The sequence below is a fragment of the Camelina sativa genome, chromosome 20 (assembly GCF_030686135.1).
Source record: "Camelina sativa cultivar CO46 ecotype springtype chromosome 20, ASM3068613v1".
NCBI classification, from domain to species: Eukaryota; Viridiplantae; Streptophyta; class Magnoliopsida; order Brassicales; family Brassicaceae; genus Camelina; species Camelina sativa.
The window spans coordinates 14,277,667-14,347,097 of record NC_141899.1 but is presented as its reverse complement, the minus strand read 5'-3'; the positions used below and the strand labels follow the sequence as shown (position 1 = coordinate 14,347,097).

Below are 69,431 nucleotides of genomic sequence, written 5' to 3'. Positions count from 1 at the left end.
AGAGCAGAAAAACATTCCGGATCGACTAATCCTCGCTCGAGATTGACCAGTCCTGTCCCCGAAGCAATTTTTCTTTTTATGTTTTAAACCGACTTTTAGGGTTTTATTTTACTATTTAAGCACGAGGCTCGACCTCTAGAAAGAAAAATTTTATTCTATGCAGCTTTTGAGTACTTGTAAGCTTGGGAGAAGATCTCTTATCCTTTCTAACTCTTTGGAGAAGAATTCTGAACCCTTTTATTTCTCTTTGCAATTCGATTATGATTTCTTCATCTTCGATTTGCTGTTCTTTGATGTCCATGTCTGAGTAGTTTTATGTTGGGTTTCGGGTTTCAAAAGGGGTTTCATGATTCTCTGAACTTAGGTTGCTAGATTTGGGATTGATCTATTGTGTTCTTCATCTACTGTTGATCTTAATGCTTAAACTAGATTAGCTACCTAGTTTATGATTGTAGGTTTAATTCATCTAGGCATCAAAAGTATTGTTGAATTGCTTGAAAAGAACATAGGTGAGCAAGGTGATCCTTAGCCAACGAAAGTTGAAGTTAAGGCACCTTGTGAACAGAATCAAACTTGAACTTATTGCTTGCTAGGATTGTTTAGATTCAAATGACGGTTTAGGGTTTTATCAATTCTTTGCATAGATAACTAATGCTGCGACAGTAGGTTAGTTTTACATTCGAGATTTGAGTTCAAGAATGGTATCTAATGCTTTCCCAATTTATCATCTAATTTCGTGGTTATGTTCCCTAACTGATTCCCTGCGCCCAATACTTTTTCTTGATTTCACAAACTTCTATTTATTTCCTGTTTTTAATCGGTTACTTAAAACACAATCTTTCTCATTGCCTTAGCTATATTTGATCTATACAATTTCATAGTGCATTGATTGGTCCCTGTGGATTCGATCATGAAGTGTTACAACGATACCACTAGATCGTGGTGGAGTACACATTGGGTTTAATTGACATGTTGATCAATTTGGCGCCGTTGTCGGGGACCAAATCGTTGCCTTTGAAATTTTAGATTCACGTTTAGTCTAAGGTTTAATTTATTTCAGTTACTAACAAGTTCTTGCAATCTTATTTCTTTGTTTCAGGTATATGCATACAAGGAGCAACAAGAAAGCTGACTTGCATATACTAGGAAACAAGGAGTTAGCACAGCTGGAACGCGAAAACCAGAAAGCAAGAGCCCAGACCAACCCTATGGCTGGCGGAGAAGATACAGGGGCTAATCCACCCAACCCTCAGCTGGGTATCATCCAACAACAGCAGAGGCGGAACCAGCAAGAGCAAGTTGTACTGAATCTGCCAGCAAGGCAAGCCACCTTGAGGGATGAAGATGCTCAAAACAGGCTGTTTGCAAATCGATCCGCGATTCAACCCCTCGCTCCTGCGAGGCAAGACTATGAGATTAAGCATAGTCTAATCAATCTAGTTCAGAATCGTGTGTTCCACGGGTTGCCATCGGAAAGTCCTCTAGATCATATTGAGGCTTTTGAAAGATTGACTAGTACGACGAGATCCAATGGTGTCCCCTACGACTACCTAATGCTGACTCTGTTCCAGTTTTCTTTGGCGGACAAGGCACTTAGATGACTGAACCTACTGGATCATTGATCGCTCACCACTTGGGCACAATGTAGAGCAGCTTTCCTGAACCACTTCTACACCAAGTCGCACTCAGCCAAACTGCGAATCAAGATCACTACATTCTCTCAAGGAGGCATGGAGTCATTTTGTGAAGCATGGGAGAGGTTCAAGGAGTATCTTAGAGACTGTCCTCACCACGGTTACACCCAAGAAAACCTGATGAACATCTTCTATGGGAGCATCGAGCAGAAGTACCAGATGGCGTTAGACACAGCCAGAAAAGGAGATTTCTCCACCAACACCGCAAACGAGGCCAATGCACTGATAAAAAATCTTGCAGCAAGCAATAGCAATCACGGCACAGACTATGATCGTACGGTTTGGGTCAATGCTGTCGAGACTGATGCTATTAAGGATCTCACAGCCAAGGTGAATCTCCTACTGAAAAGGGATCACCAAAGAGTTAACTTGTGCGAGGAACAGGCTGGGGGATATGCAGATTTTGGAGCTGAGACATACATTGAGAATACGGAGGAGATGAATTACATTGGGGGACAAGGAAATTTTCAGAATCAGAGCTTTAACCAGAATTTTAGGAATCATCCTAATCTATCCTATAGGAGCAACAATGTCGAGAATCCCCAAGATATGGTCTGTCCACCGCGACCTCAGCAGAGCAATTTCGCACAGGGCTTCCAGAACAAGGGAACAGGCTTTAGAGGATCGAATTTTCAGCAGAAACCTCAAGTCAACAACTTCTCATAAGGTTATCAAGCAACTGCACCGCAGGCCGCAGGCCCGCAAGAGAGCAAATTGGAATAGATGATGCATTCTTTGATGGAGAATCAAAAGAAAAACGCCACTGAGGTGAATGTGAAGATCAACAGCATGTATTCTGAGCTGAATGGGAGAATAGAGTCGTTAAACTCTCACATGAGAGTGTTGGAAAACCAAGTGGCACAGTCTGTAGCGAGAGTCAAGGCACCTCCAGGAACACTTCCAGGGAAAAACGAGGCTAATCCAAAAGAATTCGTGAATGTCATCACCCTTCGAAGCGGCAGGGAGCTTACAGAACCACATCAAACAGGAGGGACTGACCGATCCAATAACAAGACTGGCCAATCCAAAACACAGAAGCAGGAAAACAACCCTGATGAAGTTCCCAACCAAGCTTCTAATGATATTGAGATCCTTTGTTCAGCTATTGTTGGAGGAGAGCAACCATGCAGACCCAACAGCCTTACGTACCCAAACTACCTTTCCCTACGTGTCGCAAGTCCGAGAGTATCAGAAGCTGAAATCAATGGTAGGAGAGCTTCAAGTTAGACTACCTTTCATCGAAGCAGTGAGGATGGTTCCATCTCTCAAGAAGTACATGAAGGAGATCCTCACCGATAAGCTCAGTTTGGAGAAAGGAATAATGTATCTCACGCAGGAATGCAGTTCAGTGCTCCAAAATCGAATGCCAGAAAAATGTTGAGATCCAGGACCGTTTACTCTGCCTTGCACAATAGGAGATTTCAAGTTCAACAAATACCTCTGCGATTTAGGAGCAAGCGTGAGCCTGATGCCACTCAGCGTTGCAACGCGACTTGGTCTCTACACCTTCAAACCGATCCAATTCACCCTAGTCCTTGCTGATCACTCTACCCGACGTCCAGAAGGGGTGTTGGAAAACCTACCGGTGCAGATTGGGAACTGATACATACCCACGGACCTCATCGTTTTGAAACTCGATGAGGAATCCCAAGAACCCAGTCTACTTGGAAGGCCCTTCTTAGCCACAGCTGGTGCAATGATAAACGTCCGAGAGGGAAAAATTGATTTGCACATGGATGATTTGGTCTTGAGATTCAACCTGGAGAAAGTAGCTAAGAAACCCACAATCGATGGCCAAACCTTCTGGGTTGACACAATAGGGGAAATAGCCGACAAGATATATGAAGAAGTATGTACAAGTGATCACCTGGCAGTGGCATTGACAAAGAAGGAACCAGAGCTGGGATACCTGTCTGAGGAAACTGCGAAAATGGCAAGGACACTCAATGCTGCAGCAGTTTTGGAACATGAAGTCATTTTCGTCAATTTGCAAACTGGACTGACTGATCCAGAAACTGGACTGACTGATCCAGCTCCTCCTGTGGAAATAACCGATAAAAGCGATGGATTGACCATTCCAAGCGACGGATCAACCGATCCCGAGACCTACTCTGGGATCAAGGTGAATCAGGAGGACTGTAGCGAACTCAATGCTCCAAAGTTGGACTTGAAACCACTCCCTGAAGGGCTAAGGTACGCTTATCTTGGACCTAACTCCACATATCCTGTTATTATTAATTCTAACCTGAACAATGTTGAAACCGCACTCTTGCTCTGCGAGTTAAGAAAATATAGGAAGGCTTTGGGCTATTCCTTAGATGACATTTCAGGTATATCACCGGAGTTATGCTCACATTGGATTCACCTTGAAGACCCTTCTAAGTCGTCCATTGAACACCAAAGGAGGCTAAATCCAAACCTCAAGGAAGTGGTCAAGAAGGAGATCCTTAAGCTATTGGGAGCCGGAGTTATTTTTCCAATCTCTCACAGCACTTGGGTGAGTCCAGTCCATATAGTGCCAAAGAAAGGAGGGGTGACAGTAGTTGCAAATGAGAAGAACGATTTGATCCCCACCAGGATGGTAACAGGGCATCAAATGTGCATAGACTACCGCAAGCTCAATGCAGCTACCAGGAAGGACCATTTTCCCCTTCCATTCATTGACCAAATGCTTAAGCGTTTAGCAAACCACCCTTATTACTGCTTCCTGGATGGTTACTCCGGCTTCTTTCAGATTCCGATTCACCTAAATGATCAGGAGAAAATTACCTTCACCTGCCCTTATGGCACATTCGCTTATCGACGGATGCCTTTTGGGTTATGTAATGCCCCGGCCACTTTTCAGCGCTGCATGATGTCAATCTTCTCCGATTTGATAGAGGATATTATGGAGGTGTTTATGGATGATTTTTTGGTGTATGGCTCATCTTTCTCCTTGTGTTTGTCTAACTTATTCAAGGTTCTTCAACGTTGTGTGGATAAACACCTTGTTCTGAATTGGGAGATATTCCACTTCATGGTCACCGATGGGATTGTTCTTGGACATCGAATTTCTGAGAAAGGGATAGAAATCGACAAGGCAAAGATTGAGGTAATGTCCAGTCTACAACCGCCAAAAACCGTGAAAGATATACGCACCTTCCTTGGTCACGCTGGATTTTATCGACGATTTATAAAGGATTTCTCCAAAATAGCTAGGCTACTCACCCAACTGCTATGCAAGGACATCTCCTTTGAGTTTACTGCAGATTGCTTGGAGGATTTCCTAACAATCAAGCAGGCTCTGATATCAGCCCCAATAGTCCAGCCACCCGATTGGAACCTGCCATTCGAAGTTAGGTGCGATGCAAGCGATTTTTCTGTTGGGGCAGTTTTGGGACAGCGCAAGGATAATGATATATCATGGTATAAAAACCATGATATAAGGAGTCTTTTAGTATCTTTTCATTTGTTTCTAGATTGTTTTTGAGTCTTTACAGGTTTTTAGCATGAAAGGAGCAAAATGGAGCAATTTGGATGTTTTGGAGCATAAATCTTGAAGAATCAATTTGGTCTCGGATCAAAGCAGGAGCATCGACCCACACCAAGATAGGAGGCATCGATCGACACTCATCTCTGCCGACTCAAGACCCAAGTTTTGGAAAATTTACAAAAGTTGCCCAAAGTCTTCCAAAATTGCAACATAAGTCCCTGACGTGTTTTAGGATATATATATATAGTTTTTAGGTTTTTGCAAATCCTGAAGTTTTTATTCTACCAAGTTTTATTTTTCCTGCAACCCTGTGAGATTTGGTGAGCTTTGGAGAGAGAGAGATCAGATCTGCTTTGTAGAGAAGAATTCTTGAACTCCTTCTTACTCTTTATAATCTCAATTGCTTATTATTCAGAAAGATGTCTTGTTCTTCATTGATTATGTCTGAGTAGTTTGCTTGTTAGGTTTAGGGTTTTTCACAGGGGTTTTATGAATTATTAGATCTAATTATTTAGGATTCATTATCTATCTAGATCTTCATCTTAGGTTGTTCTTCATATTAATCCTTGATTGGCCATCTAGAATTAATACTTTAGGAAAATAAATTGATATGAGAATTAATTTTTTTCCTGATAAAACCTTTTGATGAGCAAAATTATTTCTTGCAAAGAGATTTGATTTAATAATTTTGTGAACAATCTAAACCTGATTTTATTGCTGATTTTTAACCTAGAATTTTACAAAGAGATTTGGATTTTTTGGTTTTAAATTTAGATATTACTTGCAGTGAGAACTGATTTAATTTACAAAAGTGTTTAGAGTTCTAGATCTGTTCTTAATTGCTTGAATCCTAATTTATTGATTGATTTAATATTTCATAATTTCCTGAGAAATTCCCTAGGCCTAGCTTTTTGATCTTCTGAATTTACAACAAGTTTTATTTAATATTTTGCATTGCTTTTTTTTTTTAATTCAATTTAATCTGTTTAGCATAATTGAAAAACTCTATAATTTATTGTGTAGACTTGAGTCCTTGTGGAATTCGACTCATAAGTACTACATTGACCTCTTAATTTGAGAGAGTAGCTCTAGGGTTAATTTGAGCATATCAAACTTTGGCGCCGTTGCCGGGGACTCTTTAATCTACCATTAGATTTGAGTTTTTGATTTTGTCTAAATTTTTTCTTTTTATTTTCAAACTAACACGCTTTTGTTTTCTTCTCTCTTTTGTGTTTCAGGTGTATGCCTAATAAGCCTAACACAAGGAGCAACAAGATTGGTCCAATTTTGAAGCTTTCAAACTAAGAGTTGGGAAACCTTGAGCGTGAGAACAGAAAAGCAGCCAAATCTCTGAAGATGGTTAATACGATCATTCTAATGCGTGATGAGGCTGGTGTTTTGAGGGATCAAGAAGGCCACTTGCGCAATGAGCAGGGCCAAAAGCTTGATGCGGAAGGAAACGTGATTGCTGAATCTGTTGTCAACGAGCAGGCTGTCGTGAACCAGCAAGCTGGTGTAGGTTATATCCAAACCTTGGTGTCGATCGACACCAACCAGGTGGCATCGATCGACACCCACCTGCAGACGTGCGTGGAGCTGCCAACCACGTACAGAACCCAGTTCGACGACAGGAGCAAAACAAGGACTTGATCAGGACCATTGCTGACTACAACCGGGCTGATCTGGTGTATGAGAACCGGTCTGCTATGTCCCTCCTCCATTCCAGAGGAACGATTTTGAGTTGAAACCTGCGTACTTTCAACTAGTTGTGCAGAGACCTTTCTCTGTTTTGCCCAATGAGAAGCCTCTGGACCATATTGAGCATTTTGAGGATCTTGTGACCAGTATCATGGCTAATGGAGTGACTGAGGACTTCATATTCTGCAAGCTCTTCCCATACTCGCTTGCAGGAGAGGCATCTCAGTGGTTGAAGCAGTTGCCAGCTAGATCTTTGACATCTTGGCAACAAGTCAAAGTGGCTTTCCTCAACCATTTCTATGATGATGCAATATCAGATTAGTTGAGAGTCAAGCTATTCACTTTCATGCAAAGACCAGATGAAGCTTTCAAGGCAGCTTAGGTGAGATTCAAAGCTTATCAGAGGGATTGTCCACACCATGGTTTTTCAAGGGTACAATTGCTGAGTATCTTTTTCAGAGGGTGTGAGTGGAAGTATCAGTTAGCTTTGGATGCTGCAAGTCATGGGAATTTCAAAACAAGATTTCCAGAAGATGCTGAAGTTTTGATTGAGAATTTGGCTTCTAGCAATAGCACTAAGGGAGCAGATGCTGAAAAGAAGAGATTGCATGGAGGATTTGATTCAAACCAGTTAGCTTCTGTTAATGCTAAGCTGGATTGAGTGCATAATCTCCTTATGGGTAAGAAATCTGTTCATTTTGCTGCTGAGGTTGAGACATATGAGCCAGAACCTGATCAAGGACACCAAGAGGAAGATGTGAACTATGTGTATGGGAATCAGGGACAGCGGTTTGGAAATCAGCAAGGCAATAGGCCTTACAGTGGGAACTCTTCAGGCTACACTTCCAAGCCAGAGTATCAGCAGCAACGACAGAGCAATGGCTATACAAGGACATATGGGAACTCATCTTATCAGTCTCCACCTCCTAGGAATTCTTCAGAGAGTAGAATGGAAGCCATGCTTGAGCAGCTTTTGCAAGGACAGGAGCAATTGAAAGTGACATTCAATGGGAAGATTGACAATGTCTACACTGAGCTGAATGGGCAGATTGATGCATTGAATGTTCATGTTAAGAAGCTGGAAATTCAAGTTGCACAGACTGCTGGGTCTGTTAAACGACAAGAGAGTGTTCTTCCAGCAAGAACTGAGTCAAACCCCAGACATGCTTGCAATGCCATATCAGTGCGAGATGAAGATGATGGTGAAATTGCTTCTGCAGAAAAAGAGGAGAAATCGACCAATCTCTCGGTTTCAGATGATGGTGTCGATCGACACCACCTGGGTGTCGGTCGACACTCCTCTCAGACGAACCCAGAAACTGCAAAATCCCAGGTTCCAGCTGCTGAAAGGGTCTATAAGCCTAAGGTTTCTTTTCCCAAGCCAAGAAAGTCTAAGCAAGAGATGGAGGAAGATAGATGCAAAGCAATGAAGGACAAGGTGACGATTGAGATGCCTTTAATTGATGCAGTAAAGCTTTCACCACCTCTTAAGCGGTATGTGAAGAGAATGGTATCCAATGGTTTGAGCCCTGAAGAAGGAGCACTTCTTACAAAAGATGTCAGTGCAATTATGTTGAACCAGCCTGTTCAGAGGAAGAAGGAGAGAAAGCAGGAAGTGGTTGTCTCTAAGGAAGTGAGTGCAATCATTCAATGTAGGACTGCTAAGAAGTTACCAGATCCTGGAAGCTTTGTACTTGATTGCTCAATCTCAGCAGGAAGGTTTTCTCACTCACTTTGTGACCTTGGCTCTAGCATAAACTTGATGCCACATTCTGTTGCTGTAAGACTTGGGATGACAGAATTCAAGCCAACTCAGATTTCTCTTATCTTGGCTGATCGCTCCCAAAGAACTCCTGAAGGTGTTTTAGAGGATATTCCAGTTAAGGTTGGAAACTTCATGATTCCCACTGGCTTTGTGGTGCTGAAGTATGATCAAGAGCCTAAAGATCTTCTCATCTTAGGAAGATCTTTCTTGGCTACAGCTGGTGCCATCATTGATGTGAAGAAGGGACACATAGCACTGAATGTGGATGGTTTGAGTTTGAATTTCGAGATGGATAAGCTGAGGAGGGCTCCTACTATTGATGGACAGACTTTTTTTGTTGAAAAAGTTTCTGCAACACGAGCATCAGGCTCAGTGTCGATCGATGCCACCAAGAGGGTATCGATCGACACTCCTCCACGACCGCGACAAAGCTTGTCCAAAACTGATACTCCAAGTCAGAAACCTGTTCCCAAACAGAAGAGTCATCAATCCACACTCCAGAGCCCTCAGGTAAGGCCAAGGTATGCATCTTCTTCTCCTAAACTTCCTTCTATCATCAACAAGAATTTCAAAGAGATAAAAACTGTTTTGCAGTTAACCAAGCCACGAGATTATCGTAGAGCGCTTGTTTCTTCTGTTGATGATTTTGCAGGACAGAAAAGATACCCTTCCATACCTAAGTCCCGCCCTGGTCCTGTTCCTAACATCCTTGGCAAGCCTCATGCACCTAAAGCTTATACACCACCTTGGATGAAGAGGACTTCAATGCCATGTTCTGCTCCTCCGGATGCCTGAGCTCCAACACAGTCAAGCTAATGACTGAAAACAAGCGCTTAGTGGGAGGCAACCCACTGGTAGGTTTTTCTTTTTCTTTTGATTTTGATTTTTATTTATTTTATTTTCGCTTTCCTCTTGCTTGATAACACTGGGGACAGTGTTGTTTAAGTCTGGGGGAGGTTAGTTACTAACTATGATTTCTGTTTTTGAGTTTCAGTTGTGTCAGTCAAAACCATAAAGTTTGAGTCAAATTTTTCAAAATTTTTCTTTTTATCCTTGGGAATTATGATCTTGATTAATGATTACTCTTATTTGGCTAACACTCTAATGATTATTTGTTTATGCTTGATCTTAGAACTGAAGCTTAGAAAGATTATGAGCCTTATCAACAATCCTGAAAGCCCTTATTCAATGGATATTTGATTGATCTAACGTTGTGTCAACTTTTATCAGGATTTTAACTGGACTTAATCTCTTACTTTGGGGTTGGAAATCAGTGGACTAGACTTCTTCTTCAGGCCATACAAGACAGTGCAATTTTTCAAAGTATGTCTCCCCTTTCTCTTCCCTTTAGTGCTTTAAAAAAAAAGAGAATAAAAGATGAGATGATTTTGATCAGTTTAGAGAGGTAGGTAAATTACCATTGACCTCATTATTCTACTCTTGAGTCAAATGATCACACAAAGCTTGGAAGCGAGGGGTAGGTAAATTACCGATGACCCCGGTATTCGCTTACACCTTTGATTTAGAAAAAAAAAAAAAAAGAAGAAAAAAAATAATGGAAGTGAGAAAAGGGAGAGGAAAGGAGATGTAAGAAGAAAGTCTTGGCCTGAAGAGAGTCCATATGCCACTGTTCGATACACCCAAGGTAAGAACTCACATGTACTTGCTTTAATTTATATAATGAGATGACAATGGAGATTTCAGAGATTCCAGAGGATTGCGGGATTTGAGTAAGGAATGTTGATGCTAATCATGGTTGAGTATAAGAAGTAAGTTCTTGAGTCAGGTAAATGAAGAGTGTGAATAAGAATAATCTGCAATTGAGTGAGTTCCCTGTTTTCAAACCTCTTTCACAGGTCTAAGCTTATGTTATGCTTGAGGGCAAGCAAAGGCTAAGTCTAGGGGAGTTGATATATCATGGTTTTTATAGTTTTTAACCATGATATAAGGAGTCTTTTAGTGTCTTTTCATTTGTTTCTAAATTATTTTTGAGTCTTTACAGGTTTTTAGCATGAAAGGAGCAAAATGGAGCAATTTGGATGTTTTGGAGCATAAATCTTGAAGAATCAATTTGGTCTCAGATCAAAGCAGGAGCATCGACCGACACCAAGATAGGAGGCATCGATCGACACTCATCTCTTCCAAAATTGCAACATAAGTCCTTGACGTGTTTTAGTACATATATATATAGTTTTTAGGTTTTTGCAAACCCTGAAGTTTTTATTCTACCAAGTTTTATTTTTCCTGCAATCCTGTGAGATTTGGAGAGCTTTGGAGAGAGAGAGATCAGATCTGCTTTGTAGAGAAGAATTCTTGAAGTCCTTCTTACTCTTTATAATCTCAATTGCTTATTATTCAGAAAGATGTCTTTTTCTTCATTGATTATGTCTGAGTAGTTTGCTTGTTAGGTTTAGGGTTTTTCACAGGGATTTTATGAATTATTAGATCTGATTATTTAGGATTCATTATCTATCTAGATCTTCATCTTAGGTTGTTCTTCATATTAATCCTTGATTGGCCATCTAGAATTAATACTTTAGGAAAATAAATTGATATGAGAATATAATTGTTTTCCTGATAAAACCTTTTGATGAGCAAAATTATTTCTTGCAAAGAGATTTGATTTAATAATTTTGTGAACAATCTAAACCTGATTTTATTGCTGATTTTTAACCTAGAATTTTACAAAGAGATTTGGATTTTTTGGTTTTAAATTTAGATATTACTTGCAGTGAGAACTGATTTAATTTACAAAAGTGTTTAGAGTTCTAGATCTGTTCTTAATTGCTTGAATCCTAATTTATTGATTGATTTAATATTTCATAATTTCCTGAGAAATTCCCTAGGCCTAGCTTTTTAATCTTCTGAATTTACAACAAGTTTTATTTAATATTTTGCATTGCTTTTATTTTAATTCAATTTAATATGTTTAGCATAATTGAAAAACTCTATAATTTATTGTGTAGACTTGAGTCCTTGTGGAATTCAACCCCTAAGTACTACATTGACCTCTTAATTTGAGAGAGTAGCTCTAGGGTTAATTTGAGCATATCAAACTTTGGCGCCTTTGTCGGGGACTCTTTGATCTACCATTAGATTTGAGTTTTTGATTTTGTCTAAATTTTTTCTTTTTATTTTCAAACTAACACGCTTTTGTTTTCTTCTCTCTTGTGTGTTTCAGGTGTATGCCTAATAAGCCTAACACAAGGAGCAACAAGATTGGTCCAATTCTGAAGCTTTCAAACCAAGATTGGTCCAATTCTGAAGCCTAATAAGCCTAACTATGCAGGACACTTCGCTACATTCAAAACCGCGACAAAAGTGCTCCAAGCCGGCCTCTGGTGGCCCACTTTATTCCGTAATGCACATGATTTTGTCTCTCGATGTGATTCCTGCCAGCGACGTGCAAACATAAGTAAGCGGAACGAGATGCCACAAAACTTTATTTTGGAAATTGAGGTGTTTGACTGTTGGGGAATCGACTTCATGGGGCCTTTCCCACCTTCTTATGGAAACCTCTACATACTTGTGGCAGTAGATTACGTTTCCAAATGGGTTGAGGCTGTAGCAAGTCCCACCAATGATTCGAAAGTGGGCCTCAAGATGTTCAAGCACATAATCTTCCCACCGTTTGGTGGTCCTAAAGTGGTTATAAGCGATGGGGGACTCACTTTATCAACAAGCTCTTTGCAAACCTTTTGAGAAAACATGGCGTGACACACAAGGTTGCCACCCCTTACCATCCGTAGACCAGTGGGCAGGTCGAGATTTCAAATCGGAAAATCAAAAGCATCCTAGAGAAGACGGTCAACTCAACCAGGAAGGACTGGTCCGTGAAGCTTGATGATGCATTATGGGTGTATCGGATTGCTTATAAAACGCCTATCGTAACTACCCCTTTCAGGCTGGTTTATGGGAAGTCATGCCACTTACCTGTCGAGTTCGAATATAATTCCTTATGGGCGACTAAGCAGATGAACTTCAACGTCAAGACAGCAGCAGAGAGACGCCTTATTCAGCTGAATGAGCTTGATGAAATTTGCATGGATGCTTATGAGAATGCCAAAATATACAAGGAGCGGACCAAGACCTTACACGACAAGAAAATTATTCCTAGGGACTTTGCTGCAAATGATTTGGTTCTTCTCTTCAATTCAAGACTGAAAATTTTACCTGGGAAATTGCGTTCTCGTTGTTCTGGAACTTTTCGAATCAAGGAAATCATGCCATATGGTGCTGTTGTACTTTGGGACCAAGAGGGAAAATAATTTACTGTTAATAGTCAACGCCTAAAGCCGTATCTAGCGGATTATGATTCGATAGAGACCTCCCTCCCTCTGGAGGAACCCCAAGCTGCTTAGGCAGCAAGAACAGTCAGGCTCGAGACTCTAAACAAGCGCTACTGGGAGGCAACTCAGAGGGTTTGCATTTGCTTACCCTTCTCTTTGGTTTGATTTTTCTTTAGGAAATTTGTTATTTTTGTTTATTTTACAAAACACTCGAGAATCACATTTAGTAGTGAGCTTTATTTTCAGGAACAGGTTCGAAACGCAGAAGATACGAATCCCTTTCAAGGAATGTTCCGCCGCATTCAGGATCAGTCAGTCCAATTTTAGATTGGCCGATCCCCATTCCAGGTAAGTAAATCGAAAAGCAAAAAAAACAAAAGAGGGCAAGGAGAAAGGAAGGAAGGGAATCAATATTCCGGTTTTTGGACTTAAATTGAACCGGGTTAAGGCCGGTTTCGTGTCCAATTTCCCAGTCATAAACCTAATAGATTTTTACCTCTTCCTTCTTTCTTCCTCGCCGTCCCCGACTCCGATCTGTTTCTCCTCACGATTTCTCCCTTGTTTGATTAAATTCTGGGTTTCTACCATTCGGATTTTCATCCTTTGTCCAACCCATTTGCTGTATCGATCATTCGAACAAGGTAAGTTTTTTCCTCTCCCGATTTATGTTTGATTTTTGGCGATTTCCAGGTTTAAACTTGCAATCTTCGCGATTCTCTCTTCTTCTTTCCAATTGATGAGCGAATTAGTGGGATTAACTGTCCTAAGTGAACCTTGGAACTAGATTTAGGCTGTTGTGGCTTGAATTTAGCAAAGGCTTTTAATACATGTTGATTAGTTGGGGAATTTTCGATTACATTTTTTTTTCTCACATGTTGAATTTTTCCTCTCTTGCAGAGAATGCCTAAACGACGCCGCAGTGGTAAGGAGACTGTCACTCCTTCCGAGGAGCCACCAACAAGGGTTTGGAATGATGAGGATGCTAAGTGGTTGAAGCTACTCGCTCAATGCAAGATGGAGCCAACTCGTTTTGTTGATCGAGAGCTTTTTGAGAAGATGGGTATGTTAGCAGATTTTGATGAGTTGGTAAGAAACATGGGGTTTGGTACGTTTGCTGAAAAGGCTTGGGACTTGCATGAGCAGCTAGCACGAGAGTTTCTCGCCACTATACAAGTGGATTTGCCAGGCGGTTTTAACGCGGTGGCTGAGCATTGTTCGATCAGTTTCTTCCTGCTCAAAAAGCACCATGTTCAATCTCTGCGACATCTTTGGTTTCCCTAAAAACAAGCTTTGCAAAATAGAGAAGCTCGACAGTAGGACTGACGTTTGGAAGCTAATTGGCACTGGACATTATGTTTCTCGAGGAGCTAGGTAGCCTTGGCTACAAAGCGGAAGTTGCTTGACCTCAAGTATATGTTTACCAGTGAGATTCTAGTGCGTCACAACTTCTGCTACCGCTTTCAGGACAAGGCTGGTCACCTTCACTATATGATGATCCCTAGGCCTTTCTACACTTCACTTCGCAAAACACAGAACATCGACTTTGATCCTCCTGCTGACGTCCTTTGCGATATCGACGAAGTTCTTTTGGAAGGGAAACGTGAACCTGCTTCCACCAGATCCTATAGCAGCACATTTCCTGCAGTTGCCTCTACATCTTCACAACCATCTCGATCACTTCCACCGTTCTTTCCTTTCGATGAGTCCCAGTTTGTTGCTGACGCACCTAAGGAGGCGCCTCACTCTAAGTTTGAGAGATGGGTCTACGACACCCAGAGGAAGAACAACCTGCTACTTACGCGACTGGCTTCTTGGCTTCAGACCCTCGCACCTTCTTGTTTCGCCCCGCCACCGTCAGATCCAGCTCCCGCGGGCAGTGAGGATGACGCAGCTACCGAGAATCTCCACGCTACTCATTCCGCAACAGCCTCTCCTTCCAGCGATTTGGATGCTTCGACATGATGGCCACCTTTGAACTTTTTCTCGGGTTGTTTCTGGTTTCTTTTTGAACTATTTCTTTTGTTTTGTTTTATTTGCTTATCCGGGTCGCCTTTCTCTTGTTTTGCTTTCACACCGGGACGGTGTGAAGTAAGTTCGGGGGAGGGATTATCCCAAGTTACTAACTGTGTTTTCTTTGGTTGTCTCTCTTTTGGTTTTCTTTTATTTGAGTCATTTTATCGAGTCTTCATAAAAAAAAAAAGAAAAAAAAAACTTGGAAATTATGAGCTTTTCTAGGAATTTCTGCTTTGATCTAACACTCTTATGATTACTTTTGTACCTCTGATTTGGAATGAAGCTTGGAATGAACATAAGCAGGCTCAACACGCCCCAAAAGACACTCGCCAAGGAGAGCAATAAGTTGAACCAGAAGTTGCCTCTAGCTTTTACAAGACTTAACCTATGACAACCCGTCCCGTTGACCCCACTAGCCCACTGCTAGCTTGCCCCCATAGGCCTGAAGCTGGCCCTACAGGGCATCGATCCTAACCCCTCACCGTGGACAGGAACGATTCATTCAAATCCACCAGTAGGTTATTGGTGCGCCAGGCGTTCCTCGAACCCTGGTCCCCACCCTTTAACAACCTTCCCACAGGAAAAGCTGTCACCAATTGAGATTTTTATGTGACAACCCGTCCCGCGGACCCCACTAGCCCAGCGCTAGCTGCCCCAACGGACCCCAAGCTAGCCCTGCAGAGCATCGATCCTAACCCCTCACTGGGCAAATGGAACTATTCATCCAAATTCACAGTAGGTTATTGGTGCACCAGGCGTTCCTCGAACCATGGTCCTCACCCTTTAACAACCTTCCCACAAGACAAGCTGTCACCAATTGACCTGCAAATCAATTGGTGACAGCTTATCCTGTGGGAAGGTTGTTAAAGGGTGGGGACCAGGATTCGAGGACCGCCTGGCGCACCAATAACCTACTGGTGGATTTGGATGAATAGTTCCAATCCACAGTGATGGGTTAGGATCGATGCCCTGCAGGGCCAGCTTGGAGTCCGTTGGGACAGCTAGCGGGAGGCTAGCAGGGTCCACGGATGGTCCGTTGGGGCAGCTAGCAGTGGGCTAGTGGGGTCCGCGGGACGGGTTGTCACATAACCGGATTTAACTTCTTACCTCGGGGCTTGGTATAAATCGGACAAGACTCCTCCCTTAAGCTTTACAAGACATGCATCTCCTCACAAAGTATGCTTCCCCTCTCTCTTCCCTTCAATACTCAATAAAAAAAAAAAAGAGGAAGAAAAAAAGAAGAAGAAGAGGATATAGGTAATAAAAGAAGTGAGCCAAGGGATGTGCGTAGACCCGTGCATCTTTCGAAATTCATGGAAACTTGTCCCAAAAGAAAAAGAGCAAAGGATTGATAAAAAAAAAATGATACCCTAGACAATTAGGGAGAAATCAATCCTTTGGAAGTGAGAAAAGAAAGAGGAAAGGGAGCATATGAGGAGGTCTTGGGCGATAAGAGGTTGAAGGAGTCAAAAAGTTCAATGATCGATACTCCCATGGTAAGACCGCACCTTTTTAATAATCTGATGTAGAGAGACAATGATGGGGAGACTGAAGGTTCTCTAAGGTCGTGGAATTCAGAGTAGGGAGTGTTGATCCTAATCATGGGCAGAGTACAAAAAGTAGTTCTTAATTTGATGTGATGAAGAGTGCAAGGCAGCGGTTCCCAAGAATTTGTGAGTTTCCACATTCAAACCTTCTCTGTTCTTGAGTTTTTGTCTGCTCTTGATTGAGGACAAGCAAAGATTCAAGTCCGGGAGAATTGATGTGTCTGTATTTTATAGGTTTTAACCATAGTTTTTGGGTTTGTTTTGAGTCTTTTGTTGAGTCAAAGTGTGCTTTTAGAGTCTTTTTGGTCTTTTGAGAGTTTGTACAGGTTCTAAGTTACTTTGGAAGGAAACTGAGTGTTTTGGGGATGAAAACAAGCATCTGAAGCCAATTTGGTGAAAAATGATCGGGTTAGCAAGCAGATGGAGTGAGAGCAGAAAAACATTCCGGATCGACTGACCCTCGCTCGAGATCGACCAGTCCCGTCCCTGAAGCAACTTTTCCTTTCATGTTTTAAACCGACTTTTAGGGTTTTATTTTACTATTTAAGCACGAGGCTCGACCTCTAGAAAGACAAGTTTTATTCTACGCAGCTTTTGAGTACTTGTAAGCTTGGGAGAAGATCTCTTATCCTTTCTAACTCTTTGGAGAAGAATTCTGAACCCTTTTATTTCTCTTTGCAATTCGATTATGATTTCTTCATCTTTGATTTGTTGTTCTTTGATTTCCATGTCTGAGTAGTTTTACTGTTGGGTTTCGGGTTTCAAAAGGGGTTTCATGATTCTCTGAACTTAGGTTGCTAGCTTTGGAATTGATCTATTGTACATGTTCTTCATCTACTGTTGATCTTAATGCTTAAACTAGATTAGCTACCTAGTTTATGATTGTAGGTTTAATTCATCTAGGCATCAAAAATGTTGTTGAATTGCTTGAAAAGAACATAGGTGAGCAAGGTGATCCTTAGCCAATGAAAGTTGAAGTTAAGGCACCTTGTGAACAGAATCAAACTTGAACTTATTGCTTGCTAGGATTGTTTAGATTCAAACGACGGTTTAGAGTTTTATCAATTCCTTGGATAGATAACTAATGCTGCGACAATAGGTTAGTTTTACATTCGAGATTTGAGTTCAAGAACGGTATCTAATACTTTCCCAATTTATCATCTAATTTTGTGGTTATGTTTCTTAACTGGTTTCTTGCGCTCAATACTTTCTCTTGATTTCACAAACTTCTATTTATTTCCTGTTTTTAATCGGTTATTTAAAACACAATCTTTCTCATTGCCTTAGCTATATTTGATCTATATAATTTCATAGTGCATTGCTTGATCCATGTGGATTCGATCCTGAAGTGTTACAACGATACCACTAGATCGTGTGGAGTACACATTGGGTTTAATTAACCTGTTGATCAATTAATTAAACAATTAATTAAAGCAATAATGTCAGTCGAATAGTATGAAAAAATTAAGATGTGCCGTCAGCCAATCATAATATATTGACTATTCTACTTGACGACCTTGCTTGGAAAGTGGAAGACTTGTGCCCTCATTTATCCAGTTATCCTAATCAAAATATGATTACTTTATAGTATTGACTACCTATTGTATCATATTTGACGACTTTGTATATGCAACATGACCGCTGCTAACAACTGCAAAAACATATATGATTTTTCTATTATTATTTTTTTTTTCTGGAGGCGCCTAAGAAACGATTTACATGGAACGTTATCGATTGGCATCAATATGGCGGAAAGGTACTTTAATTTGGATTAACTCTTCTAGTCATTCGAAGTCAAACTCTTGTTGTGTTAAAATACCTACGTTTTTTTGTTTAAAAGGTTTCAACCACTAACTCAACGCCACATTGATTTTAATTTATTATTAACTTCATGATAATAATTTACAATTCAAATCACGTCCTTAATTTCATTATAGTTTTTGTTTGTTTTGTTTTTAGCTATTCGTCATTTACTTACAAGAACTTAGAAAATTCTCATTTAATCATTAAAAACTACAATAGACCCAATGAACATGTGATACATAATATGGTCACGGGTAAATAAGTATTAGAAATGGCGTCCTCCTTTACACATCATCTTTACCTTTTCCTTTACCTCTATTTTATATCAAAGTTGTTGTGCAATAAAATATTCCTTCCGTCTCTTCATAGAAATTGATTTATTTGCACGATTCTACAAACAACATATTATTTTACTTGTTGCATATAGTTTGGTTTGATTTTCTATTGTAACGAACACAAATAATCAAAAAAAATAGTTATATGATTCTGAGGGAGTGCACGTCCTTCTATTAAAAAAACAAAACTATTGGAAAATGAATTGTAAATCCATATAGAACTATAAAATTATAAAAACTAAAACACATAGATTTTAAAATGACATATTTTATCCATAATTTGCATTTTTCTATTTTTTTCAAATACATTCAAATCTATTAAAAAAATGTATATTTTGAAATCCAATAACAAATCGCTAAACAAATAACATGAGATTTTAACAAGTATTTATAAATCATAGAACTAATAATATATAATTTTGATAAATATGTTAAAATCAATGAATGAATAACACATAATTTTTGTTTGAATTTTCAAATTCATTAAAATTATAGAACCAATAACCCCTAAATGTTATTTAGTAATTAATATGATTATTTTTAATAGTTAAAAGATTTTGACCCCAGGAACATATTTTTAAGCCAAAGACTATAACATTTAGTATATGGTACTCTCCTAAATGCTATAACATGTTAGCAATTGCAAAACCTTTACCCAAAAACAAAACCATAACATGCTAGTTAGTCTATTAATAAAGCATAGAGACGATTTTTTTCTTTTTAAATTGCCCGCATATATAACATGTAATTTTATTTATGTAACAAAGAATAGATGATATCTTATGTTATTGATAAATATATAACAAATATTATTTCATTACATGTTTTATTATTTAATTAGAATGATGTGCTCTCACTTGATATTTTCAAGTTTGTTTTAATATTAAAATGTTTTGACCAGTGACTTTGAAACGTACGTAACTTTGTTTATGATTCATTGGTTCTTTGTTCAAAAGGAAAAAAAAATGATTCATTGGTTTGATCTCTTAACAAATGTATCATTTATAAGATATTATTATAGTTTTTCTATTTTATTAACATTTTCATTTCTGATTTCTTTTTCGTTATTATTTAATTCTCATTCTACTACTTTGTCTCTTTTTTTTAGCTTCTTAGCTAGTTTTTTTTTTTTTTTGGTCAAAAGCTTCTTAGCTAGTTATAAACTACAAGAATGTTGTTTTGTTGACAAGTCTCATAGACGCTTAACTAATATGGGCGACCCACATTGCTAAGTCTTCTTCAAAATTAACACTTTCCACTTATTGATGCTGTGTATACGTTAAATAAAATATTCCAAAATACCTTAACACGGTATGTTAATTAGTTTGTTCTTAGTCTGTTCTTAGAAAGTGCCAAAACAAGATGAAATAGACTTTTTGATTAATTCCACTCAAATTTCGTTTAGTCATTAAAAGGCAACTGGTTTAGTCAAAATATTGATTATTTAATAATTAACTAAATCTATTCTTAAGATTTACGCGTGTGCCCTAGCGACCTCTCTCTATATAAGAGTAGACGCATGCATCAATATTTCTCAAACTCTCTCTAAATATCATCAGTCTCAAATTCAAGTACAATCTAAAATAAATAATAATAACGAACTAACTAACGTCCAAGCAAATGGAAATTAAGGTTATTGCACTAGTATTCACACTATGTGTAGCATCATGGGATACTGTAGAGGGAAGATCTTTTAGATTTTCTACGACTCCACTAAATCGTTATAGCTTTCCTCCTCATTTTGATTTTGGTGTTGCTTCTTCTGCTTATCAGGTTCGTTATTTTATGTACTGTAGCTACCGATGGTATTGCTTATAGATGAGTTAGAACTCGTATTGAATTTGTTTATGTACGTGGATGGAATCCAGTATGAAGGTGCTGCAAAAGAAGGAGGGAGAACTCAAAGCATATGGGACAATTTCACACATGCATTTCCAGGTTCACATTCTATATCACCCATTCAAAAAGTTTTATATATAGATATATATACGAGGTCATATATAAATAGAAGTAAATTTTTTTGCAGAAAGGACAAGCATGGACAATGGAGATGTTGCCGTTGACTTTTATCATCGTTATAAGGTCCGTGCATATGCCCATCTTTACTTTTTATATGTTATATAAAAATGCATGCATAATATCAGAATAATTAAGCTTTAAGGTAATTTTTTCTCTTGACGCAAAAACTTATATTACATGTAAATGAGCAGGAAGACGTCCAACTAATGAAGGGAATGAATATAGATAGTTTCAGATTTTCCCTGTCCTGGTCAAGAATATTACCAAGTAAGTACCCTTTTCTATTTGTTTCTACTTTTTTAGAATGGACTTATATTCTTAGATCTCCTATCCTTTTACTATTTAGAAAAACAAATATTTTACCTTTTTCGAATTTTTCAATTTCAGGTGGAAAACTAAGTGATGGGGTCAATAAAGAAGGGGTTCAATTCTACAAGAATCTTATTGATGAGCTTATCAAAAACGGTCAGAATCATATGCTTAATTAATTATATTAGTTGGTTGTTCAAAAAAAAAAATTATTATTATATTAGTTTGCAGATCAACTGCTCGATTTAAATTTAAAGTGAATAGTTAAGTTTTGTACATGTTTGGAATGTTATTCTTTCACTCTTATTTAAAATACTTAAACATACATGCAGGTATCAAACCTTTTATAACAATTTATCATTGGGATATACCGCAAGCTCTTGACGATGAGTATGGTAGCTTTTTAAGTCCTCGAATCATGTAAGTTAATAATCCAAGATCCATCCATGGTGTTTACCATGAACACATCTAAAAATATGTTGTTTGACATTTTTGTTGTTGTTTCATACAGAGATGATTTTAGAAACTATGCCAGATTTTGTTTCCAAGAGTTTGGGGACAAGGTTAGTATGTGGACAACGTTCAACGAGCCATATGTGTACAGCGTTTCGGGTTATGATGCGGGCAACAAGGCAATGGGTCGATGTTCCAAATGGGTAAATAGTTTGTGTGTAGCTGGTGATTCGGGCACGGAGCCTTATTTAGTATCTCACCACCTTCTTCTTGCTCACGCTGCTGCCGTTGAAGAATTCAGAAAATGTGACAAGGTACACAATAATAACTTTCAAATAATAGTAGTCTTCATATTTTAGGAATTTTTAACTCAATAATGAGTTGATGGATTCATATCACTTAATCTAAGAAAAAGGATTTAATGCAAAAAAAAATGACATTCTAATTGAATGTATTTGTGAAACAGATTTCAAAAGATGCTAAGATAGGCATAGTGTTGTCTCCTTATTGGTTCGAGCCATATGACATTGCTTCTGATGCTGACAAAGAAGCAGTTGAAAGAGCTCTTGCTTTCAATCTTGGTTGGTAAGTTGTCATCTATTTCTTCTCTTGCCTCATTCTGTGCTATTGTTTAATAATCTATCAGAGGAAGGAAAAAAAAAAAAAAGAGTGCTTCTCTAATCTTGTTTATCTTACATTTTTGTCTAGGCATCTCAGCCCTCTCGTTTTCGGAGACTATCCAAAGACGATAAAGGCAAACGCTGGAAATAGACTGCCATCTTTCACCAAGGAGCAATCTATGATGGTTAAAAATTCATTTGATTTTATCGGAGTAAATTACTACACTGCCCGGTTTGTCGCTCACGATCTTCACGTCGATATATCTCGGCCTCGCTTCATGAATGACCAACACCTCCAATACAAAAGTTAGTTCGGTCTCATAAAACAGATTTATTTGGCTTTCAAATTGTCTTACCAAGAAAATACTAATGTTACAACAACTAACGATATTACATTTATCATATTCTTATTAGTGACAAATCGTAGTGGCGACAACATCTCATCAGAATCGGTACGTACGAACTTTAATATATATCGCAACAACTTATTCTTCCAACTTTATAATCATGAATTTTAGTATGTTTAACAATACTTAATTCTTACCATTCTTTCCGTTTCTTTTTTCCTTAAATTCAGGATGGGTCCAAAATTCTCTGGTCATATCCGGAAGGGTTTCGAAAGATTCTTAAGCATATCAAAAATACATACAACAATCCAACTATTTATATAACTGAAAACGGTAAGAACGTTAGAAACATGATCAATATAGTCTCCATATCTATTTCTCTGTGTTTAATATCAGTAACCACATGAAATGTATAGGTTTCGATGACTACGAAAATGGAACAGTGACACGTGAAGAGATACTAGAAGATACAAAGAGAATAAAGTACCACCAAGAACATCTCCAAGAACTCCAGAAAGCGATCACGTAAGAAAATTTCACTATCTATGAATAAAACTGATTTGTATATCTGTATATAGTTAATTAGTAGAGTTCTGGAATTATATAACTAACTTAATGTATACAAACATGCAGTGAGGATGGGTGTGACGTAAGAGGCTATTTTACATGGTCGTTGTTGGATAATTTCGAATGGGAACATGGTTATGCAGTGAGGTTCGGTCTTTACTACGTTGACTATGCAGATGGTCTAAAACGACATGCTAAAAACTCAGCCAAATGGTTCAAACATTTTCTTCAAAGATCTGAAAAGCCAATGCCGATGGATCTGTTTAAGAGTGTCAAGAATTGGTGGTCTGCATTACAAATGATTTAATCTCATTCTGAGGAAGAAAACTTAATGATGAAAAGTAACTGATTCTTTAGTCTAGTTATTGGTAGAATTATGCGATATAAGTAGGTTAATACTAAGATATACAAACTATATATTTTTTTTTTTACGTTTTCTAATTTATTCATAAAGGTTCTTTTGAGATCACTCGTGTACATATGGTTCGTACTTTCCATGAATAAAGATCGTCATTCATTTTGGCGTGGTATGAGAGACTTAAAGGTATATTTCCCGATGCTTGCGTTTCCGAGAGTTATCTTCTCGAATATATATTTTTATTTCTGCGAGTCAGTTTTGTTTCTCTCGTGATTGCATAGAGGTTTTGTAGCCGTTATCATGGACTCTATACATATATAAATATGATCTAATATGGGACAAGGGCAAGTTGAGAAGAAAGTCTTTCAACTCGGGAGAAAAAGAGGAGAAACTTAATGAATGAACGAATGATAATTGAGTGTTTTTCTTATTACTGAATGATCCAGCAATTTCAAAATAATTTTTCTTTTCATATTCCATTCAATTATTTATGGTGATTTTATGATTGACCTAGAAAAAAAATGTTTTCATTATTAACAAGACTTGGTCTCCAACAGATTCTTCACAGTTGACCCACGGGCCATGGTAGAGGCGGATGTCGGCCAATATAAATAGATAGGCTCATTTTGGACCATGATATTTTGTTGGGCCTTAAAGTAGTCTAATCTCTAACCAAGATGTTTTGGAATATATTATTGCCATCGAAGAACAAAACGTTCTCTAAAGTTATTACGAAGATATTTTACCAGTCTAGCTAGACTAGAAGTTTGGAATCGATAAATTATTGTTTTTATTACCTTAAACATAATATATGTGGGAGTGTACAATCGAACATCAGTGCTGCTACATAGATTTATAATATATATGCCTACTAGACAAACACAAAGGCGAGAGACATATATGTATAATAATAGTATCTTAGTTGTTCCGAAAGTTCTCGAGGCAATGTTCTTGGTCCAGATTCCTACTCCAAAACTTCTTGTAGTACTCTGCGTAAGTGAAGTCTCTGTAGACTGGCTTCGCTTCGTCGTTCTCGTCTTCCCACAAAGGTTTGGCCGGGCTCATGACAGCACAGTCAGCTGGGCAAAGAAACGACGCGACAGAGAGTCTTGGGTTTTCGGTGTTTGTTACAGCTCGATGCCAAACACTTTTGTATACTCCGTTACTCAATGCCTGAAAACACACATTTAGTTCAGATTTTAGTACTAGACAAACATTAGAGAAATCTTGTGAGAAAAAAAAAAAAAAGTAACACTTTAAATCAATGTTCATTAATATTGAAATGTTGTTTTTAATATCTCAATTTAGTGGGGTAAATGAGTGGAGAAACTATTGCATAAATGATTAGTAATTCTTTTTTTTCATTATTTTGTAATTGAAACCGAATCCTTAATATATACTGTATGTTTATGAGGTCGGAACTAGACGATTGATATGATAGAACCAACTATAAATGTTAAATCACCACAAGTCCTTTAGTAATGAGTGATGATACCTACTTTTTTGTTTAGACTCTTTTATAATTTAACAAGTACTTGTAATTGGTCACCAATGTTGATGACAAAAGCATCAGGATGTGGGTTAACGGCGAACCATTGACCGTCGATCAAGATCTGGAGACCGCAAACGGTTGTGTCTTGGAGAAGGATGGTGAGTGCGTTTGGGTCAGTGTGAGCAGGTAAACCATAAGTGAGCTCAGGCTCAGGACATGGAGGATAATAGTTAACTGCCATGTGTTGACCTTGTTCACCAAGCACTTTCTTCATGTAATCTTTTTCTAAACCTAAGCTCTCTGATATCAATTCCTCTATTTTAAATCCCACTTCTCTTACTTCTCTACTGTATTTACTCACTATTTCCCTGCAACAACACAATACACAATTATTAGTTACTCAAAGTTTTTAACTTGTCATACATAAAGACACCTACCAAATGACTTTTAGTTTAGTGCGCCGTTTTCTAAGACATTCTAACAGGGTGATTGATTTGAACGTTAAGGGGTCTAGTTTTATTTTAAAGTTCTTAAAGCTACAACTTTATTAGGCCATAACAGGGTGATTGATTTGAACGTTAAGGGGTTTAGTTTTATTTTAAAGTTCTTAAAGCTACATATACTTTTTTTATTTAGTCAATTATACTTTTACTAACAATTCTGTTTTTTCCAAAGTTTATTTTAGTTTACATTTCTATTTTAAAAAATCAATATATCAAAAGTGGTGAAAAATATCATGAACTTTACTTAATTATAGTGAATTAAATACATAACTTTAATTAATTTTCTAAAAAAAAGTACAAACTTTCGCTGATTTTGTTAGGAAAAAAAAGTTTGAATTATATGAGGTAACAATTTAACAATGTAATTATTCGTTTACAGATTTATTTTTTTCTGAATTACTAAAAAATTTTGGATCTAGATCCGTAAATCTTTTCATGTCAAAGATGAGAACATTTTATATGGTTCTAACATAAGCTCTAGGTTTTATTTGAGAATCTTTACCGGTTAAGCTATTGATACTTAATATTCATTTACATATTCTATTAATAATAAAAGAAAAAATTCAATAATTTCTAAAAAATTGATATTAGCATTTTATATTCGTTTTATTTTCTAAAAGCTTATCGATGTATATGATATTTCAATAATTTTAATATTTGTAGTATCTTTTATATTATTTAAGTAAGGGCCCTCAATCCTCATATACCTGGAAAGATCTGCAGTATTATTAACACTACCAGTTTTAAAATGAATAGTGGAACACGTAACTCACGTTGTAGCTTCTAAGTTCGAACAAACCCGAGGAATTGTGGCAAAAAAAATACGAAAGATATTAAAAAAGACCAAGTCAATGAAAATGACAATAGAACCGATTAAAACAGATTGGCATGATATCACGACGCTGACGCCAACGCGGTTAACAGTGACGTCTCGTCCCCGTAAGTCACACAACTCATCTATATTTTATTTTACGTCTATCGTATATTTTTTTCGCGTCGTGATTTTTAACCATGTTCACCTTCTAAAAATATGATGGAAAACTTAAGTTTATCACAATAATGTATATCATTATTTTATATGGATGTTTATCAAATTGGAACTTTTAGCTTATGCAAATAACTTATAGGTTTAAATATACATATCAACATTGTTACATAATACTATATTTACATGAGAAAATTATGTGGTGTGCAACAATAAACGACAAAAATAAAGTAATTACTAATTAGATGTCTATATTCGTAGTAGTCACTAGTCAGAGACACAAAAAAATCATTTATAATAAATTGTTGTCACATCATTATTGATATCCTAATTTATGTTAATTGTCATTTAGCTAACTAACCCTTGAATTAAAATATCAAGCACTTTTGATGCCGGGTCTTGGCCGGTGTTGACTCTTAACTTTTTGTACCAATTCAGATGGAGATTTGTCGGAAATCGGAATGACTCAGTTTTAAAGAGTTTGGATGTTTTTGATCGTGTGGTTGTGCTTCAATATCTCTACTTGTCTATTTCCACCAACATATCTTTAATTATCGAATCTTATATTTCAAATGTAAATGTGTCTATATATATTCTTAACTTATCTATAAATCCCTTTATAATAAAACAGAAGTATACAACATTATTTAGTATATATAATTTTAATAATTTGGTTACAAATAGATTATAGATTTATTGATTACAAGTTAAATAGTAGTTGCAACCTTAATTTATTTTCTAAAGAGAATATTCTAAAAAATCATTTGATATCATCTAACTTACTATATTAATTTTTTATTAAATTATTCATCAAATAAAATCCTTTGGTATCTAACTTAACATATTAATTTGTTAATTTACATTATACTTCACCTCTCATTTTTATATATGAGTTTATTTTGTGAAACAAATAAATTATCATATTAATTATTATAATTAAAATATAGTTTCATTTCCGGATACACCATAAGTTGAATTTTAAAAACAAATATAAATTGTTCAATCTATAAAATATTCAAGCTTTAGTAATATTATTCTTTAAAAATAATATTCATTGAATTAAAAATTTTACTGAGTAGCCGGTCAAAATTTAAATATTTAAATTTAATTTCATATTTTTTGTTGAATTTTATAATTTTAATATAATATAATAAACTTTAAATAATTTATTTTGAAATATTTTAAAAATATTAAAACTTAATATAAAAATTAGAAACTATAAACACTCTAAATTGATTTGTTATAGCAATATCAATAATATGTCACTATAATATGAAAGAATTTCAAGAAACAAAATATATTAAAACAAAAAGTATAACAATATATTAAATTACTCATAATATAATAACTCACTTTTTAAAAACCAAATTTACAAAATTATGTCTTATAATGACATTCAAGTCATGGTGTAAAATATACATTGTTGAAATAACTTCACATCAATTGTTTCACATACATAAACTAATACAACATATTAAAATTTTATTTTAAAATATAAATATACAAACTTTTGTATAACCGGTGCTATAATACGGGTAATTATTAAGAATCATTAACAATATAAAACTTACAAAATATGTGTCTTTTTCAAGCCATCATAATATTTTATCAAAAAAACTTTTAAAAATAATCACATAAATTATATTTTATAGAAAAACTACAATATAAATGAAATGAATTTGAATATGTGCTCTAGCACGAGTACATGTACTAGTACATAGCACACACACGTTACTGTTCATAATCAGTTCTCTCCTATGGTCTACCGAACAAGTCGGTTAATGTAATTCACACCACACACGGTTTAAATTTTTTTTGAACACATCTCATTCCCAATTATTATAATAAGGCCGACCAACAACTACAAGTACATATGTAGTTTATGTGCATAGTGTATATATATGCATGTAAAGATTTCATAAATCTTAGCAACCATGTGATCACATGGTGAACCAAATCGGAAAAGCATGAACCAAGAAATGGGACCACGAGTTTTTTACCATTAAAAAATATATATTTAAAGAGTCGGTTTCAAGAAAAAAAAAAAAAAAAAAAAAAAAAATGGTTGACTCGAATTAGGCGAATTTTCCTCTTATCAAATCTGAATCGACTTCTGTGTATTTTATAATTACATTTGCTATTTTGAACTAAATATATTTCATACGAATATGCCATTCTTGTTATTAAAAAAGGAAAAACAAGCCACGACAAATAGTCTAATCATTTGTAGCAGTAACGTGTTTCGAATCAAATTCTTAGAATGATAACTTAGTGATAGGAAAACTACATTAAAAAATGATATGCTATTTTTTGTCTTTCCATTCAAAATTTTAATTGTTTCCGGTGCTTTTTTTTTGTTGGACAAATTGTTTTTGGTGCTAAAGTCGTGTTTCTATGTTTTATAAATTATAATGTAGTAGACGATATAAAAAATGCATCACATTGAGTTTTTATCTGCTGCAGATACATCTAAAGAGAAGGGGTGCTAGCTCTAGTTTTGTTTTGTTCTGTTTTTTGATGAATCATTGCGCATAGAAAATGTTTAGAAGGTATACACCTCACCTTATATTCTTATTTTATATCTAGCCTAGACGCTTCCGAAGCATTTGGTTCACTAATAATTTATGGTATAAATGTAACTATATATAGTGGTCACGATAGAATCTAAATCTATTCAGATAAAGATAGTCTAAAAATAGCTAATAATATGCCTATTTTCGGCAATTCTGACACATCAAAAGTTACCATTAAAAAAAAACATGACATACAATATTAGTATACCATAATAAAATCAATAGAATAGTTACTAAAAATATTTGAGAAAGAGAATGCAAAGTAAACTTTGAATTTATCAAAAAAAAAAAATATATATATATATATAAATAGAAGTAAGTTTTAAGTGCTTACTTGAATGAAGAAGGGTTTGAAGGCCACTCATTGACGTACTTGTGGATAGGATAGCAATGGAGTCTAAGATAGTCTCTCCAATTGTTAACTTCTTCTTTCTTCACATTGAAGCTCGTCGATAATCTTGTTGTCCTCGTTGGATCGTCTGAATATAGCTTCATTTTTTCTTCCATAGACATGCTAAAGAACTCATGCGCAACACTCACCATATCATCTATTAGTTTTTTGTTAATTCCGTGATTTATAACCTATGTATAAATATATCCATCCAAAATATTAGCCGTGAAAAAATAAAATAACTATAAACTTTTTGGATATAAGTTCCAAATGACAAGAAAACAAAATTGTTTCTTGATATTTTGAATATTCTTTAATTGATGCAAAAAGCTTATAAGCGATCCTACTAATAAGTAGGTGTACCTGGAAGAAACCAAACCGGGCGCAAGCTTGGTGGAGTTGTTGGATAAGAAGAGATCGATCTGAGGAAGAGAGATCGATGAGAGGGAAATCTTCCAGTTGAGATACTTCAGAGAGACGTGGACGGTCGGAGAGTGGCCGGACATAGTTTTCCGGCAAAGTAGTGTGACGACCGGTGGATATCAGCTTTGCCGCCATCTGATGTCAGAAAATTGAAGAAGAAGCAAAAAGGGTATAAGAGATAAATGAAGACTTGACTTTGAGTATGTGTATGCGATGTGCAGTTGTTCACCGATCATATAATATATAAACAAAAACAATGCAGTATACTCGGTCCTACTTTAAAAAATTTGTTTGCAAATGTGTATATATTACTCGAGTTTACTAATTATTAATCCACCGAATATAAATATTGAGAGTGGTGTTTGAGGAATTTTCGAAAAGGACAACTGTTTTCAATCATAAGATTTGTGATCGAAAATTTGTATGCCTGAATTCTTTATTTTTTTTAGTACAACTCCTCTTGTAAGAGCAACTCCGATTGAACACTAAAACATTAAATGTGGTGTTTAACTCACTCCAACCAAACGGCAAAACGGCAAACATATGTTTTAAGTGTTTTATTAACAGTATCATATTTGATATTAAAGAATATTATTATAAATTTTTATTTGGGTTCTAAATCTTCAGTTTTACACCATGTGTTTTATATAAGAAACTGAATAATGATTAATCATTCAAAATACATTTGATTAAATTTCAGTAAATTTTTTATTTTTTTAGTGTTTAAGATTGCTTTTGTGTTAGAAGATTTCGTTTAGACGTGTTTTTTTAGTTATTTAAATTATGACACTTAAAAATAAAAATGTATTGTGTGTTGCAATGCTTTATTATGTATTAGTGTGCCTTAATTTTTGTCCAATTTGATTTAGTTAATCTTCCTTTTTAAGCCATAAATTTTGAAAATAAATAGTTATATACATTTTTATATTTATCATTCATTTTACCATATTACAAATTTAGGTCGTGACAAAACAAACGTACAAATTAGTAGACTCTGATGTGGTCAATAGTAAAAAACAGAAAATATACCTATTGCCCTATTGTTATTATTCTTTTACAAATTTTCTTTTGTTTCCATCAATATTTTTTTAAATAGTCTTAATCTTTTAATATATGGTTCTAGAGTTTTTATTAGATCCTCAAAAAGTTTTAACCTTCAAATTAATCTAAATTTATAATTTCTTTCAACAAATGTCATGAAAAAAAAAAATATCTATCTTTAGTTCAGTAAAAGAACCTTTCAGCTGTAAAGTGATCTTAGTGCAGTGGCAGGAGGTAAGTCCATTTGTAGAAGGCACCATCACACCAGAGATTAAGTCCCGCTTTCTATAAATGTTGGAATTTGGCTAATGTACCGGCCAGTTGTGGCCCAATGGTTGACAAAAAAAAAACCTTTCAGCTCGACAGACATACTAACCAATTGATGCAATGCATTTTTTATGCAACCTATGGACTCCATGTATTCGAAAACACACATTAATTGCTAGGTCAACAGGAGCATCAACTCTACTGAAGATGATAAGAGATATAGATTGTTAAATCAAGAAGACGACAAGTATTGGCTGTATTGTTAAAGGCAAGGTTCTACCCCCATTATAGCCAGTCCAGCGAGAACAATTCGGGATAGAACTATGAATATTATTAGTGAGATGAAAAACTTACTTTTTTAAGATTTTTTGTAAACTTTTATTTTGAAAATAAAAATAATTAACTAAAACATTTTTCAAATTTTTTCACATGAAACTAAAAGGTAATGCTGAATATTTATAATTAATTAAGAAGATGAGAGTAATTGAGAGGTAAGATTATATTTAATTTTATTTTTATTATGAGATCGTGAATATAAAAATAACAATATTTATTTATATTAAATTAATTTTTTAATCAGTATGTGTATTTTCTTTGGGATATTAAACATTCAAATAAAAAATAATGATTTTTTTTTAGATTTTTATCAAAATCAAAATTCGGTAAATGTTAAACTTTAATGTTTTTTTAAAAATTAGACAACAGACTTGATTATTTGTGGCTTTAGAATCTTTCCACAACCATATTTAATTTGGTTTATATCTCTATATCTACATCAGTCATCTTTTAGAGCCTTTGAATTTCTTTTTTATAATAACATTCAAAATATTTCTAAATCAACTTTTGTTATACAAATTTTTTTTCTAAAACACATAATTTTATGATTCCCTATATATTGATTTCTATAGGTAAAATATTATAGTAATAAAATCTACAGTCACAGAGAAAATTTTAAAACTTGAAATTTACAGTAAAAAAACCTAAAGGTACACTCGTTACTAATCATACTCACCATTACTAATTTTAGAAAAACATCTTAACATGTTAATGATTTTTTTATTATTAAAGGTATGATTGGTTGTATACTTGTATATGTAAAAAAAAAAAAAGATCCACTAATTAGCAAGATTACAGTGACAAGACATGGTAGGTACTAACCACCTATGACACCTGTGACGTATCTTGATTCTGGATCTCAAACCGTTCTTCTGATTGGAAAGGTCTCTTTTTTTTCTTTCTTTTTTTTGGTAGAAGAGAAAAGGTCATGTTTGTACAACTAAAAGTTAAATAAAAAAGGTTAATTTGAGAAGAATTTGTGATATTACTATATTAAGAATTTGTGATATTACTATGTTATTTTATAGCATAAATTTCACTTTTGGTTATTTATTTAAAAGGATTTAGATTTGTATCCACATGTGCATATTATAAATTTCATTAGATATTCGGAGCTCAAGACTGATATCTGGATCCAGCTACAGTTCACGTTAAAAGAAAATAACCAATCTTTTTTTTTCTTTTTAGACATGAAAAAGAAATTCTATATACCTAAAGTATATACTATTGTTGTTGATAATATTAATGTCATCACAGCGTCATAGTAGTGACGTCATAATGGTTGTTGTCGAAGGCGTAGGATTACTATATTACTATGTCATCCCTGCGTCATATCATACTTTCGAGTAACGAAGAGTGTAAAATATGATAATTCTTTTTAGTAGAAAAGTAATTGCAAATGCTGCATAGAAGACACGATGACAAAATAATTTAAATAATTTTTCTCTTAATAAAATTACAACAGACTTTTTAAAAACGATAAGAGATTGATTAACCTCTTTGGATAAGAAGATAAACCTCTTTCTTAAAACAAGAAAAAAAATCATTTTTTCTTTGACCTCTTCAAATTTTGTTTACAAGGACAAAAAAAGAAGAATTATTATAAGAAGATAAAACCTTTTGTTTTGGGAGGCATGTGACCCCTTTACTTTTAAAGTTTATTAACATTTTATAAATATTGTATCTTCTATATAATAAAACAGAAATACACAATTTTTTTTAGACTAAATAACTTTTATAAATTAGTTACAAAATATGTTATAGATTAAATATAGATTGGTACAAAAAGATTAGATTAATTGGTCAATCTGTAGGCTATATAAATATATTCAAAATATTCCAAAAAATCTTTTTAAAGAGAATATTTTAATGATTTAAACAATTTCCAAAATAAAATCTTTAGTATTGTATGTATTGTTACAAAATATATACTGTTAGACATAAAAATATAGTGTTAAGCGTAAAAATGAATAAAATCTTGGCAATTTATCACACTTAATTGTCATTTCCAAGATCTTAAACACGGATCATATTAAAAAAATTGCACCAAACATATTCAAAAATTAAAATAAAAACAAACAACAAACATAACCATTTCTCATACATAAAACTATAAAATGAACAATAGAAAACTTACAAAATAGGTGTTTTTTCAAGCCATCATATTTAGCATATTATTTTATTGCATAATATTTTATCCACAAAAACTTTTAAAAATAATCATTTAGGGTTTTCTCTCCTCTATCTCGCCCTCCCCTTCTCCTATTTAAAGACCATGTAACTCTTCTTTGTTTTCCATCAAACATTTTAATCAAAAACCTTTCTTTTACTTGTTTGATCTGAGAAGTGTGTAATATCTTCTCAACTTGTTTTCTTCTTAGTGTGTAATATCTAAGTTGAACTCGAGCTTGAAGTCTAAGAGATTTTCATCTCTCTTGGAAGTTCACTTCAATCCCCCTTTCTATCCGCTGCATCATTTCACCATTCCATCTCTTTCAATCCGCTGCATAAACCACCCTTTCACCTTCCATTTCGTGGATCCATTGCATCTTCGGTCTCTTAATCTTCATCAGTCCGATCCATCTCCTTCAAAAGCTTGCGAGTGTGTTCTTGGGAGCAGATTCCTCTTCAGGAGTCTATCATGTGGTATCAGAGCAACCGCTCTGCAAACAGGTTTTGAATTCCAATCGTCACTTTTCTTTTATTTTCAGATCTGTCGTTCATCTTGCGAGAGTTTTATAAAAAGTTTTACTCGTAAAAAAATTATAAACTCAACTGTTTTAGAACCAGAACGAGTCTAGTATTTTTGAAAATTGATTTGAGAATTTTTGAATTCGTTTTCATAATTTTCACAGATCTGTTTTCATTTACGTGTTTTTAGAACTATTTACTGGTGGATCTTTGTTTTTCTTTTCAGGTACCATGGTGACGTCGGAAGAGGAAGAGTCATCTACATCCAGTCTTGAAAGGAGGATTCTTAAGTCTGCCACCGCAGCTATGACAACCATACTTGATGCAAGACTTGGTGCTCTACACTTGAATCAACCCAACCCGGGAGCAAATCAGCGTCAAAGGCAACACCAGGATCTTAAACCCAAGCCACCAGATGACACATCTAGATCAACATGGAGCAGCCTACAGAAAACCTCTCATACTCCTAAATCTAAATCTGTGTTTCATTCTAAAATCTCTTTAGCTCATACACTCTATAAATTTGCAGGAAAAGGAGATTACCTTGAATGGGAGAAACACATGGAGGATTGGTTCTACTACAAGGATATCCCAAGAAATGAGAGATTAGCTTTTGCACTTACCCAACTCACAGGAGACGCTTACAAATGGTGGTTGCAAGAAGTTGATGACTGTTGGTATTACAAGGAGCCAAATATCACATTGTGGAGAGATCTTAAGAAGCTTCTAAGGAAAAAGTATGCTCCACAAGCGCTACACTGTGTTCCCCAAGCCAATGGCACAATCCATCCAGTTCTTGAAAAGAAACCAGTCAAAGTACCAGACCAAAAGAAAAACCCAACATCTGTGGAGGCTAAGGCGCAATCAGATCTTTTTGAGGAATTGACCAAGTACTTTAAAATCGAGAAGATGAAGGCTAAGTCATCATCTCAGCCAAACAAGGTCCCTCACCAGATTGATGTTCACAAGCAAAGTCTAAATTCGTCACTTGAATCATGTGGAGAACCAAAGCAATGTAAGTCTTCTACACTTTCAAAATCCAAGGAAGTAATTGATCAAGCTTTAGAAAATTCCAATTTTTCTATGATGCACTTGTCTTTTCCCAAAAGTGTTGAGATAGGTACAGATTCTAATGGAGGACAATGGAAGCAAGCAGATCAAGAAAAGGAGAATAAGGAATTTGAAAGAAAGGATCAGCCCAGACCCAAGGAGAAACAGCTTGGAGAAGAAGCCAAGGAGAGACAGTTCAATGCTAAGGATGATGTTGTTATACCAACTGAACCTATGACTCTATCTCAAGCTAAGTGTGATCTTTCTTTTATTCAATCTGATTTTGTGCTTGAAAAACTAACCCATTTTGAACCGGAGCAACCGAGTAGTATTATTTCCTTTTTACAGGTTCAGGAAGAAAAATCACTAGAAACAAAACAAATGAGTTTGCCATTGATTAGTGATTTGGAGCAAATCAGCATTATGCCAAACCTAGTCCATGTGCCATATCTTTGCGACTACCCAAGAAAGCACTGTAAGGAAATTGATTTGGTTATGACAGATCCTAATTATTTTGTGTTGATTTCTGCTCAAGATGAAAAACGTTTTGGTTTAGAAAATGTAAAAGAATTTTGTGTTTCAAAATCTTTCTTTAACAAAATGATTCTAAGTTTTGAAACATTTGCTTTTAAAAAGTTCTTTAAGCCAAAAGGGTTGTTATTTGATAAGTTTCTTGAATTTAACTCTTCTTTTAGAGTTTCTTTGAGTAGCATTGTGATTGAGCCGTTTGGAACTAGAACTGAGCATGTAATGGTAAAACCTTTTTCTGACATAAGACATTTGCTTGACAAAGAGTTGTGTGCTTTTAAACCATTCATTGAGCTTTGCAAACCAATTTTGAAAGATCATGTTTTTAATTTCTCTATTTCAAGTATAATGCACTTGCTCTTTCCCATGATTGCTAAGAAAGGAACAAGTTACATGAAGAAGCAAAATTACTTTGGAGAAGAAAGATGTTCTGTTCAAATCAAGGAGAAACCACCAGATATATGCCAACAAATGATTTCTCATTTTGGAGTTAGAAGCTGGAAGTATTTCAGAAAAACAATTATGATCACCAAAGGATGCTCCATTCTAAAACTCTATTTTGATAACAACTACATTATTATTTGTTTGATCTTTTCCTATGTGCCTAAACTGTTTCCTTTTGATGTAGGAGATCTTGCGGAGCATAGAAAAGTAGTGAAAGCTTCCTCAATGCTCAAAGATCAACCACCTGATGCAACACTTGTGCTCATATCCAACAATCATAAGATAAGTGTTTTTATTCTCAAGGATTCTCTTATCCAAGATCACACAGATATGATTCGCTTGTCTTTGTCAAAAGAGCCAAATACAGATTTTAGAGCAGTCATGACGCGCATAAGAAAAACTGAAAAGAATGTGGGAAACAAAAGATTTAAGCCACCTGATTTGGATCAAGATGAGCACCAAGATGTCAGCAGCTTCATACTGATCCAAGAAGAACCCCCAGATTCACTTCCATTAATCATGACGAGCATTGATCATAGCCAAGGCATTATTCAGCTAAGTACTTCCTTAACCCAATCTTATTCTCATAATTTTAGAGCTTTGATTATCAGTCTGTTACATTCAGAAAATCTTGGGAAAAGATTAGGTTCATTCGAAGGAAATTTAGAAAATTACAAGGATAATGATTTGTACCAAGCTCAGATTTTTACCATGACTATAATGACACACTTGATCTTTGCCAAAGGTATTGACAACTTTGCAGGTACAAAAGAGGAGCCCCCAGATTTAACAGTTCATTCGTCCAAAATCTTTGTGAGAACCAGCATTGGAGATGTTTTGAAGCATGATCATAAATCCGATGGTTATTTTAGGATGATCTTTGAGGTTGGAGAACAACTAATGGGTCACTTTGGAGTTGCTAAGACTTATAAGGTGATGCAAGAACATTTCCACTGGCCGCACATGAAAAGAGATGTTGAACGACTATGTGAACGGTGTGCGACTTGTAAACAAGCTAAGGCTAAGCTTCAATCCCACGGTTTGTATATCCCTTTACCTATTCCTTTGCATCCTTGGACTGATATATCTATGGATTTTGTGGTTGGATTGCCTAGGACTAGGGCAGGTAAGGATTCTATTTTTGTGGTGGTTGATCGCTTTTCTAAAATGGCGCATTTTATTCCTTGTCATAAAACTGATGATGCATCTCATGTTGCTAGCTTGTTCTTTAAGGAAGTTGTTCGTTTGCATGGCATTCCTAAGACCATAGTTTCTGACCGTGATACTAAGTTCCTTAGTTATTTTTGGAAAACTTTGTGGTCTAAGTTAGGAACTAGATTGCTTTTCTCTACTACATGTCATCCGCAAACAGATGGTCAAACTGAAGTTGTCAATAGAACTTTATCCACATTGTTGCGTGTGCTTATCAAGAAGAACCTTAAGACTTGGGAGAATTGCTTGCCGCATGTAGAATTTGCTTATAATCATTCTATGCATTCTGCGACTAAGTTTTCTCCATTTGAAATTGTTTATGGGTTCAACCCCACTTCTCCTTTGGATCTAATACCTTTACCTTTGAGTGTGAGAACAAGTCTTGATGGCAAGAAAAAGGCCGATTTAGTTAAACAGGTTCACAAAAAGGCTAAGGAGAATCTGGAGGCCCGGACGAAGCTGTATGAGAAGTATGCGAACAAAGGGCGTAGAGAAGTCATCTTCAATGAGGGTGATCAAGTGTGGGTTAATCTTCGGAAGGAGCGTTTCCCGGAGGAGCGAGCATCCAAGCTAATGCCGAGGATTGATGGACCATTCACCGTGCTCAAAAGAATCAACAACAATGCCTACCAACTCGACCTCCAAGGTAAGTACAAAGTTAGTGGAAGCTTCAACGTTTCTGATCTTCTTCCTTATTGTGCAGATAATTCGGATTTGAGGTCAAATCCTTTTCAAGTGGGAGAGGATGATGAGATCCTGGCCAGCTCAACCAAAGACCATGGACGTGAGGACCAGCTTGAACCAGAGGAAGCAATGGAGGAGCAGCTTGTACCAGAGGAAGCACTGGAGGAGCAGCTTGTACCAGCGGAAGCAGCGGAGGAAGCACTAATCTTTCCGGCAGGTCCTATAACAAGGTCACGGTCCAAGAGGTTCAACCAATCAATCCAAGGTCTACTCAAGGAGCTGGACAAGAAGCTAGAAGACGTGACTCAAACCACTTGGACGTTGCTCACAGCTCAAGGTGTTCGGTAAAGGGTAAAGTGTTACTTTGGTGCTCTTTTTCCCTTGGTCAAGTTTTGTCCCATTGGGTTTTCTTGACAAGGTTTTTAATGAGGCCTAAGTAACATTTTCAAGCCCCCTTTGCCAGCCCAATTCGTGGTCCAAGGTTCCCCACAAAGGCCTTGGCCCATTTTCTATCTCTTTCTCATTCAAACTTTGCATTTATTGCTTTTGTAATTTCCTAGACATCTTGCATGAGCTTGAACTTGAACTTGCAAGTTGTCTAGGGTTTTCTCTCCTCTATCTCGTCCTCCCCTTCTCCTATTTAAAGACCATGTAACTCTTCTTTGTTTTCCATCAAACATTTTAATCAAAAACCTTTCTTTTACTTGTTTGATCTGAGAAGTGTGTAATATCTTCTCAACTTGTTTTCTTCTTAGTGTGTAATATCTAAGTTGAACTCGAGCTTGAAGTCTAAGAGATTTTCATCTCTCTTGGAAGTTCACTTCAATCCCCCTTTCTATCCGCTGCATCATTTCACCATTCCATCTCTTTCAATCCGCTGCATAAACCACCCTTTCACCTTCCATTTCGTGGATCCATTGCATCTTCGGTCTCTTGATCTTCATCAGTCCGATCCATCTCCTTCAAAACCTTGCGAGTGTGTTCTTGGGAGCAGATTCCTCTTCAGGAGTCTATCATGTGGTATCAGAGCAACCGCTCTGCAAACAGGTTTTGAATTCCAATCGTCACTTTTCTTTTATTTTCAGATCTGTCGTTCATCTTGCGAGAGTTTTATAAAAAGTTTTACTCGTAAAAAAATTATAAACTCAACTGTTTTAGAACCAGGAACGAGTCTAGTATTTTTGAAAATTGATTTGAGAATTTTTGAATTCGTTTTCATAATTTTCACAGATCTGTTTTCATTTACGTGTTTTTAGAACTATTTACTGGTGGATCTTTGTTTTTCTTTTCAGGTACCATGGTGATGTCGGAAGAGGAAGAGTCATCTACATCCAGTCTTGAAAGGAGGATTCTTAAGTCTGCCACCGCAGCTATGACAACCATACTTGATGCAAGACTTGGTGCTCTACACTTGAATCAACCCAACCCGGGAGCAAATCAGCGTCAAAGGCAACACCAGGATCTTAAACCCAAGCCACCAGATGACACATCTAGATCAACATGGAGCAGCCTACAGAAAACCTCTCATACTCCTAAATCTAAATCTGTGTTTCATTCTAAAATCTCTTTAGCTCATACACTCTATAAATTTGCAGGAAAAGGAGATTACCTTGAATGGGAGAAACACATGGAGGATTGGTTCTACTACAAGGATATCCCAAGAAATGAGAGATTAGCTTTTGCACTTACCCAACTCACAGGAGACGCTTACAAATGGTGGTTGCAAGAAGTTGATGACCGTTGGTATTACAAGGAGCCAAATATCACATTGTGGAGAGATCTTAAGAAGCTTCTAAGGAAAAAGTATGCTCCACAAGCGCTACACTGTGTTCCCCAAGCCAATGGCACAATCCATCCAGTTCTTGAAAAGAAACCAGTCAAAGTACCAGACCAAAAGAAAAACCCAACATCTGTGGAGGCTAAGGCGCAATCAGATCTTTTTGAGGAATTGACCAAGTACTTTAAAATCGAGAAGATGAAGGCTAAGTCATCATCTCAGCCAAACAAGGTCCCTCACCAGATTGATGTTCACAAGCAAAGTCTAAATTCGTCACTTGAATCATGTGGAGAACCAAAGCAATGTAAGTCTTCTACACTTTCAAAATCCAAGGAAGTAATTGATCAAGCTTTAGAAAATTCCAATTTTTCTATGATGCACTTGTCTTTTCCCAAAAGTGTTGAGATAGGTACAGATTCTAATGGAGGACAATGGAAGCAAGCAGATCAAGAAAAGGAGAATAAGGAATTTGAAAGAAAGGATCAGCCCAGACCCAAGGAGAAACAGCTTGGAGAAGAAGCCAAGGAGAGACAGTTCAATGCTAAGGATGATGTTGTTATACCAACTGAACCTATGACTCTATCTCAAGCTAAGTGTGATCTTTCTTTTATTCAATCTGATTTTATGCTTGAAAAACTAACCCATTTTGAACCGGAGCAACCGAGTAGTATTATTTCCTTTTTACAGGTTCAGGAAGAAAAATCACTAGAAACAAAACAATGTGATATTTGTGATCTTGGCTCTAGCATCAACTTGATGCCATATTCTGTTGCTGTGAGACTTGGGATGACAGAATTTAAGCCAACTTAGATTTCTCTTATCCTAGCTGATCGATCCCGAAGAATTCCTGAAGGTGTTTTAGAGGATATTCCAATTAAGGTTGGAAACTTCATGATTCCCACTGACTTTGTGGTGCTGAAGTATGATACAGAGCCTAAAGATCCTCTCATCTTAGGAAGATCTTTCTTGGCTACAGCTGGTGCCATCATTGATGTGAAGAAGGGACACATAGCACTGAATGTGGATGGTTTGAGTATGAATTTTGAGATGGATAAGCTGAAGAGAGCTCCTACCATTGATGGACAAACTTTTTCTGTTGAGGAAGTTACTGCATCACGAGCATCAGACTCAGTGTCGATCGACACTCCATTAGTGTCGGTCGACACCCCTCCACGACCGAGACAGAACAGCTCCAAGACTGATGCTCCAAGTCAGAAACCTGTTCCCAAACAGAAAATCTCCCACTCCACACTCCTGAGTCCTCAGGTAAGGCAAAGGTACACCTCTTCTGCACCTAATCCTCCTCAAATCACTAACAAGAACTTCAAAGGTACAAAGACTGTTTTACAGTTAACCAAGCCACGAGATTATGGTAGAGCGCTTGTATCTTCTGTTGATGATTTTGCAGGACATAAAAGAAGCAAACCCATCCCACTTTTCCGCCCTGGTCTTGTTCCTCACATCCTTGGCAGACCTCATTTATCTACTGCTTATACACCACCTTGGATGATGAGACATTCCTCTCAGAAGCATTCACTGCCACGTTCTGATCCACCGGATGCCTGAGCTTCAGCAAAGTCAAGCTAATGACTGAAAACAAGCGCTAAGTGGGAGGCAACCCACTGGTAGGATTTTCTTTTTCTTTTGCTTTTCATTTATATTTATTTTATTTTTCTTTTACCAATCTTAGGCTTGATAACACTGGGGACAGTGTTGTTTAAGTCTTGGGGAGGTTATCTAATAACTATGTTTTTGTTTTTGAGTTTCAGTTGTGTCAGTCAAAACCATAAAGTTTGAGTCAAATTTTTCAAAAAATTTCTTTTTGTCTTTGGGAATTATGGTCTTGATTAATGATTTCTCTTATTTGGCTAACACTCTAATGATTATTTGTTTATGCTTGATCTCAGAACTGAAGCTTAGAAACACTATGAGCCTTATCAACAATCCTGAAAGCCCTTATTCAATTGATATCTGATTGATCTAATGTTGTCTCAACTTTTATCAGGATTTTAACCGGACTTAATCTCTTACTTTGGGGTTGGAAATCAGTGGACTAGACTTCTTCTTCGGGCCATACAAGACAGTGCAATTTTTCAAAGTATGTCTCCTTTCTCTCTTCCCTTCAGTGCTTTAGAAAAAAAAAGAATAAAAGATGAGATGATTTTGATCAGTTTAGAGAGGTAGGTAAATTACATGTGACCTCATTATTCTACTCTTGAGTCAAATGATCACACAAAGATTGGAAACGAGGGGTAGGTAAATTACCAATGACCCCGGTATTCACTTACACCTTTGATTTAAAAATTGGAAGTGAGAAAAGGGAGAGGAAAGGAGATGTAAGAAGAATGTCTTGGCCTGAAGAGAGTCCATATGCCACTGATCGATACACCCAAGGTAAGAATTCACCTTATTTGTGCTTTAATATTGACTAATGAGATGACAATGGAGATTTCAGAGATTCCAAAGGATTGTGGGATTTGAGTAAGGAATGTCGATGCTTATCATGGTTAAGTATAAGAAGTAAGTTCTTGAGTCAGGTAAATGAAGAGTGCGAATAAGAATCATCATGCAGTTGAGTGAGTTCCCTGTTTTCAAACCTCTTTCACAGGTCTAAGTTTATGTTTTGCTTGAGGGCAAGCAAAGGCTAAGTCTGGGGGAGTTGATATATTTTGGTTTTTATGGTTTTTAACCATGATATAAGGAGTCTTTTAGAGTCTTTTGATGTGTTTTCTAGGATGTTTTTGAGTCTTTACAGGTTTTCTAGGATTTTGGCATGAAAGGAGAAAAATGGAGCAATTTGGATCATTTTGGAGCATCAATTCAGAAGAAACGAACTTGGAGTCAGAACAGAGAGGGAGTGTCGATCGACACTGCCTTAGCATCGATCGACACCATGTTTAGCCGATGAAGAATCAAAAATTTGGAAGTTTTACAAATTTGCCCGAAGTTTTCCATATTTGTAACACAAGTCTCTGATGTGTTTTAGGACATATAAATAGTATTTTTAGGTTTTACAAACCCTTAAGTTGTATTCTAGCAAGTTTTATTTTTCTGCAACCCTGTGAAATTTTGAGAGCTTTTGGGAGAGAGAGATCTGCTTTGTAGAGAAGAATTCTTGAACTCCTTTTTACTCTTTTTAATTTCAATTGCTTATTATTTAGAAAGATGTTTTGTTCTTCATTGATTATGTCTGAGTAGTTTGCTTGTTAGGTTTAGGGTTTTTCACAGGAATTTTATGAATTATTAGATCTGTTTATTTAGGATTCTTTATCTTTCTAGATCTTCATCATAGGTTGTTCTTCATATTAGTCCTTGATTGGCCATCTAGAATTAATACCTTAGGAAAATAAATTGATATGAGAATATAATTGATTTTCCTGATAAAACCTTTTGATGAACAAAATTATTTCTTGCAAAGAGATTTGATTTAATAATTTTGTGAACAATCTAAACCTGATTTTATTGCTGATTTTTAACCTAGAATTTTACAAAGAGATTTGGATTTTATGGTTTTAAATTTAGATATTATTTGCAGTGAGAACTGATTTATTTTACAAAAGTGTTTAGAGTTCCAGATTTGATATTAATTGCTTGAATCATAATTTATTGATTGATTTAATATTTCATAATTCCTTAGAAATTCCCTAGGTCTAGCTTTTTGATTTTCTGAATTTACAACAGTTTTATTTAATATTTTGCATTGCTTTTATTTTAATTCAAATTAATCTGTTTAGCTTAATTATAAAACTCTATAATTTATTGTGTAGTCTTGAGTCCTTGTGGAATTCGACCCCTAAATACTGCATTGATCTCTTAATTTGAGAGAGTAGCTCTAGGGTAAATTTGAGCATATCAATGATATTATTGAAGTCACCAGTAAGGAACCAAGGGTCAGACCGTGAGTTTGCTTGCACTTTGAGCTTTTCCCAGACTTCCATTCGTTTTGTTCTATCCGGCTCTCCATAAACAAAGGTAGCAAAGAAGTATCTTTTGTTTGCTTTAATTCTAGTATCAATTAAGTTTTGACAAGAATGTAGGATTTCAACCTCTAAACTCTGTTTCCAGAACAAAGCAAGACCACCTGCCCCTGGAGATAGGGGAGGAACCAGGTGGTGCGAAGGGTAATCTAGCCATTTGAGGGTCTGCATAACCATATCATTCTGATTCTTCATTTCCATAAGGAAGATAAGGTCTAACACACATGTTTCTTGATGTCCTTCATTCTCTGGACTCTTATGGGGTTCCCCAACCCACAACAATTCCAGCTCACCATTCTTAAGGAAGAGGGGTTGGTGAATTCTGAAAATCCACCTTTTTCTTCCTGCTTGGTGGGATGAGGGACATGCGAGGGGTGATAGTCAGATTAGGCTGTGGGGGCTCAGAGTCCGTGTGATTTTGGTGTCTATCCTAGTTTGGTAATAGACTTTGTGTTTGAGTTCTATTACTTGCACTGGGACCTTCAGTAGGAGTTTTGATTGATTTTGTCTGCTTTACTCTTGATGTACCAGTTTTATTTCCTCCTTTTGGTTCCACAACCTTTCTTGGGGAGGCTCGGGTGAGGTTTCTTTTTTGTGTTTTGGCTCCCAGTAGGCACTGATTACTTTTACTCGCTTGTTTTTGTGCAGGTGGTCGGCCTCGTCCCCTTTTACTTGTACCTCCTGTCTCTTGAACACGAGAAGGGGGAACCGCATTTGGTAGCATATGTGGGATGGGCTCTGGCAGTGTGTTAGTCTCCTGGACCTGTTTGTAATTCACAACCGCAAGGTTAGATGCCATTATGGAATTTGCTGTTTGTTCCATTAGATTTTCTGAATCACTCTGGAGCACCCTCATTCGTCTAACCGCACTTTCTGTTGGATCAGGACATGTCATATACTGTATTGTAACTTCTCGGAGCTCATTGAGGACCTGCTCTCTTGAAGGGAGCTCATCAGTTACTATTCGGTTTGCAAGAGTTAGCCCAGGTTGCAAGGTTATACGGTCTGTTTGTGGTGGTGGGATCTGGGGGTCGATACTCGACTGGTTTCTCTCCAGAGGTGGTCTCCTAGCCCGTGAAGATACCGAAGGTTCACCCTGAGGTTCCAATGATGAATTTGATTTTTCTCGCCACTGTAGGTTGCGCTTGGAGAGAACAAATGTCTGGGAGGTTCTTTGGCGGTACTGTGGGGGTGCTTCTCTTCTAGAGTAAGATCGTGATAGGGCTCGGGAGTTTGATCTTCTAGCAACATCGTACCTCTGTTCACGGTGGAAGGGTTGAGAATCGGAGAGGAGGTGAGATCGTTGATCCATGTGTTCATATGTTCTTTTCATATGGTGGGATCGTTCTAGTTCTTGTGTAGTTGTTTGGTGCCTTGGTGGTAGGAAATTGTCCTGAGGGGTATAGTAGTTTCTTGGGGTTGAAGAGAGGGTAATTAGGGATCCCTGTTGAGTTTGTTTCAATGGAACTTCCTTTTGGGTCTCCTTCAAGCCTGGGCAGTGGTACCTATCATGGGACAATCGTAGGCAATATGTGCAGTGGTTTTTGAGGTTTTTGTACTCTAGGTGGATAAGAGCTTCACTCTCATCAGAGAACTCGATAACGGTTTCCTTTGTTAGTGGTTCCAGCCCATTGATGAGAACCTTTAGTTGTACATATGAGGTGGAGATCTCCTAGTCTAATATTTCCCCTAGTGCTTCTCCAATGGTTTGAACCATTTCAATATTCCAGTAGTGCTTTGGTAGTCCCTGGATTTCTAGCCAGAATGGGATCTTGGAGGGGAAGGAGGGAAAGATAATCGGTTCCCATCTTTGAAGAATCACCATCCATTGGTCAAAGTGGTAAGGGCGGTTGTTTAGGACTTGATGTAAGTCTTCTTCAAGCTCAAACTTAAACTGATTTACACCTTATCCTAGATCTGCGCCAGTTGCTTTCCCCTTTAGGTTCCAGCGGTTAAGAAGGGACGGGAAGATTGCCCACATTCTTTGGCCAGCAGGGTTTGTGAGTCTTCCCAGTAAGGTAAGAGAGTTTTCCTGTATAAGGTCAGTTGTGTCGAGTTCTGGTGCTTTGATTCGCTTTCGTGGGGGGAGGTGAGTACTCCTTTGCTAAACTTTTGCCTTTCAGGTGGTAGGGTATTCGGTTCGACATGGTGGATGAAAGCTCAGGAGGCGCTTTCAGGTTTAAACGGTTAAGCTCAGGGTAAGAGACGAGAAGGAGTTTCAAAATGGAGGCTTAAAAGCAGATCCGCTTAAAACAGTTGCAGTAAATGCTGAGATAGAGTTTAAGTTAATACCAGATTAGCAGTAGATTGAAAATTTGCGAAGATTCTAGCTTTGTGGTATTGGATATTGCTTGGGATATTGAAGAACAGTCAACCAAAGAAGGGGAGACTAGTGGATAAAGATAGAGTCTATTGGTGGATATGGGTGGATGAGATCTAGACAATAGGCTTCATTCTTGCCTCGGTTGCAGTGCCTGGAAAATTTTAAAAAGTTGTACGATTACAAGACGATTCGCTTTCCTATATATTTTTTGTTTTTCGCTTTCCTATTCCTAGAGCTCTTTTCAATTAATTTTATCTTTGATCTAATCACTATCATCATTTCAAACTTTCTTTTTCAATAGTTTCTGTTCAGTTGCCCCGAAAACTATAGTCGATATGTTAGAAAATTAATGGGAAAATGATCATATTTAAATGTATTGTTTGTGAATAAAGGTATTCGTGTTACCGTGTAGTTTGGTACCAAAAAACATGAGGTTGGGAGAACGCAGAACATGTACCAAGGTGAGAGATAACGCAGAACACGTATCAAAGTGAGATAACGTAGAATACGTGTCCGAGTTCTATCCAAAAGATGGGCACAACAATCGTAAATGGAAGTTGATTCATGGGTTGACTTCAGAGTCAATCTTGATAAGTACACTAAAGTGACTCATGTGCCGCGTCAAAAACTTCTGATTAATAGTACTATAGACCAGTGGCGGATCCAGCCTAAGTTTGGATCAGGTGCAAAGAGAGCAATAATTAGCCATTGGGGAGATTTGAACCCTTCACCTCTTGAATTATGGGGTGCATTCATTACCACTAGACCACAAATATCAACAATGTTAGTATAAAATCAAACATTATTTATATTTTATCTGGTGCAGTTGCACCCCCTCCCACCTATGTGGATCCGCCCCTGCTATAGACTGTAGTAGCAATATTAGGGAGTTTTGATTTGTAATCTTATATGCAGTATGACATACATCGCTTTAATAGTTATTTTCAGTTATTAGTAATTATTTATTGCTACCAAATACAAATCATAAACATATTTTTATAATAAGAATGATATCAAAAATACATTTTAATCATTTTTTACTATTATCTTGTATATTTTTTTAATTGTTTAGATATATCGTAGACAATTTTCCATACGATTATATATAGCTGCTAAAAAAAATTATATAATTTTACACCAAATCAGCAAAGCCTTTACACATAATAATAAACGGGAAAAATGCCATAAAAATCCCCAAGTTTCAAAAATGGGACAAAATAATCCTCAACTTTTGAGATGTCATTTTAATCCCCAACTTTGGGTTGATTTAACCAAAAAATATGAAACTTTCTTTGACCTTGCCGTTTTAGGCACGGGTTTAAGTCTCCGTCAGAAGCTAATAAACGGGGTTAACAAACCGTTAACGGCTTCCGTTTACCCAAAACGTCGACGTCTTATTATCGAGAAAACACTGAAGGAAATAAGAATCCCCAAATCGATTTCTAGGTTTTAGTTTTCAAATCCCCAAATCGATTTCTCAACCTCTCTCTTTTCCGATGAGTTCAAGTTCTATCACATCCGGTGGCGTAGGTGAACGTGGTCTACCGTCGAAGTGTGTGTGTGGCTTAGATGTCAAGATATTTACCTCTAAAACTCAAGAGAACCCGTGACGACCATTCTTTCGTTGTGTAAGCAAACGTGATGTCAATACTTGGACAAGCAAAAGAGATGTAAGTATTTGTCAATTCGTGCAGTTTAAATTTGGCTTCATAATCATGGTAAACTAACTATATTTCATTTAAATTGTATGTTAGAATCATTTGTTCAAGTGGGTGGAGGATGCCGTGTTTGAAGAAGTAGAAGATGCCTTACCAAGACTATCCATCATTGCCAATGAGATTAGCAAAATCAAAACAGAGGTCAATGAGATAGATGCTATGTTGAAAGAATTAAAGGAAGAAGACATGGCCAACAAAAAAGAACTACGCAAGTTTATGCTGTGCTTCAAAGTCGGTTTTGTTTGGCTTTGTCTTATGACCATTTTGTGTAGTTTTGTATTGTTTAGGCAAGGAAATCAGAAGACTTTTATGTTAGGTTATTAAAAAGAGCTTAATGTAACTCTTTGTAATATTTCTTGTTGGATGATTTCTTTGATCTCAAAAGTAATGGATATCTCTTGTTTGAATTGTGTCTCAATCATGGTAGAACATGTTTTGATACAAACAAAAGGCCAAAAAGCAATCCAAACAAACAAAAGAAAACAGAGTATCCAAACGAAACTGACCCTGAAGTTTAGCGTGAACATTCAAACCATGGTGCCTAGCCTCCTCGCTGTGAACTTCCCTGTGATCCGCCCAAATGAGTTCTTGATCTGACTGAGGTTGTTGGATGAGATCTTCCTCTGACCGAGGTGGTTGGATGAGATCTTCCTCTGACCAAGGTTGTTGGATGAGATCTCTCTTGTGATGGTTGAGATGGATGAGATCTCCCTTGTGATGGTTGAGTTGGTGCTCCTTGTGATGGCTGAGCTGGTGGTCCTTGAGATGGCTGAGCTGGTGGTCCTTGAGATGGCTGAGAAGGTGGTCCTTGAGATGGTTGAGAAGGTGGTCCTTGAGATGGTTGAGAAGGATCTCCTTGCAATGGTTGACCTTGTCCAAACAGTATAACCCTCGGCTCCTGATTTCAATCAAAAATGTTACAATCAATCTTGCTCATATATTCTAATGTCCAATGTTCAAAATAGAAAATAGAAAATCTTACTTGTCCTTTTCTTGGTCGACCCCTTCTTCTTTTTGGTGGTGTTGCAACTCTTGGATTCTTACATCCTTGTCGGTTGTGTCCTTCTTGTTTGCAATTTGAGCAGGTCATGACTCGATTGCCTCTTAGCTGGGTTTTGTTGGAGTTAGAGGCAGTTTCAAACAATGATTTCCTCCTAGCATGATTATTTGGCCTCCCTGGATTACCTCTTCTCCATGGTGGTGGCAACACTCCTATCCTGTTCACTCTTGGCCATAGCAGCTTGCCTTGAACAGGCCCAATACCATCCATGTAAGTCAACTGCCACATTCTAGCCGTGTACCACTCAGCTACATAATCTTCCACCTTCTCCTTCTTTCCTATGATGACGGATGCAGCATGAATACATGGTATACCAGTCATCTGCCATTTCCTGCATCCACAAGTGTCTTCAGGAGCGAATCATAGGCACTAGGATTGTAACTCTGCAAAGCTCGCATATGAGCACCAAATTCTCCTTTTGTGTAGCTCCTTGCAATCTTCCAGAAGAGTCTTTGTAGCTCCATATCATGGCTACTCCTCTTCCAATTGTCCATAATGTGCCTAGCACATTGCCTATGCTCAGCTTCTGGAATAACAGTGTGAATTGCTTTAACTAAACCCTGAAAATATGTGCAAAATGTAGAAAATTAGCATTATCCGAAATGTAGAAAATCATTTACTATTATCCGAAATGTAAACTAAAGATTGAAAAACACTAACCGATTATTTATCTGATATGATGGTCACATTTTTTCCATCTTGAAGATCCAACTTGGCAGATAACATCCTAAGAAACCAATCCCAATTATCATCATTCTCAATCTCCACTACAGCCCATGCAATATGAACAATCCTATTGTCTCCATCTCTCCCAACAGCTGCTAAAAGATGACCCTTTACGTCCCATTTGAGAAAGGCACCATCTATGCCTATTATAGGCCTACATGTATTCTTCCAAGCGTCTCTCTGTGACTTAAAGCAAATGAATAGACGATAAAACCTTGGTAAGCTGCCAATAGTTGTACCAGGTATAGTCTCAATCTCAAAGGCAGTCTCCGGATTAGATCGGAAGATCTCAGCTTGATAATCCCATATTCGAGCAAAATGTTCTTCATGAGTCACTTTTTTTTCTTTCATAACTATTGTCTTCGCCTTGGAGCATTGGTCTTCTGTGACTTCGAAGTTGTACTCTCTCTTGATCTCTGCAACCATCTGTTGCTTGGTAATTTTCGGATCCTTTCTCAACCTCTCCCTAAACAACCAAGCAATTGTCCCTCGCTTCAACATCTTTGAGAATGCGGACCTCACACATGCATGTTCACCATCGTATATCTTCACTTGCATCTTGTGTTTCTTCTTAGAATAAGAACAATAGCATCTCCATGGACACTTAACATCAGTCGCCGAGCACTTAGCACCAATTTTCATACTCTATGACCTATACAACTTAATATCGTATCTAGTCTTCAGAGAATACCTTAGCACAGCAATCTTGAACTCATCTGGACCATTGAATGTTCTACCCAGACTCAGAATCTCTTCCGGATCTTCAGCTTGTGGAGCATCACCTTCGTCATTGCAATCTTCATCATCATCATCACTGTATGAAAGAGGATCAGGAATCCTCTCCTCATCCCATATATCATCTCCACTATCATCATCACTCTCGTCTCCATCGTCCTCTCTCGCAGCCGGTCCAAATTCAGCTTCAAAATCATCACAATTCTCTTCCTCTACACCAATATTACCGTCATCATGATCTTCTACAGAATCTACATTTGGCTCGCAATTTCGTTCTACATTTGAATCTACAATGTTCCATCTATGATCTTCCTGATCTTCTTCACGGTTACCTTCGTCACGGTTGCCTTCGTCTGCATATCTAACCTCATCACAGTCTTCATCACCAACTACCTCACAATCATCTCCACTCACGGCCTCACGATCATCTTCGATATCTTCAGCAATCTTCTTCCTTTTTTGTTTACGTTTAGGTTTAGTAAATGCCTTACTGTTTTGATCCGCACCATCCTTCTCGTTCTCCTCTACGAGTCGCTCAGCCTCAGGACCATCCTTTTCAGTCTCCACCTCGATTCGCTCCACCTCATGTCCATCGTTCTCATTGTCCTCCTCGATTCGATCCGCATCACGTCCATCCTTCTCGTTCTCCTCTACGAGTCGCTCAGCCTCAGGAACTTCTTTTTCAGTCTCCACTTCGATTCGCTCCGCCTCAGGTCCATCGTTCTCATTCTCCTCCTCAATTCGATCCGCATCACGTCCATCGTTCTCATTCTCCTCCTCGATTTGATCCGCCTCAGGTCCATCGTTCTCATTCTCCTCCTCGATTCGATCCACCTCATGTCCATCCTTCTCATTCATCTCGTCAATTCGATCCGCCTCAGTATCAGACAGAATCTCAACCGTCTCGACTTCAGATCTTTTTTGAATAGATTCTTTCAATTGCAACGACCGCCGCGGTGGAACAAAAGTGTTTTTTCCTCCATGGGTCCTCGCCATGAAGAGAGAATTTTGAGAGAATTTGAGAGAATTTGAGAAAATTTGAGAGAATTTGGGAATTTTTTTTTTTTAGGGTTAGGGATTATGATATCGATTTGAGATTTGGGGATTTTTTTAGTTACAAACGATGTTGTTTTCTCGATAATAAGATGTCGACGTTTTGGGTAAACGGAAGCCGTTAACGGTTTGTTAACCCCGTCTATTAGCTTCTGACGGAGACTTAACCCCGTGCCTAAAACGGCAAGGTCAAAGAAAGTTTCATATTTTTTGGTTAAGTCACCCCAAAGTTGGGGATTAAAATGACATCTCAAAAGTTGAGGATTATTTGTCCCATTTTTGAAACTTGGGGATTTTTATGACATTTTTCCCAATAATAAACACACATAGTTTGATAAATTACAAATAATTTTGTATATTTTTATATGATAAACACACATAGTTTGATAAATGTCAAATTTTTAGTGGTATTTTAAATAAAATTTGAGAGATTAGATATTTTTGAAAAATAATTTTAGAAAAAGGATATTTTTAAAATTTTCACATAAGTTATGCCCACCAGCCACTACTTAAGAGAGTAACATTATTATGGAAGTCAAAAATTTTAGAATATAACAATTATCGAAAGAAAAAAAAAAATCTACAATATAACAAGGGAAAAGGATAAAAAAACTACAGCTATAGTATATTTTATTAGTTTAATTATTACATTATACTTCATGCTTCACAAAATGTGTAATTTTATGATTTATTTTTGGTTTAAAAAAAGTGTTGTTTTGTATTTTTTCATGTAAACCTGAAGTACAATGTAATATCATGTTCTCAGGGCGAGGCAGCTTAGAGTCATAAGGGTCCATTGATCTTGGTGAATTTGTAAAATTAGGTAAAATATTAGAAAAAAAATTAAAATGATTCTGGTAAAACAGCACAATTGACTACTATAAAAATTTTTAATAATATAATTGACCCCTTAAATTTTTTTTTTATCCTGATAAACTGATTTCCTAGCTCCCCACTGAACTAGATATAAAAAAGGTTATAGTCTTATAGGGATCGGTCGAAAACCGTGTTTTCCATAATCAATCACCAATAATTCGAAGATGCATGAATGTTCCATCCCATATTAGTAGTGTACTAGTGTATTATTTCATTGGTTTTCTGTATATACTACGTGATTCATGTGTTTAACTTTTTCTTTCTCATGTTATATAAGATTTTATCTTATCGATTTTAATAAATTATATGTTGGAATAGCCTTATATTATACAATCATACCAAAAGATCACCAAATTGTGATCCACTATAGAAAAATATACTTTTCATTAAGTACAATTTTTTTTTTTTGAACACCATTTCATTAAGTATACAATAGGTTTCATACATGACATCATTTCAACTGGATAGAGTGACATGTATCCACAACTCAACTCCTCCTCAAATGTAAACAACTACAACATCACAAAGAAAATAATCAATATCAAAACAAAAGTTTCATTTTCAACTATAAAATCGATAATCTCTGTCTTCAACATCTAGCATCTATCATAATCATCTTTCTATCTTTCTATGAATAAATCCAACCAAATTAAATTCTTCTATGATCGAGACTATATATAAGTTGATATAACTCACGGGTATTCAAGATTCATGACTTTAATTTTTATTATTATAGATAAATAATATTAGACGTAAACGTGGGTTTCGGGGTTGAATATAGTACTAGACATCTCACTGTCTCGAGATTGTCTTTCTTTGCCTATAACTTTCGCTATGTCCCTAACTTCTAACTTGTACCAGTCATTGTTTTAAGAAAGAGGTAAATTACCCATAATAACATCATTTCAACACATACTGCATAAGTCCTATGAGATATTTTTAAAAAAATACTATATGGTATACCGCTTATGTACGTTAGAAATGTAGTTTTATATCTTTTTATCACTTAAAATAGGTTGACGTAATTTACTCTTCCGTAGTTGTTGTTTTCTAAATTTTCTTACATGAACTTTTTTTGCTTTCTTAAAAATCTTTCCAAGCCAAAGACGAGTTCTAATTTAGAACTTCTTGATTATGGTTTGATTTCGAACAATTTGTTTCGTCTCTCGATTGACGTTGTGCCTCAAATAGATATTTAAATGTTCATAATTTTGAAAGTTTTAAAAAAATTTTACGCAATATTTTCCGTAAATAAATTATATTTTCCAACAGAGAGAAATAAATGTTTTTTTAAAGGAAAAAAAGACGATGAAAAGGGCGATTTGATTTCTTCTTTGGTGGTTGAATTTTGTCTCCACGGAGACGGTTACCGACGGTTTTGTCGACGTTGAAGGGTGTTACCCACTCTGTGATCGTGCGGCGGTTATCTCCACGAAGTGGATCTTTCTTCGTGATGCTCATTTGGCGGTTGGAATGAAGGATTTGTTCTATAAATACCGATCTCGGGATCTGCGGTTTCTCCATCTTCGGTTTTTGATTTCTCCATTCATACTTCTCTTCCAATATCTTCATTTCAAGTCTCTCTCAATGGCTGATAATCTCCGACAAAGAGTACAAGATATCAACCTGGGTGCCGATGATGCTCCGCTTGCAATCCCGGAGGTTGTGGTGGCTAATGCCGCCGCAGAGAACCGTTTTATTCTCATTGGTCGTCCTGTCATGCCGCGTCGCCAGAATGTGCGCTCCATCATTGCGTCTATGCCACGAATTTGGGGACAGGCTGGTGTTGTTCATGGTCGTATGGTGGGTGGTAATCACTTTCAGTTCATCTTCCCTACGGAAGGAGAGATGGAATTGGTTCTTCGTCATGGACCTTGGGCTTTCAATGACCGGATGCTGATCCTCCAACGCTGGTATCCCAATGACAATCCTCCTCTTATCGATTTCATCCCATTCTGGATTCAGATTCGTGGTATCCCGTTCCAATTCCTCAACCTCGAAGTCATCTCTTACATTGGTCGATCGATTGGAAACCTCCTAGATGTTGATTATGATGCGGAGGCTGCTGCTAGAGTTGAGTTTGTTCGCGTCCAAGTCCATTGGGACATTACCCTTCCACTTCGCTTTCAACGTCATATCCAATTTCAACAAGGCGTCAACACACTACTCCGTTTCCGTTTTGAACGCCTCAGGGGTTTTTGTGAGGTATGTGGCATGTTAACACATGACACAGGTGCATGCATACTACAAATGGTGGTGAAGAACACTTTGACAACAATGATGGTGCTGATGATGAAGACTACGGACCTGCAGAACCTGGTAATCATGGTGTGGTTATCCGTGAGATTGTTGAGGAAGACCCACTCCCTGAAGCTGCACAAGAGATACCTGCCCCATGCTCCTGCTGGACAACCGGAGGATGAGACTGTTGTTAACCATGCTGCCAACGGTTCTACAAACCATGAGGACACTGATTTCATTATGGACGCCAGAGGTAAACGCAAGCGAGATGATTCAACTGAACATGCGGAGAGGTTGGACAGCACCAAAGCTAAGATCTTTGAGGCTGGAGAAAGTAGCTGCTCAGGGGATGATAGCTCTCCCCTTGATCTTGACAGAGGCGCGGTGGGCCCAGTACCACCACTTCCCCCATGAGGACAGCCGCTTTGAATTGTAGAGGCTTAGGCAATGACCTCGCAGTTCGACGTCTAAAGGAGATAAAGAAGATTTACTCTCAAGACATCATTTGCCTCTTTGAGACAAAACAAGGAGATGACACTGTTTGAGACATAGTTGCAGAGTTAGGATATGATCGAGTTGTAACAGTCCCTCCTGTAGGATTAAGTGGTGGTATAGCACTTATTTGGAATAGCCGTATCTCAGTTTCAGTTATTAGTCATTCCCCAAATCTTGTAGATACGCATGTTCAGGTTAATGGAGTTGGTTTTTACTTGTCGTGTGTTTATGGGAATCCAAACCCAGCTCTAAGACATTTGGTTTGGGAACGGCTACAATGACTTGCGGTGAATAGAAATGGTCCCTGGATCTCCATTGGAGATTTTAATGAGATCAAGAACAACAGTGAGAAACGTGGAGGCCCTCTCCGACCTGAAAGCTCCTTTTTAGACTTCCTCAGAATGATTCAAGTATGTGATTTTCAGGATCTCAAGTACAATGGGAATCCTTTTTCATGGGTAGGTAAGCGGTATAGTCATGATGTTACATGTTGTCTAGATCGTACCATGGTTAACTCTGAGTGGTTAGCTCAATACCCTGTGTCCCATGTAGAATTTTTAGAGCTTCTAAAATCAGATCATAGACCGGTTATCACTACCATCTCAAATGACTTTAAACCCCGACGAGGTCAGTTCTATTTTGACTCAAGAATGGTCAATAAAGAAGGATTCAACGATGCTGTGGATAAAGGATGGACTTCTATGAGACCCGGGTAGTCAATGTGCTTGCACTCTCGCCTTAAAGAATGTAGACGTACCATATCAATTTGGAAGAGAGGAAACAGAACAAACTCCCAGGAAGAGATAGGCATTTTGAAGAAACGTCTGGACCAAGCTCATACGAATGGCTCTCCCACACAACATATTCGGGATCTCTGAATGAAGCTGAGTTGTGCGTATAAAGAAGAAGAAGAATTTTGGAGAATAAAAAGCAGGAAAACATGGCTTGCAAGTGGTGACCGCAACACCAAATATTTCTTCGCCACTGCCAAAAACCACACTGCACGCAATAAACTATACTCGATACTCGATGATGAACGGTTTGAGTACTGTGGTGATAGTCAGATTGGTAAGGTCGCAGAAGCTTATTTCACAAAGCTCTTCAAAAGTGAGTTAACACCACAGAACAATCATTATCACATTTTCAGAGACTTCAAGCAAAGAGTTACACCATCAATCAATCGGGATTTAACAAAACCAGTTACTGAGGAGGAAATAAAGGCTGCAGTGTTTGACATTGGTGCTACAAAAGCTCTAGGACCTGACGGTTTTACTGGAGCTTTCTATCAGAATTTTTGGAGCACAACAAAGGAAGCAATTATACAAGAGGTTCATGAGTTCTTTGACCAAGGGGTCTTTGACAAGTCATTAAATCATACCAACATCTGTTTAATCCCTAAGACACCTGAAGCAAAGCATATGAGCGAGTTCCGGCCTATTGCATTATGCAATGTCAGCTACAAGATAATCTCCAAGGTTCTGGTTGGCAGATTAAAACATCATTTGCACGGTATCATCTCTGAAGAACAGGCTGCCTTTATCCCTGGTATCATCTCAGATAATGTGCTTAGTGCACATGAGCTTATCCATGCACTCAAGGTTAAACGGCGATGTGCAAATTCATATATGGCAATAAAAACGGACATCACCAAGGCTTATGATCGCCTTGAATGGGATTTTTTACAAGAAGCTATGTTTCGGTTTGGTTTTGATGTCAGATGGATTCAATGGGTCATGACTTGTGTCAGAACACCAACCTTTTCAGTTAACATAAACGGTAATCCCCAAGGCTTTATCCAACCAGAACGGGGCATTAGGCAAGGTGATCCACTTTCCCCCTATTTATTCATTCTCTGTGCTGAAGTTTTAAGTCATATGATGAAGAGGGCTGAGTCTCAAGGTTTGATTAAGGGAATGAAGATTAGCAACGCTAGTCCGTCAGTGAGTCATCTTCTTTTTGCAGATGACTCTTTATTTTTCTGTCAAGCAAATATTAGATCTTGTATTGCTATCAAAGACATTCTTTCATAATATGAGCAAGCCTCAGGACAACAAATCAACACGAGAAAGTCTGCATTAACGTTTGGTAAAAGGGTCTTGGAAGCTACCAAGACCCAGACACGACATCGTCTACAGATTTTCAATGATGGTGGGTGTGGTAAGTATTTGGGACTGCCAGAGCAGTTTGGTCGTAAAAAGAAAGAGCTCTTCCAGTATATCGTGGAGAAGGTTCAAAACAGAACAAAAGGATGGAATAATAAATTCCTATCTCAAGGTGGGAAGGAGATTTTGCTAAAGGCAATAGCACTTGCTATGCCGGTTTATACGATGAATTGTTTTAAGATTCCTAAAGGGATTTGTGAGGAAATAGAAAGAATCATAGCAAATTTCTGGTGCAATACTCAGCAAAATGGTAATGCAGTGCATTGGTTAGCATGGTATCGCTTAAAGTATATGAAGAAAGAAGGAGGGCTTGGTTTTCGAGATATAGAACGGTTCAATGAAGCTCTGCTTGGCAAACAAGCCTGGAGAATACTACAAAATCCAAACAGTCTCATGGCACGTATACTTAAAGGTCGTTACTTTGTTGATTCTAATATTTTGGAGGCTACGAGAGGAACACAGCCTTCTTTTGGATGGCAATCGCTATTATGTGGTCGTGATCTTCTTAAACAAGGTTTGCGTTTTACTATTAGCGACGGATTACGTATTAAGACATGGACTGATCCTTGGTTACCAGTACACCCACCTCGACCACCACGGTTAGCTCCAAATACACAGGATGACTTTTCCACAGTAAACACCCTCTTTATGCCAAACCGTAGCGGATGGAATGAGAGGTTAATCCGAGAGAAGATTCACCCGGATGATGTCAATCACGTTATTCGGATAAAGAAAAGTCCCTGGCAAAACCAAGACTATCTAGGTTGGCACTATACGGAAAATGGTCTCTACACAGTCAAGTCCGGCTATTGGCTCGCTACACATCTCCCAGAACAAGAATTTCATATAAGACCACCGTTTGGAAATCCACAGTTAAAATCAGAGATCTGGAAAACAAAGCTCCCTCCAAAATTCAAACACTTCCTCTGGCGTATGACTTCTCGTGCACTTGCTACAGGTGATGAACTAGTGCGAAGAACATCTCTTCTAACCCATATTGTAAACGGTGTGATCAGTTTGAAACTACTGAGCATCTCTTCTTCACATGCCCCCATGCTATGCAAATCTGGCGTTGCTCTAATATTCCTATCAGGAGTCTACTAAGTCCAGTTGAGCCGTTGGAAGACAAACTTAAGGGGATTCTAGAGTTTCATAAACAGAGAAGTCACTATGATCGACTCTCTCTTCTCCCATTTTGGATTATGTGGAATATATGGACATGTCGCAATAAGCTTATCTTCCAGAGGAAAAATCTTAGTTGGCAGAACTTGTTGAAAACAGCTCAACAAGAAACAGATGAATGGTTAGCTATCACCCCTTCAAGCCCACGAGATAATACCCAGGTCCCAAGTTCTATCCGCAGGGCTCGACGAGATAACTCTCCCTAGCAAAAACCACCATTTGGATGGGTTAAGTGCAATTATGATGGTAGCTTTTTAAATATAAACAGACAAGCAACAGCGGGTTGGATTGTGCGTGATGATCAAGGTCAGTTTATGGAGGCAGGTCAAGCCAGAGGGTCTAGAGTTATGTCAGCCTTTGAAGCAGAGTGTCAAAGCCTCATATTTGCTATGCAACAAGCGTGGAGCAATGGGTATAAGAATGTTATTTTTGAAGGTGATTGTCAAAGGTTGGTCAAGGCAATTAACTCTCCCTCTCTGCACTTTGATGTCTACAATTGGTTGCAAGAAATAAAAGGTTGATCGTCGAGATTTGATAATGTTATTTTCCGATGGACATCAAGGCAATCAAACTTGTTGGCGGACAAACTAGCTAAAGTCCAGCGTGAAAGGCCTATTGATCTCTCTTTATATTACTCAATTCCCCCTTGTATTTTGTCTGATTTTAACTCTGTATTTGCTAGTTCTTAATCAATGCAATTGAAGGGTTAAAAAAAATATATATATATTTTCCAAAACTAAAAATTCCATCCAATAATTAGGGCCCGTTCTATAAGTTCTCCAAGTGTTAAAAGAAAATTCCCACTATCTGAAGACCTAAAGCCCAAATACGCATATAAAAAAGCCCATTATCTTCATAGACCAAAGATACTAATTTAACCAGAGTGTTTGTAACTTGATCCACGCCGTCTCCATTGATTTTTTCTCTCCGTCTCTTCAAAAAAAATAACAAAATCCGACTGACACTGACCGTGAAACTTTCTCTCACTATCGTCGCGAAGAAGCACCATCATCGAATCGAATCGAATTCAGATCACACATCTTCGCCATGGATAACTCAGCTCCAGATTCGTTATCCAGATCGGAAACCGCCGTAACCTACGATTCACCTTATCCACTCTACGCCATGGCTTTCTCATCTCTCCGCGCCGCCAACACTTCCTCCGGCCACAGAATCGCCGTCGGAAGCTTCCTCGAAGATTACAACAACCGCATCGACATCCTCTCATTCGATTCCGATTCCATGACCGTGAAGCCTCTCCCGAATCTCTCCTTCGAGCATCCTTATCCTCCTACGAAGCTTATGTTCAGTCCTCCTTCTCTCCGTCGTCCTTCATCCGGAGATCTGCTCGCTTCTTCCGGCGATTTCCTCCGTCTCTGGGAGATTAACGAAGATTCTTCCACCGTTGAGCCTATCTCTGTTCTCAACAACAGCAAAACGAGTGAGTTCTGTGCGCCGTTGACCTCTTTTGATTGGAACGATGTTGAGCCGAAACGGCTCGGGACTTGTAGTATTGATACGACTTGTACGATTTGGGATATTGAGAAGTGTGTTGTTGAGACTCAGCTCATAGCTCATGATAAAGAGGTTCATGACATTGCTTGGGGAGAAGCTAGGGTTTTCGCATCCGTCTCCGCTGATGGATCCGTTAGGATCTTCGATTTACGCGATAAGGAACATTCTACGATCATCTACGAGAGTCCTCAGCCTGATACGCCTCTGTTAAGACTCGCTTGGAACAAGCAAGATCTTAGATACATGGCCACGATTTTGATGGATTCTAATAAGGTTGTGATACTTGATATTCGTTCGCCTACGATGCCTGTTGCGGAGCTTGAACGTCACCAGGCTAGTGTTAATGCTATAGCTTGGGCGCCACAGAGCTGTAAGCACATTTGCTCTGGTGGTGATGATACGCAGGCTCTTATTTGGGAGCTTCCGACTGTAGCTGGACCTAATGGGATTGATCCCATGTCTGTTTACTCGGCTGGTTCGGAGATTAACCAATTGCAGTGGTCCTCTTCGCAGCCTGATTGGATTGGCATTGCTTTCGCTAACAAAATGCAGCTCCTTAGAGTTTGAGGTTCGAGTTTCTGATTCGCTACATAACTGTGAAATAGATGAGTAATGGTTTATGTCGTGTTCTGCATTTGCCATTATAGATAGTCGTGTAGCTTAATTTGGTTCTAGTGATTCTTGATTGCAACACTAATTTGACACAAATAGGGTTTTAGGCTGACTATTATCCATTTCTTTGTTAATCACACTTTGTAGTACAAAACTATGGTGTCCAATAGATCTTGTTAGCAACAGGTTCCACAATTGCTGTAATGGGTGATAGTGTACTTGTCATGCATTGTCTCCTACCTAAGTTAATGTATGATATGATGAATTACTTACTGGTAACAAATACAATGCCGGTTAGGGTTTACCAAGGATCTGAGAATTGTTTCCGGATAACTCTCTTGTATATGTGCTTATACATATATACGTTTAGATTGCACAATAACATTGCATATTTATGTACACACATATGCAACCTACATTTGCTAATTATTACTATCCAATTCATTTGATTTGTCAGGTGCAGATGTGAAGTGATTTAGCATAGACCTGTATAATCGTCAGGTTCGTAAGATAATAGGTTTGGTGCATGCCCACGCTCGCTTCTTGCTCCGCAATGCCTCTGTATTTATTCTGGTTTTAACTAAAAACTGAATTCATTTGATGAACCAAATGCTACTATTATGATGTTATTATCTCTGTTTGTGTATAAACCCGACCAGAATATTATATTTGCGGTCTCTGGTGTTTAGATTCGGTAATTGGAGCTTAGTGGTGCAATGCGTTTTACTCTGTTGGACATTTCTAAGTTAAAGCGGTTCTTCTAAACAAAGCTATTGTGGTTTGTTTTGCCGGAATTAAAACTATTGTTTTTCTAAACAAAGCTATTGTGTTTGTTTTGTCGGAATTAAAACTATTGTTTAAGCTGTATATTATACATATCCGAACCCAAAAATTTAATCCGAACCCGATTCAAAATACCCGATCCGAACCTGAACCCAAACTTAAAAAAATCTAATTAGATGCTAATCTCTAAGAGATAATAGCAGAAGTCACCTCCTTGACAATCTGAGCCTTGAGCAAAAAGCACTTGTTCTTCTCAGCTTCCAACAAGTTGAAAAGCTTCTTAAGTCTCTTCCTAGTCTTGGAAGAAACAGACCTCAACTTGGCTTTTACAACTTCTTCATCACCTCCTAAACTGGTAAGCACCCCAAACACAAAAGATTGTTCCAACCAATCTCCATCATCATCAACCATCATCTCATCTTCCTTCTTCTCCTTCCCCCAAATACTCTCAGCAATTCCCAAACACCTTCGGTCATGCTCATCACCGTTCTTCTTGAGCTTGATATACTTGTTCTTCAGATTCCAAATTTTGGTTCTGACCTGATTGAAATCCGTGACCACGAAGCTGAATGAGCTTTTAACACTATCGTAAAAAGCCCTCAAGTCTTTAGGAAGTACTTCTCCCTCACAAGAGCTCTTGTAGTCCACCAATGCTTGAAGGCAAAGAATCTCATCTTCCTCCAACCAAATTCTAGTGAACGCGGCTTTCTTGGCGGTCTTTGCTCTTTTGGATGATGGAATCTCCTCAGCTGAATCAGAAAAGGCAGGAGTTGTCTCTGAGCTCACCACAACCACAACCGGAGCAGAAGCAGACTCTGTTTCGTGTTCTTCTTCTCCTTCAGACAAATCCTTCGCCGGAGCCGGATTCCTCGAACAAATACTTAAAACCATCCAAAGTTATATATTCCTAACAATATATTGAGTTAATTTACAAGTTTTGTAAGTAATTTTATAATCACTATTACAAGATATATTAGTTCATTTTTATATGTTATTTTGGATAGATTATATGATTCTAATTTTGAATTTGATGTCATTTTATGTTTTAGGAAGTCAAGAACTATCTGATTGTGAATTTGGTGGTTTGGTATTTAGAATTGTTTTTTTTTTTTTATGAATTCAATTTGGTTTGATAACTTTGGTTATTTGGATATATACTAAACTTCGTAAGCAATTCAGACAACTATTGCAAATATCAACTCATGCAAGTTTGAACGAATATATCACGCTATTTGGATATATACTAAATTTTTCATTTTTCATAATCTTAAGTGAAATATGATTTATATCTACATATACAAATGTATTATTTTCTAGTCATTGTATGTCACTAATTGTCAATTCTTATATCATTTATATTACACTATTTTCCTTATCATATTTGACTTTAATTAAATTTTTCTTTATATTATAACTTTTGACGTTTTTAAAAATATTTTTATTACAGTTGACTTCAATTTCTATATAATTATATGTTTAAAATGTATTACAATCTTTTTTATAAAGTATATTATTTACAGTAATAGACATTTGAGTAATGAGATATTTTAAAGAAATTATTAACTATAACCCTACAAGCATTGTTGTAGTATGCTTCCAAATTTTTGCATGACATTACAATTCATTCATGGACTTCTTAACTAACATTATCATATTTATTTTTTACAAAAATCTTCTATAATACTATTTCAACACGTAGTTGCACTATAAAATAAAAACGATAACAAAATTTTAGATTGGTAATTAATACATTCCCCCACATCACAAAATACCATTCGTTTGTAAATCATAAAAATAAAACACAAATTAAGATACGTCAAATTAATAAGTCTGGGCTCGATTAAGTTTACTTATTGTCTTATTATTGGAAAATACACTAATAATGATTACTAATTTTGAATTTTCTAAACAAATAAATAAACAAGAAAGTTTTATTCCTTTCGAAAATCTTTAAATCTCAAACACTATGCGTCACAACTGAGGTGTCTAAAGATTCTCCAAAACAGGTTGATATTAATTGTAGATAGTGCAACGAGGTAAGCCTTGTTATGCGCCACAGTGTTGGAAACAAGTGCAGCAAATGTGGTTTGTACAACACTATCGAATCTTAGCGTAATGTGCCTCAACAACGGGATTGCAGGCCTTTCCCATCAGCTGCTGATTTACCATTGAGCGAGTGGATTTCACCTGTCGAGCAATTATGTTTGTCTTTTTCTTTGTTCATTTTTCTTATGTTTGCTTTTTACTGTGTTTTATGTCAACCAAAACAGAGATAAAAAACATTTTCTTGTTTACTGCGTTTTATGTCAACCAATCGGATTCCAAAAACATTAAAATCAAAGCGAAAGCCCTCTTTCCATTCAAAAAAAAAAAAAAAAAAATCTCAAACACTATGCATAAGCTCATAAATTAAATATTTTAGTCTGAGAGAGGTTGATTTATGTTGTAAAAAGAATTACAATGTGAGTTTGAATTAAATTTGCATATTTCAACACAAAGCTTTGAACTGAATTTCAATGGAGACTTCTTTGTATATTAGACACAAAGATTTGAAATAAATAATGATAACTCGGTTTGCTTTTTTAAAAAAATTCCTTTAATAAGAATACGACTTTATATTATATTAAAAAAAATATAATAAGAAGACGACGCGTAGTTGGTCTCCAAATTTGCAATTGTAGTTTTCCTGTAATCCAAACGGCGCACTGTTTTAAAATTCGCAGCAGAGACAAAGAAAAAAAAAAAAAAGGTCCGAAATAAAAAAGACGAGCCAAGATTTGTATCTTCGTCGTCTCCGATGCTCAGCTCCATCACCGACGACAAGCCCGTCGCTTCAACTTGGCTCACCCGTCTCCGTTTAAACAGAGGACTAACCACCACCGAAGATGACGATGCTTCCGGTAATCCACTTACACTCGACGACTTCCTCCGCCGCAACCACCACACCGAAATCACCGGCACTAGTTCCGCCTCCGATTCACCTCCATCTGCTCCAATTCGTTCAGATCCAGAATTAGCTGAGAGTCCATCGGAAGATCCAAATCCCGGAGAATGGTACGGAGTGATGACCGATGTTCTCTCCGAGCTATTCAATTTCGACGGCGGTGGCGGCTCATCTAAATCCTCCACGATTCAAGGGAAGAAGAAGAAGCTACCTCGGAAACAATCAAACCCTAGGCATTGCTCTTTAGAGACTCCAGAAGAAGACGTTGTTGTTCCTTTGGCAAATCATCAGAAGATCACAGACGCGAATTGCGTCCCTAGCGTTCGTGAATTCGCGACTTCGTCGTCGCGTAGCTCATACAACAAGAAACCTCCGGCGAAAGAGATTAAGGAAAGGAGAAGAAGCGTTGTGGCGGAGGAGGAAGTTGAGGGAGTGGAAGAGGAAGAAGAAGAGAAAGGAGAGAAGGATTTAGTTGGGTTCTCGAGGAGTGAAGTGACGGTGATTGATACGAGCTTTAAGGTTTGGAAATCTGAGAAACTTGTGTTCAGGAGGAGGAATGTGTGGAAAGTGAGGGACAAGAAAGGTAAATCAAAGGTCGTTTCCAAGACTAAGAAGATGATGATGAAGAAGAAGAAGAAGAAGAAGAAGATGAAGAAGAAAAAGAGGAAATGTGATGATGATGATGATGGTGAGATTGCTAAGAAAAGCAAGAAGATGAAGAGTTCATCATCAGTTCCAGACAATGTGAGTGATTCCAATGGCTTTGATGCTGTATTGGATTAGGTCTCTGTAGTGTACATAGATTCAGAAGCCATGTAGCTTAGCTAAATCTGATATTTGTTGCTTGTTCGTTGCTTATAACATGATATGCCTCATCTTCGTTGCAGCATCTGCACCGTAGCGTCGAGGAGATATATGATGAACCAGAAAGCAGTAATGCCAGCCGACGGCAAGTTCATTTTAGCTGTATCAGGCTTTAATCTATGGCTTCTACTGTATATTATAGCTAATGGCATATCGTCTTTTCTTAACCAGGTTGCCCTCTAAGCCTAGAAAAGAAGGTTCTTTTGGTATACTACATACAAGCAAGAAGAATAGTGAAGCAGAGGCTCGAGGTTATCGGTCCTTGGCCTAACGGAGCCAGTAAACCAAACCAAGTTTTCTCATTTATGTATATGATGATAACTGTTGTATGATTATTATGTAACATTCTTGTTCATGAAAAAATGTATTGCTTTTATCTGATTTAAAGAGAATTAAGATCTTATTTCAGATTCGATTTCTTTTTATTGCAAAAGTATACAAAGAGTGGTTGGCCTTTTTTTTTTTTTTTATATACACTGACTTCCACAATCTTTGTTTCATTGTTATCTCAAGAACCCTAACTCCTCCACAGGCAACTGTAAGGAGAAAAGAGCTGATCGGTATCGCAGAGGCAATCTACTCTGCGAAAGAGTGTTCATTCAATTGCTCTGTTGGAAGCGGCTCAACCTTTTCCGCCTTCCCGTCTTTCTTTGGGATAATCAGACCGTACCCTCCTTCTTTTCTCTTGTACACTATGTTGATCTCACCTGCCAACCAAACCGATATCAAAATGTAAGTATTTTCTACTTTGTGGTTTAAGCAATCGTGGAAGAAACCAAAATATGTCACATGCATACCAGTTTCTTCGTTTTGGAAGCCATAGAAGTCATGCGCGACTAATTCCAGCTGCTCAACAGCCTCAGAGACAGTCAATGGTGGCATCTCAAAAGTCTTGGTACGGACAATCTATAGAAACCCACAGGAAAAGTTAAAACATCATCATCATAAGATCAGCAAATACCAAAGATAAGGTAAGTCTGAACCAACCTCCTTGATTAAATCATCCTCTTCTTCTCCTACGCTCGAGTCAGTACTGTCCTCAACATCATCCACAACCGGCTCAATCACTGGTTCTCTTACCTTCAATCTGTTGAAACCTTTCATGTGCCTTCCATGGTCAGAGTCCTTCTCCTTGATCTTCCTCAGCTTCCTCTGTATTATCGTTGATACCAAGTCGATACAAGCGTACACCGTCTCAGCATCTTCCTCAGCACGCACAACACCATGCTTCTTTGTAAACAGTGTCACCTGTAAAATACATTAACAACTGTGTCAGCTCCTACTATAACAGTTTATGGATTTGGACAGACATATGTCTCCTACACATAGTTGCCTCATCATCAAAACACCTTGCGTGAAAGAAATGAATTTCAACTTATCAAGACTCAACAAGTCGATTAGAATGACATGTATTTACCTCGCATCTACGGATCCTAGGTCCTTTCCCAAACTCTCCGCCCCGAACAGAGAGTCTAACATCAACTTCTCTGACGAGATGACTGTGTTTCTGAACAGATTTCCCTACTTTCTCCTCAACATGCTGCTTGATTGGCTCTGATAACTGTCACAACAATCTCACAATTAACCAAAATGATTGAAGTCAACAATCATTTTGGAGGTTGAACACATAATATCTACTTGACTAAGAGTCTCAAGAGTCACTATCTAAAAACCCAAAGTTCAAAACTGTCACAATTTCTCTTGTTAGATCTATCATAACCTAACACCAAAATCCTAACATCTCCCCTAAAGTTCAAAACTTTTCTAACAACCAATTCTCAAGAATCAAAATCCACTAAAATTAAACATTTTTTACTCGAAAATCCAATCAAATTTTAAAGCTTGTAGCAGCAGAATCCAAACCTCGAGGTTTTTGCCTTGGATGATCAACTTGACGGAAGCGAGAGGACCGTCCCACGACATTTTCACTGCTAATGAGCTTTTACAGGAACTGATTTTTACTTGTTTCCGATCATCGTAACCCATATGGCCGAGGAAATCTGACCGGAGCTTTTTCGAATCAGTCCGGCTCGAGCCAACCATTGAGACCACATTGGAAGAAGATGAGCACGTTGGCGTAGAGATGGAGACGGGGCAGTTGTGAAACTTAGTTTGAGAGAAACCTAAGAGTGTCGCCATTTGAGAGTGAGAGAGAGATTCACAGGACAGATCCTTATGTTTCCCTTTTGTGAGAGAAGTGAAAGAAGAGTGAACTAGTGAGGAAGGGAAGAGGGAAATATTTGGATAAGGTGAAAAAAATGGATAAGGATGCTGAGTTATGCAAAACGACAAGAGAGCAGTATTAGTAGATGACTATGGATTTAAAAAGATTAGAGAGAATAAACTTGTGTCAGAATTTATTGGTAAATAACGTTTTGTGAAGTGGCAAAAATACAAAAATATTCCTGTGTTATTTTGATTTTACAAAATGGAACATTTATCACTTAGGTGATCTAGTGTTATAAAACTTGATCTTCAAAAACATGATATATTAACATAATACATGTGATAGTTGTGTAAAATTAGTAAAATTCATGTGATTCTGTGATATAACATGATATATGAACAAATTATGTTAAAACTCATGTGATTATGTGAAATTAAATGATATATGGAAAAAAAACATCATGTGATTCTGTTTCATAACACGAAATTTTTATATGTGTTTTGAAAATCATATCTAATTTTAAATTTTACGTTGGCGAGTGGCAGAGAAATCCGACAAGAGGAGTAAACAAAGAATGGATTAGGATGAGAGAATAATATACTTCCAAAGAGAAAGAAAGAGGAAATTGGTGGTAAAGAGATTTCGATAATGGGAAAGGAAAAAAAAATATTACATTTGAGAGTGGTAGTAACAATATGAAAAATTAAGAGAAACTGAAGAGATTATGGATATAGTGATGGTGGCTGGTGGCTGGCCGCTGGCGTGAGGGAGGTGGGTATGGAAGAGAGAAGATGGCTGTGATTTTAGAAAAAGAGGAGAAAAAAAGAGAAAGAAAGAGAGAAAGGAGAGAAAGAAAGAGAAGAAGGAGAACTACGTAATTTCAAGACACATGGCAGACAGTCACACATGCCTCATAGTTAGTTTATGAATTATTTCTAAAAGTATAGTCATCTAGTATATATGCTCTTTACTAGATGAAAATGTGAAAAATTACAAACCCAAATATAAAATCAAATACTCTGATTTTCCTATAACATAGTTGCGATAGTTTTTCGAATGTTCGCCATGTGTTGTCCATCTGCATTCTCTGCTTCATCAAGCTCATAAGATGTATTGTCTTGATCTTCAATTTGAGTCTCTGTAAAATCTTCCACAAAATCTGCATTTGTAAAATTTGAAACTCTAATAAAATTACGAAGACCCATTGTTGCAATAATTACTCTATTTTGGATATCCATATCATATCTCAGAAAATCGGTTAAAATTCTCTCTTTCTTCTTCCACACTCCGAAAGTGCGTCCAATGATAGATCGAAGAGATGCATGAGACCTATTAAACAATTCTTTCTTATTTTTTGAAAGGGGACCAGTATAACTATGACATGTAATATCTCACAACTCTATTTCGTGTTTATCTATAAGGAGTTAAAAATTCTTGCTTATTAGGATACCAAGAGTCAACTACATAATACTTGTCTGTAGATGGTAATGGAAATTCAGAATCGCCATTTTGTGCAAGTGAAAGGACAGTTGTATCGTGACATGAACTCGATGCTCCATTCCATACGTATGTGAATAGCATATTCATATCACAAATTGCCATTATGTTGATGCTTGCATAGTCGTGTCTGTTCCAATACATGGCTTGTAGCTCAGGTTTTACTTTAACAAACACACATGAGTTTCGTCTATAGCTCCAACAAAACCACTAAAATATTGCCAATACCATCTATCGGCTTGTAGACGCTGTGGAATCTGGTGTAATTGTTGTGTTGTTGGTGTCTTGATGTAATCTGCAGCTAGAAGTTCTATAGCTTGCAAAAATTCACCAAATTATTTATTCACGGTTTCTTGGTTTCGTCCAAATCGTAAGCCAACATCTCGTTGAACTTCATTTTGTTTGCACACTCGTAGAAACATAGTGATACTCTCTTCAACACTTACATTCAGCGGATGCTGTAATCCATAATTTTCTCTTAAAATAGTGCACAGTCATGTGAAGGCAGCAAACGACATTCTCAATAATTGTAGACATGCAACTTGGTCATTTTGAGTATGATTCCAAAGATTTTGCCACCCTATGTTTGGTATGGCCCTTTGTGAAAATGTTGTTCATAATAATCCAATGATGGATTTATTAAAAGATCTTCTATTTGCTCGTTTTCCAAAGTCCATAACTTAAACCGTTCTACAAAAGATAAATTGTGGAGTCCTTTTGAATGTAGTTCACAAATTCGAAAAGTTTGAAATAACATTGAAATCACATAAGTTACCACATTTTTTATTATTATTATCACAAATATCATATCCAAA

The 69,431-nt window shown here is 37.1% G+C and overlaps 7 protein-coding genes, 2 long non-coding RNA genes, 1 other non-coding gene and 3 pseudogenes across 14 annotated transcripts; 9 read left to right on the top strand and 4 right to left on the bottom strand.

Annotated features, from left to right (window-relative positions):
* Positions 1–1,691: 1,691 nt before the first annotated feature.
* Positions 1,692–1,798, bottom strand: LOC147918863 (small nucleolar RNA R71). Its single transcript, XR_015594286.1, has one exon. It is a non-coding gene; the product is annotated as a small nucleolar RNA R71 (small nucleolar RNA).
* Positions 1,799–20,152: 18,354 nt separating this feature from the next.
* LOC104770854 (beta-glucosidase 31) lies at positions 20,153–23,400 on the top strand. 2 transcript variants are annotated; one of them, XM_010495314.3, is made up of 13 exons: positions 20,153–20,389; positions 20,485–20,554; positions 20,643–20,698; positions 20,827–20,902; positions 21,023–21,100; positions 21,277–21,364; positions 21,456–21,711; positions 21,864–21,982; positions 22,106–22,323; positions 22,432–22,469; positions 22,595–22,697; positions 22,781–22,889; positions 22,998–23,400. In XM_010495314.3, exons 1-13 carry the CDS (start codon positions 20,237–20,239, stop codon positions 23,236–23,238), a joined length of 1,605 nt encoding a protein of 534 aa, XP_010493616.1. In that variant the 5' UTR covers positions 20,153–20,236; the 3' UTR covers positions 23,239–23,400. The 2 variants fall into 2 exon arrangements, with proteins under 2 accessions (XP_010493616.1, XP_087362284.1); XM_087506158.1 differs by having other exon boundaries at positions 20,172–20,389; positions 20,827–21,100.
* A 655-nt stretch (positions 23,401–24,055) lies between these two features.
* On the bottom strand, positions 24,056–30,013 carry LOC104770853 (protein DOWNY MILDEW RESISTANCE 6). Of its 2 annotated transcripts, none has more exons than XM_087505898.1 (4): positions 29,597–30,013; positions 29,177–29,424; positions 24,789–25,149; positions 24,056–24,462 (listed from the first exon to the last, which is right to left on the bottom strand). In XM_087505898.1, the coding sequence occupies exons 1-3, from the start codon at positions 29,789–29,791 to the stop codon at positions 24,807–24,809; spliced, it is 786 nt and encodes a 261-aa protein (XP_087362024.1). In that variant the 5' UTR covers positions 29,792–30,013; the 3' UTR covers positions 24,056–24,462; positions 24,789–24,806. The 2 variants fall into 2 exon arrangements, with proteins under 2 accessions (XP_087362024.1, XP_087362023.1); XM_087505897.1 differs by having other exon boundaries at positions 24,825–25,149.
* A 3,589-nt stretch (positions 30,014–33,602) lies between these two features.
* LOC147918862 (uncharacterized) lies at positions 33,603–38,612 on the top strand. Its single transcript, XM_087503971.1, has one exon. The coding sequence runs from the start codon at positions 34,223–34,225 to the stop codon at positions 38,255–38,257; it is 4,035 nt and encodes a 1,344-aa protein (XP_087360097.1). The 5' UTR covers positions 33,603–34,222; the 3' UTR covers positions 38,258–38,612.
* Positions 38,613–38,919: 307 nt separating this feature from the next.
* Positions 38,920–40,747, top strand: LOC147918861 (uncharacterized). The gene has a single exon (XM_087503972.1). The coding sequence runs from the start codon at positions 39,207–39,209 to the stop codon at positions 40,494–40,496; it is 1,290 nt and encodes a 429-aa protein (XP_087360098.1). The 5' UTR covers positions 38,920–39,206; the 3' UTR covers positions 40,497–40,747.
* A 2,710-nt stretch (positions 40,748–43,457) lies between these two features.
* Positions 43,458–45,503, top strand: LOC147918860 (uncharacterized). Its single transcript, XR_015593994.1, has 4 exons — positions 43,458–43,658; positions 43,752–44,450; positions 44,549–44,722; positions 44,802–45,503. It is a non-coding gene; the product is annotated as an uncharacterized LOC147918860 (long non-coding RNA).
* A 43-nt stretch (positions 45,504–45,546) lies between these two features.
* Positions 45,547–46,258, top strand: LOC147918859 (uncharacterized). The gene is made up of 2 exons (XR_015593995.1): positions 45,547–45,681; positions 45,787–46,258. It is a non-coding gene; the product is annotated as an uncharacterized LOC147918859 (long non-coding RNA).
* A 1,224-nt stretch (positions 46,259–47,482) lies between these two features.
* Positions 47,483–48,028, top strand: LOC147918858 (uncharacterized protein At1g43920, Chloroplastic-like; annotated as a pseudogene).
* A 1,053-nt stretch (positions 48,029–49,081) lies between these two features.
* LOC147918857 (uncharacterized) lies at positions 49,082–51,221 on the bottom strand (annotated as a pseudogene).
* Positions 51,222–53,741: 2,520 nt separating this feature from the next.
* LOC147918856 (uncharacterized) lies at positions 53,742–54,577 on the top strand (annotated as a pseudogene).
* Positions 54,578–59,099: 4,522 nt separating this feature from the next.
* On the top strand, positions 59,100–61,130 carry LOC104770852 (protein TRANSPARENT TESTA GLABRA 1). Of its 2 annotated transcripts, none has more exons than XM_010495311.3 (2): positions 59,100–60,317; positions 60,819–61,130. In XM_010495311.3, exon 1 carries the CDS (start codon positions 59,282–59,284, stop codon positions 60,314–60,316), a length of 1,035 nt encoding a protein of 344 aa, XP_010493613.1. In that variant the 5' UTR covers positions 59,100–59,281; the 3' UTR covers position 60,317; positions 60,819–61,130. The 2 variants fall into 2 exon arrangements, with proteins under 2 accessions (XP_010493613.1, XP_010493614.1); XM_010495312.3 differs by having other exon boundaries at positions 59,137–60,317; positions 60,825–61,130.
* Positions 61,131–63,788: 2,658 nt separating this feature from the next.
* On the top strand, positions 63,789–65,360 carry LOC104770849 (uncharacterized). Of its 2 annotated transcripts, none has more exons than XM_010495309.3 (3): positions 63,789–64,832; positions 64,976–65,037; positions 65,124–65,360. In XM_010495309.3, the coding sequence occupies exons 1-3, from the start codon at positions 63,942–63,944 to the stop codon at positions 65,221–65,223; spliced, it is 1,053 nt and encodes a 350-aa protein (XP_010493611.1). In that variant the 5' UTR covers positions 63,789–63,941; the 3' UTR covers positions 65,224–65,360. The 2 variants fall into 2 exon arrangements, 1 of the variants encoding a protein (XP_010493611.1); XR_764640.2 differs by having other exon boundaries at positions 63,816–64,871.
* On the bottom strand, positions 65,334–67,918 carry LOC104770850 (ribosome-binding factor PSRP1, chloroplastic). The gene is made up of 5 exons (XM_010495310.3): positions 66,816–67,918; positions 66,370–66,513; positions 65,940–66,200; positions 65,750–65,858; positions 65,334–65,659 (listed from the first exon to the last, which is right to left on the bottom strand). The coding sequence occupies exons 1-5, from the start codon at positions 67,089–67,091 to the stop codon at positions 65,529–65,531; spliced, it is 921 nt and encodes a 306-aa protein (XP_010493612.1). The 5' UTR covers positions 67,092–67,918; the 3' UTR covers positions 65,334–65,528.
* Between the last annotated feature and the right edge of the window lie 1,513 nt (positions 67,919–69,431).

What these genes read in the sequence shown, in the direction of transcription:
- LOC104770854 (XM_087506158.1), top strand. Translation starts at nt 20,237, where the DNA reads ATGGAAATTAAGGTTATTGCACTAGTATTCACACTATGTGTAGCATCA. An exon ending in TGATGAGCTTATCAAAAACG is followed by an intron (nt 21,101 to 21,276) that starts GTCAGAATCATA and finishes ACATACATGCAG; the next exon opens with GTATCAAACCTTTTATAACA. An exon ending in AATTCAGAAAATGTGACAAG is followed by an intron (nt 21,712 to 21,863) that starts GTACACAATAAT and finishes TTTGTGAAACAG; the next exon opens with ATTTCAAAAGATGCTAAGAT.
- LOC104770853 (XM_087505897.1), bottom strand. Translation starts at nt 29,791, where the DNA reads ATGGCGGCAAAGCTGATATCCACCGGTCGTCACACTACTTTGCCGGAA. An exon ending in CCCGGTTTGGTTTCTTCCAG is followed by an intron (nt 29,425 to 29,596) that starts GTACACCTACTT and finishes ATTTATACATAG; the next exon opens with GTTATAAATCACGGAATTAA. An exon ending in ACATTGGTGACCAATTACAA is followed by an intron (nt 24,463 to 24,824) that starts GTACTTGTTAAA and finishes GTGTGTTTTCAG; the next exon opens with GCATTGAGTAACGGAGTATA.
- LOC147918862 (XM_087503971.1), top strand. Translation starts at nt 34,223, where the DNA reads ATGGTGACGTCGGAAGAGGAAGAGTCATCTACATCCAGTCTTGAAAGG.
- LOC104770850 (XM_010495310.3), bottom strand. Translation starts at nt 67,091, where the DNA reads ATGGCGACACTCTTAGGTTTCTCTCAAACTAAGTTTCACAACTGCCCC. An exon ending in AGGATGATTTAATCAAGGAG is followed by an intron (nt 65,859 to 65,939) that starts GTTGGTTCAGAC and finishes GGGTTTCTATAG; the next exon opens with ATTGTCCGTACCAAGACTTT. An exon ending in CTTCCAAAACGAAGAAACTG is followed by an intron (nt 65,660 to 65,749) that starts GTATGCATGTGA and finishes TTTGGTTGGCAG; the next exon opens with GTGAGATCAACATAGTGTAC.
- LOC104770849 (XM_010495309.3), top strand. Translation starts at nt 63,942, where the DNA reads ATGCTCAGCTCCATCACCGACGACAAGCCCGTCGCTTCAACTTGGCTC. An exon ending in CATCATCAGTTCCAGACAAT is followed by an intron (nt 64,833 to 64,975) that starts GTGAGTGATTCC and finishes TCTTCGTTGCAG; the next exon opens with CATCTGCACCGTAGCGTCGA. An exon ending in AGCAGTAATGCCAGCCGACG is followed by an intron (nt 65,038 to 65,123) that starts GCAAGTTCATTT and finishes TTTCTTAACCAG; the next exon opens with GTTGCCCTCTAAGCCTAGAA.
- LOC104770852 (XM_010495311.3), top strand. Translation starts at nt 59,282, where the DNA reads ATGGATAACTCAGCTCCAGATTCGTTATCCAGATCGGAAACCGCCGTA.
- LOC147918861 (XM_087503972.1), top strand. Translation starts at nt 39,207, where the DNA reads ATGGTGATGTCGGAAGAGGAAGAGTCATCTACATCCAGTCTTGAAAGG.